The sequence below is a fragment of the Zingiber officinale genome, chromosome 11B (assembly GCF_018446385.1).
Source record: "Zingiber officinale cultivar Zhangliang chromosome 11B, Zo_v1.1, whole genome shotgun sequence".
Classification (NCBI taxonomy): Eukaryota; Viridiplantae; Streptophyta; class Magnoliopsida; order Zingiberales; family Zingiberaceae; genus Zingiber; species Zingiber officinale.
This window is the reverse complement of record NC_056007.1, coordinates 59,336,310-59,408,398: the sequence shown is the minus strand read 5'-3', so window position 1 is coordinate 59,408,398 and position 72,089 is coordinate 59,336,310. Positions and strand designations below refer to the sequence as shown.

At 38.5% G+C, this 72,089-nt stretch overlaps 2 protein-coding genes across 2 annotated transcripts; both read right to left on the bottom strand.

The window, feature by feature from the left end:
- Positions 1-41,107: 41,107 nt before the first annotated feature.
- LOC122035216 (DEAD-box ATP-dependent RNA helicase 10-like) lies at positions 41,108-50,053 on the bottom strand. Its single transcript, XM_042594630.1, has 14 exons — positions 49,917-50,053; positions 49,400-49,542; positions 49,069-49,192; positions 48,888-48,957; positions 48,581-48,643; positions 47,858-47,932; positions 46,208-46,327; positions 45,596-45,637; positions 45,402-45,476; positions 43,136-43,282; positions 42,829-42,966; positions 41,779-41,890; positions 41,622-41,710; positions 41,108-41,517 (listed from the first exon to the last, which is right to left on the bottom strand). Exons 2-14 carry the CDS (start codon positions 49,530-49,532, stop codon positions 41,392-41,394), a joined length of 1,314 nt encoding a protein of 437 aa, XP_042450564.1. The 5' UTR covers positions 49,533-49,542; positions 49,917-50,053; the 3' UTR covers positions 41,108-41,391.
- A 14,369-nt stretch (positions 50,054-64,422) lies between these two features.
- Positions 64,423-66,292, bottom strand: LOC122034483 (GDSL esterase/lipase At5g37690-like). The gene is made up of 6 exons (XM_042593757.1): positions 65,911-66,292; positions 65,705-65,832; positions 65,480-65,606; positions 65,256-65,368; positions 64,889-65,138; positions 64,423-64,802 (listed from the first exon to the last, which is right to left on the bottom strand). The coding sequence occupies exons 1-6, from the start codon at positions 66,152-66,154 to the stop codon at positions 64,573-64,575; spliced, it is 1,092 nt and encodes a 363-aa protein (XP_042449691.1). The 5' UTR covers positions 66,155-66,292; the 3' UTR covers positions 64,423-64,572.
- Positions 66,293-72,089: the final 5,797 nt, after the last annotated feature.

Sequence of the window (72,089 nt, the reverse complement as noted above, 5' to 3'; positions counted from 1 at the left end):
GCCTTAAAAGGTCTCTTAGTCATTTTTCCTTCCAAGCAAGATTCATAAGTTGGAAAGTTTTCCAACACTAATGAACCCAAGAGTCCTTTAAATCCTACTCAAGTTAATATGACCAAGCCTTAGATGCCAAAGATATGTTTGGTTCATTTTTGAAGGTTCCTTTCTCAGATATGTTTGGTTCATTTTTGAAGGTTCCTTTCTCTTATTAGATTTAGAAGATGTGTTATTAATTTTCATTTGTTGCATCATGAAAGTTATTGGATTTAGAGTATACAAATTGCCAATGAATGTACCAGAACAGATAACTTCCCTATTTATCTTGATAACACCTTTGTTATCAAAAATAGACAGAATATCCATCCTTGTTTTGTTTAGAGCTTGAAATCAAGTTCTTTCTAAAACTTGGTATGTAAAGACAATTTCTTAAAACCAATATTTTATTCCGATAAACATCTCCCACTGCAACAGCTGCTACTTCTGTAGCATTGCCCATGTAAACAGTAATTTCTCCTTCGTGTAGTTGTCGGATTTCCTAGAACCCCTGTAATGATTTGCAGACATTGTTGATGCGGGAAGCATCCGACGATCAAACCTGAGTTTTGATAATGGCAAAGGATTCAAAGTTAAGGTTATGTTGTGATCTAACAAGTTTGTTTAAGTGTTTCAGGAAAAGTCCTAGCTGTGGTTAGGCAAGTGAAAACCCTGGGGGTGGTAACCCTAGGTCATAGAGGGTGGTAACCCTAGGTCATAGGGGGTGGTAACCCTATGCAGAAAGTCTTGGTAGGTCGAGTGCTTCAGGCAAAAGTCCTAGGGGGGTAACCCTAGGTGGAAAGTCCTGGTGTCGCGAACCAGGTGAAAGACTGGACCAGCCGGGAAGCGGAAGTCCAGCAGAAAGTCCGGAAGCATCGAGCACCGAGGATCGAACTGGCAATAGGTAAATCTCCTGAGTGGAGTAGGTGAGGACGCGTTCCCCGTAGAGGGAACAGTAGGCGTCGGGTCGACCTAGGGTTTTCGGTCGGAAATCTGAAGTCAGACACGGACAGTCCGGAGACTGTCATCATATTCTATTATCATATCTATATTGTTGTTTTGTGCTAACTTTGTTTTGCAGGGTATGTGTTTGGGACTAACACTTTTTGCAGGACCAAAGGAGCACAACTTAGCCTCGGATGAACAGTGTCCGAGGCTCCTCCATGGAGCTTGGAGGCGCCTCGGGTGCAAACCTGGAGCTGGCTGCGAAGCAAGCTTGGAGGCGCCTTGGAGGAAGCTCAAGGCGCCTTGGACTGGTGGTTGAAGGCGCCTTGGAGAGCAATGAAGGCGCCTTGAAGCAGATAAGGTGCGACCTGGCTCGACGTGATCCACGCGGCTGACTCGGCTAGTTTAAGGTGCCTTGGATGGGCTTTAAGGCGCCTTGAGCACTGTTTAAAAGGAGGTTTCGAGCAGCACCATTCATCAACGAAATCCAAACTTCTCTTCTTCAACGTGCTGCCAACGAAACGATCCCGAAGTGCTGCAACGACATCCCGACGACCCGGAGCTTCAGTTTCGACTTTATTGTTGTCGGTATAAAGTTCAATTCTGTTTATAATTGTACTTAATTTGTAATACTTATCGTGAATATAGTTGTTGCCCAACGTAAACGCTCAACAAGCGTGGGCCTTGGAGTAGGAGTCACTCAAGGCTCCGAACCAAGTAAATCACTTGTGTTCGCGTGTGTTGTTTTTAATTCCGCTGCTTTACTCGTCGAGTTTTACGAATCCGAAATGAATAAGCCACGAGCACTATTCACCCCCCTCTAGCGCTTTCGATCCAACAATTGGTATCAGAGCGGGGTCATTTTGAATCAGTGCAATGACTATTCAAAATATTTTTTCGTGGTATTTTCAGATTTTTCGGAGTCAAATTAGAATTAGCTTAATAGCTACATTCTAATTGTTTTATCGAATCGGTTTTGCTCGAGGTTGGTACAATACCACTCGAGCTCATTTTCCCTTCTTTCTCCCGCACTACTAATCCAAGACCCAGTCTTGGAACCGGTTTTATTGTTTTTGTCATTCAGGATTTTAAATGGCCCAACAAGAAGGTTTCAGCACCGTTCACCCCCCACTTTTCTCCGGAGAAGACTTCAGATATTGGAAGGGGCGAATGGAAACCTTCCTCAAGACACCATTCGACACGTGTATGATAATCAAGATCGGACTACAACTGCCATCCGACGAAGACGGCAAGCCAACACCCTGCAAAAATTGAGAACCGTCCCTAATCAAAAAGGTGGAAGCTGATGCCAGAGCAACCTGCACCCTCCAATGTGGACTGACCAAGGAGGAACTCAACAGAGTTGGATCATTCTCCAGCGCAAAAGAGCTTTGAGAGAAGCTGATCGAACTCCACGAGGGAACCTCCGACATAAAAGTAAGTAAACGTGACTTGTTGCTTAATAAATTGTATAACCTAAAAATACAGGAAGGTGAGACGGCCTGTCAACTCCACGCACGGATACAAGACATCCTCAACTCCCTCCACGCAATCGGTCAAAAGGTCGAGAATAGGGACATCATAAGGTCCAGTACATTGTGGGCATCAATGGTAGATGCCTACAAAGTCTCCAAAGATTTATCTTCAATTAGATTAGACGAGCTATTTTTTGTAAGATGCCGCAAAATTAAATAATAAATATTATTGGACGAAAAATCTTATTGGATTTTTCAGGAATTTTTAGAAATTTTTTAGAATTTAAATGGAGTCCGTATAACCCGTTTTAAGGGGATGGATTCGGGGTATAGAGGAAGTCTGTTTGGAACACCATTTAAATGGGAATTGATTAGGGAGTGAACTTAGACATCAATTAAAGATAACCTAGGTTTTAACTTCTTAATCCCCGATTCTTATCTCTTCTTCCCCGATCCCTCATCTTCCCCAATTCGACGCTGTGGATGACGCCACCCGCGCCCTCAACTCATCGTCGCCGGCGTGTGAGCTCCACCCGAGAGCCACTTGGTTGTTGTCGGAGGGATCTCATCTCTACCTTCTTTCCGATCTCCTCCTCCTCAAATCGCGCCCGAAACCCCTTCCCTCTCCGGCGATTTCTCGCCTCACCGACGCCGAGCTCACGATCGCCGGCCATCTTCCTTCAGGCGAGGCTAGGGCAAAGACTCCATTGGCTCCTCTTGCAATCCTTTCTCCTCCCCTCTCATGCGCGGGCGCCTAACACCGACGGAGAGCTCCCTCTGCCGTGGTTCTGTTCTCGCCGAGTCGCCTGAGGAGGAGTTGCTGAATCTTGACGGCTCCGACCATCTCCGACGATGCGATCCTCTCTTAGGCTGTGCTTGTGCGCGTGCGGCAGTGACTCGGCGGAGCTAGGGCACAGCGAGGAGAAGGGATTCGCCTTGTTCCCCACGGATCATGGCCCTTTTGGTTCTCCTCCTTGATCTGGTTATTGGTGGGCATTGCAGATCGTCACCATCTGAGGTGAATTGTGTGATACCAACTGTCATGCCCCAGAGGAGTCTCTGTCCGAAGAAATTTCGGCAGCATCTCCCCTGTACGGCGGACAATCTGAAACTTATCTACAAGCACTATATACCTCAGCCACATGCGGCTGGAATAATAACAATAAAAGAAAACAAACACCACGCAGTTAATATCAAATTCAGCCTCTGGCTGACACAACCACGCAGTTAAAAATAAAGCAGCCCACTCGGCTGTACCAAAACCAAAACACAAAACTGCTAGCCGGCTAGGCTTACACAACCAATAACAAATACAAAACACCGCATAACAACATCAACACTCAAAAAAAACAAAACCGGAGTATAGAGCTAAACAAACTGATACATAAACAAATAAAACATACGTGAAACCGATATGTCTTCTGATGTGACGTGGGGACCAGCAGACAGGATGCTCCAAGCGACACCATAAATAACCTGGTACCCGAAAAATATAGAGTCCACGGGGGTGAGTTCAACAACTCAGCGAATACCAATAGACATGCCTAGTAAGATATATCTAACAGCAATAAACATGGAATACAGCTTCCTAATCCTATATCTAGGAAAGATGCAAAACTGAAAGGTAACTAAGGAAGCTATACTCACCAGGAACTCCTATCCAGACAAAAGGGTCGTCAAACCGAAAGTGCCCTAAATCCTGTATGCATGTCAAACATATGCATCCAACCAAATGCAACAAATAAATGCAGCAAACACAATCACAAGAAATAAATGCATCAATGCATATGATGCCAATGATGTGTCCTGGTCACCCCTGACGCCAATCAGTCATCTCACACACAAATGGCGAGACCGAGTGGGTAGGGCTGTGACAACCGTGCACTCTGTCGTCACTGCTCCTAATGAGTGACCGAGTGGACGGGATGCTGTCGGAGTACTCCTGTCCTGTGACCCCAAATCATAAATGGGGGAGCTCAATGCTCTCAACTCCCGGTACACGATGACGGGGAGGAATCCCTGCCGGCTAACACGTTGTGTCACACTACCCATGAGCGGACCAACGTAGCCAAACAAAGTCCCTGCTGCAACACACACTGCCTGAATCGACCACTAACCCATGAGTGGTGGTGTGTGCAGATCCATGTAACTGGCGATGTGCTCAACAACAATGGAGTCGACTATCGCACAGCATGCAATCATGATGCATGTCACTATGCATAACAAAAAATGATCAACATAACCATATCCATATATACAAAATGGGTACTGTAAAAGCGATGGTCACATACCAAAATCTATAGTACACAGGTCAGATAGAATATCAAAAACCCTATGTCCTGAACATAATAAGTATGGAATATCCTGATCAGCATAGAAAAATCCATATATACATAATATGGGTACCACAGTATCAGTAAGCCAAATCCACGGATCTAGGGTATACAAGTCCTCTAAGGTATAACAACCTAGACCCAAATCATATCCCTCTTCCATAGCATATGTACCAACAATATACACAGATCAAAGAATCAGGGTCTAAACACCCGAATCATATATGATATACAAATAGAGGTACACAAATCTGATATGGCACAAAAACCTAAGTATCAGATAATCTAGATACACAGGGCAGAAACAACAATCCAAATCCTAATCCTAACCTCAGTAAGCATGGTATGTCACTCTAGAAACTAAGATACTCATGGTAACAAGATAATCATGGCAACAAATCACGAGATATAAGCACGGATACATCACAGGTGACAAACCTAACATGCTATGGATATCAAACAGTGACATACCAAAGACAAACATGTTCATTGCATGTAGTTATAAAATACTATGCATATCCAATGACAATATCATAAAAGATAAGTCAAGAGGTACCCGCCTTAAAAGCCGATCGTGATAAGCTATCCCGCGTCGAGACGCTCGCCTCGAAACAAAGTCCTGAAATCACATACTGTATTTAGTTAATTACTTATACAGTAAATAACTAAATAAACTCCCCAATCAAATTAGGGAAAACCCTAATCGCAACAATTAACCTAATTTCATAATCTAATTAGGTTTAACTAAATCCACAATCCTTCACTTCAATCCAATCAACCTATCAACCATATCATCAATCACAAACTCTACCATCCTTTAGAAACTAAATTTAGCAACATACTAATAGATTACCCAAGGTACATCACTAGAAAAGCACTGACCTTGAGGTATGACCACAACTCCAGTAGATCAGCAACCCTACCAATCCCTGCCGAGAAGCTCAATCCATAAATCCAATTATATAGTAAAAGATTGACTGAAACTTTAATTCAAAATACCAAAGCTCAACTCAACCAAACCTTACCTCCTCACCCCAAAACCTTCACAGCTTCAAGAATTGGTAACAGATAGTGATCGATAACAGAGGAGGTCCACAAAACAATGATCCCTTGCTTCCTCTTAATTTGATGCCTAGAAATGTAGCCATGTAGAGAAAAGAGTCCTCCCCTGGTCCAAGATCCGGTGAGGAGGCAATGTAATGGGTATCCACAGGAAACAGCTAGGGCATGAGGAAGAAACATCGAATTTAAATCCTTCTTGCTCTTGGCCGGAAACACCCCAAACAAAACTAGGGCACGGCTTGGAGGGCTTCGGCAGGTCCAGGGCAAAGGAACTTGGTCGGCTAATCCGTGCTCGGAAGAGGAGAAGAAGGGGCTCTGCTCAGTGATCGAAGGAAGGGGCTCGGAAGGGCGGCAAGAGTCGGCGCCAACTGTAGCGACCGGAGTGACGCGAGAGGGCTGCGGCGCGTCTTGACCTCCACGGCCGAGACAGATCTAGGGCTCAAGGTCAGTGACCGACGCTAGGGTAAACGCTAAGAGTCGGCCAGAAGAGAGGAACAGAGACCCTCGGTTGGCTCTCGTCGGCCGGCGATGAGAAGCTCTGCGTGTGGTTTGTGCCGGCAGAGGAAGAAAAGAAGAAGGAAGGCGTCGGCGCAAGGTGGTTAGGGCTCGAGTCGCAGCGGGGGCAGAAACGGCGGAGAGAAATAAAAGAAAAGAGAAAAGAAAACTAAAAGGAATAAAACATTTCCTCGCTTAAATGGGTAGCCAAAACAGGCTTTTCCGGACCCCATTTTTGTCCCGGTTAACTCGCCCATACGAGCTCCGAAATATTTCTGAAAAATTTCTAAAAATTCCAGAAAATTTCCTTATTATTATTCGCCATTTTCCGGTATTTTACACCAACTGTAGGTGATCGATTGAGGTAAGAGTTCAATTGAGGTACATGTTGTCTGGTTTGTTAGAGTTCTAGCAAATTCATGGTTGTGTAATTGTTTCCTGGACTGATCTTGGGCAGAATTGATGTAGGAATTCTTGGTGGTTGTGTGCAGAGGTTAGTAGAGGGCTGTTGAGCTATTGGATTTGTTGCCTCCTTTAAGGTAAGTGTGTTTCTTCTGATCTATTATTGATCTATTTTGTTAGGATTGCTAATGGTTATTTGATTTTGTCTAATTTAGATTACAAAGAAGCATGTGTAAGGATTATGAATAGGGATGATGGTGTTAGGTTTAGTAGTAAATGAGTTACTAATTATAGATGAATTGGTGGAGTGTTGATGATGGTATTGGGTTAATATAGCATGTATCGGATTTCATTTAAGGTTGTAATCTTTGTAGTTTGGTTGATGAGTGTTTGATTGTGCGAAGTCATGGATTAAATGATGGATTATGTAGGGTGGATGAATATCATGATTTCATGTTTGTCATTGGGATCATTAGATTGATTATTAGATGTGGGGTGTTTAGTTTATGATTGGAAGGATTTATGATGAGTTGGATTAGTGTTTGATTGATGATGAATTATGTGAGTTGGATTTAAGATGTGTTGATTAATGAGTTTTTGATTGATTAATAGATTATGGATTAAGTTGGGATCTAGAAGGAGTGTGATCAAGGATTATTTGGAGGATTAATTAGAGATCAGATTTGGTTGGAGTGATCCTAATTGGGCTAGGACTTTTATTTAGCTGTTTGATTCATATGAATTTAGCTAAATAAAATATATGTATTGATTTATACAGGACTTTGATGTGGGATGTTCATCACAATGTGGGATTTATTTTATCATGATCGACAGATAAAGGCGAGTATTTCTTCCTTGACTCTATGCAGATTTTTATTGAGCTTAGTGCATGGTTATTATGTGATGGTTTGGGCTGCTTTACCTTATATCGTGTTCGTTTGTCACTTTCCTGCTTGATGCTTATGCTTGATCTTTGAGGTTTTCTACTTATATCATATACAGTCTCTACTCTTGATTTCTACTCTGCGGTGATTACACGTGTAGAGTATGTATTGTAGGGATTGTCGAGTGGTTGGATTTACCATGCTGATTTTGCATATAATGTGGATTGTACGTATCTTGGTATGTGTTTTAGGAGTCATCATGTTTACCGTACATTTGCATGTTGTATGTACACACGTGTTTGGTTATGTACTCTTGGAGGAGTTGTGTTGATTGTATGTTTGTGGTTTATACACGTGTCTGATGTGTTTATTATTGGAGGATACATGTTGATTGTACTTATGTTCTGTGTATATGTGTCCAGTGGAATTATTAGAGATTTTTGGTTGATCATACATGGGTAGTTGTGTACATGTGTTTGGTGGGATGTGTGGATTTATCATGACAATTACATTCATGTTGTGGAGTGCTTATGTGGTTTAGAGGTTGCATGGATGATGACGGTGTTTGTATCATGATTATATATATATCATGTTCATCATTCATTGCATCTGACGACTAGTCTCCCTTGTGGTTGAGAGGGTCGTCAGTCTTTTTATAGTTGTCCACTCTACCACTGATGGAGAGTGGTAGCTGGGAGTGGAGCTATGTCCTGTCGCGCTTACTCAGTTGCTCATTATTTTTACTCTGTCAGCCTCGACCACTCTGGAGTAGTGGATCTTGAGGGTATAGTAGTCAGGGGGCTTGAGTTGTGAGTGGTCAGGGACCCTTAGCTATGTAGTTAGATAACTACATAGTATACTGTCGCCTTAGTCGCTTTATAGCGGTTACATGCGTGAGGCTTATACGGTTTGTCACGGACCCAAGCCTCTCGGCCATACATGGGTCGTGGTGTCTGGAGAGGTGGCGGGGGTGACCATAGAGCATGCATACACATTTGCATATGATGCGCGGTGCATCGGTGGATATATATTTGCATACATGTCTAGTAGATACTAGTTGCATGTGATTGTGATTTGTTGCATTTGATTGAGCTATGGTTGTTGCATATGGTTGTCATGCTGCATACATGTCATTTATTTTACATGTATATGCAGTCGTACTTATATTGCACAGGTGTCACGGGTATATCTGTTGCAGACCCGGTGAGTTTACTGATCATTGTACCATGTGTCGATTCCAGATTGGGTATGTATCCGTCATTATGTTAGTTGTGGTTTGTACAGTTTATGTCAGGTTATTATGTCATATATGTTTAGGTGCATTGATTATGATAGTATGATCATGTTCTTTATTCCCTACTGAGACTGTATACTTGTGATCTCCATGTTGTTTATGGACCATGTACTATCTTTTCTATTACCCGCTGAGTAACATATACTCACCACCGCATGTATACATTTATGTTTTCAGGTAGCTTGTAGATGGTTGGTGTCGCTCGGAGTATCCTGTCTGCCGGGGCCTACGTCACATCCGAAGATCGTGCTTGTTTTCTTTTGTATATTCTTTTCTTATTTTTGGCATTGTATTTGTGTATAGCCATGTGGCTATCTTATGGTTTTGGTGTTGTATTTGTGTTTAAGTCGTGCCGGCATGCATTGTATTTATTTGTGTTGTGTGGGCTTTCTTTCGTTTTTCCGTTGTGTTTTAGTACAGCCGTGTGGGCTATTTTATATATAACTGCGTGGTTGTGATTGTTTCATTCCAGCCGAGTGGGCTGTTATTATAACTGCGTGGTTGTGTATATAAATATTCCAACCGCATGTGGCTGATGTATTTTTCTTGTATGGATGCTTCAGATTGTCACTGGTACAGGGGAGATGCTGTAGGATTTTTGTCTGTGAGAGACTCCTTTGGGGGCGTGACATTTTTAGAATTCGAACTTCATGAACAGACTAATACACAGCCTTTCGAGAAAGGAATTGCTTTGCTTGTAGGTACCGGTGGAGCTCGCGAATCAAGATCACGACGAAAAACCGAACAGGAGCCGGAAGAAGAAACCGACTCAGATGAAGAAGACAATGAACTAACCATTGAACTCATGAACCTTGTGAAAAGACTCTACAAGAAGAAGAAAGGCTTCAACAAGAGGGACCTAAAGAAGGCAGCCCAATCCAAGGAGGCCCAACCGAATTCTAAGGTAAAATTTGAGGTGATCTACTACGGATGCAACCAGAAGGGGCACATCAAGGCCAACTTCCCTAACCAAAAGGAAGCAAAGAAGGAAGAAGGCCCTGAAGGCGACATGGGATGAATCTTCCTCAGAAGACGACGACAACGAACTCGATCAAACGAGTTTACTTGCGCTGATGGCCCGGGACCAAATCAACCTGTCCGAGAGTGAGAGCGAGTCGGAGGCCGAGTCCAAGCAAAGCCACGGATCCGTATCCATTTCCGAAGGGCCCGATCCCTCTGTAAGTATCTCTCGACTCAATAATTTAGTTAATTATTTGTTATGAAAGTTAGCTAAATCAAACCTTAGAGTCAAGTCACTTCTAAAGGAAGTAGAAGTCCTTAAAGAAGTGACTAACTCCGAATCTTTGACTGAACCAGTTCAGACTGGAAACTCAACTCAAGTCCAAAAACTTGTAGAAGAGAATTCTAGCCTGAAAATTCAAGTCAAGGATCTGGAGAAAACACTAAAACGGTTTTCTTTAGGTTCCAAGAATCTTGACCTAATTCTTGGGACACAAAGAGCCGTTTACAATAGAACTGGTCTAGAATTTAAACCAAAGAAAAAATATAAATCTTATTTATCTCTTGTACAAAGAGCAAATAGAAAAACAGTCCAAGCATGGGTCCCCAAGTCCAAATTGATTAATCAAGTTGGACTTGGTTAATATTGGATCCCGAAGGATCAAATATACTACCTCGATAGACCATATCGAGACTATGATCCAGGGGGAGCAAAAAGAAAGACGATATTAATAAAACGAACATAATTAAAAATTCAAAATTCAAAATAAAAATTCGAAATTAAATTCAAAATTAAAAATTAAAAATTCGAAATTAAATTAAAAATTTGAAATTAAATTAAAAATTAAATTAAAAAATTAAAAATTCAAAATTCAATTAAAAAACTTGAAATTCAATTAAAAATTAAATTCAAAATTCAAAATTAAATTAAAAATTCAAACTTCAAAATTCAATTAAAAATTCAAAATTAAATTAAAAATTCAAAATTCAAAATTCAATTAAGAATTCGAAATTAAGTCAAAATTAAAAGTAAAATTCAACTTAAATCAAATAAAAATAGAAGGAGGATCCAGAATAGTTGGCACCCCCAATTAAACTACCCGACTGGGTAACCAAACTTAATCTACCCGACAGGGTAACCGAACCTTACCTACCCGCCAGGGTACATAGGGTTAGATTAAAATGGGCTAGGTTTAACTTGACCCACGGTATTTGTGAAGTATTGGATGATAGTACGTTGGGGAAACTTAGTTATCGCATGTCTAAGAAGATATGGCTTCGACCTGGTGCATTTGGCTAAGTGGAACTGACCGAAGCTACACTTTATGGATCCTAACCAGTTAGACCAAGGTTTTGTATTAAGTTCAATGGCTAGGAGTATTTGGAAAACCTCGAAGGCATGGTTACTTTAATGATGTTCGTGTGACTCACCATAGCCCAGAAGTTTATCCGAAGAACGCCTGCTCGTTGAACTCAAAACTAAACCTGAATCTAACACAAAGTTAAACTAAACCCTCAAATTGAACCTCAATTCATCTCACAACAATTATAGGATTACCTGATTGAAAATTTAGATCGGGTGAGATGACTAAGAAAAAGAAAAATTAATTCAAAATTAAATTCGTAATTAAAATTAATTCAAAATTAAATTGGTAATTAAAATTAATTCAAAATTAAATTCATAATTAAAATTAATTATTAGAATTAAAAATTTAATTAACCAAAATTATTTTTCAATATTAAATAACATAAATTATTTTTCAAAATTAATTAACTTAAAATTATTTTTCAAAATTAATTAACTTAAAATTATTTTTCAAAACTTAATTAACTTAAAATTATTTTTCAAACTTAATTAAGTTAAATTATTTTTCAAAATTAATTAACTTAAAATTATTTTTCAAAATTAATTAACTTAAAATTATTTTTCAAAATTAATTAACTTAAAATTATTTTTCAAACTTAATTAACTTAAATTATTTTTCAAAATTAATTAACTTAAAATTATTTTTCAAACTTAATTAACTTAAATTATTTTTTCAAAATTAATTAACTTAAATTATTTTTCAAAAATTAATTAACTTAAAATTATTTTTCAAACTTAATTAACTTAAAATTATTTTTCAAAACTTAATTAACTTAAAATTATTTTTCAAACATAATTAACTTAAAATTACTTTTTAACTTAAAATATTTTTCAAAATTAATTAACTTAAAATTACTTTTCAAAATTAATTAACTTAAATTATCTTTCAAAATAAATTAAATTAAAAATTTCTCAAAATTAACTTAACATATATTATTTCTCAAAATTAAATTAACTTTTAATCAAAAAACCTAATTAATAGAAATTAATAACCTCTCAAAACTTAATTAATCATAAACTTCTTCAACGATAAAAATAAATAAAAAAAATACGTGGCGCCTGAACAGAGGTGCCTCCCACACAAGGGAGGCGCCCTCAACAGCGGTGGGAAATTTCCCACCGACCTGATTAAGGCGCCTCGGACCATCTTGAAGGCGCCTCCAAAGGCGCCTTAAGGAGCCTTTAAGGCGCCTTCATTCCACGATTTTACCACGAACAAAAGGCTTCTTCTGTTCGTTTTCTGCTGAAACACAACACAAGGTTCTCGTGCGATTTCTCCCCAACCAAGGCGCCTTCAACCCATCTCTTCCTCCTCTAATCCTAGCAATGCCTCCTAGGTATACTCTAAACTCTTCTCAATCATCTATTACATAAATTTCGTGCTAGTTTTGCTATTTTTCTTGTATATTGTCATATATAGGAAACGTCGCATTGTTGATCCTACACCTGCTAGGGCCCCTTCCACGGACCCTAGATTCCCCTCGGAGCAACATAGGATAGATTTTGCTAGGTTCACCTTTGAGTCCATTAAACCTAGATATATTGGTAGGAAATTTTTATCCCAATTTTATCTACCCACAATCCAGATGATAGACTACTATCATCTAGGTAAACTGGTTGACTGCACCACTACAGTGAATCAAGACCTGTGTGCCCAGTTCTATCACAACCTTGAAAAGGTTGATAATAGCACCTATTCCACCAGAGTTGGTGGCACTGACCTTCAGTTTACTCCCTCCCTGCTTCGCACTAGCTTAGACCTTAGAGAGTCTCAGTGTACATTCTTGTGTTACCCGGGTAGGGAGCTACCTTTCGGTGATCCCTATTCCCACATTACCTTAGATGACATCTACATGCATTTTTTTGGGGAGGAGAGACCCTTTGGCCTGACTGAGTTCAGGTCTACTCTTCTTCGAGTTCAGGACTATGTTATGTACAGAGTCCTGACAGCATGCATCCTACCCATCTCATCTCGAGACGTCTCGAAGATGTAATCATCCCACTCGTTCTTTTTGTACGCACTCAGTCAGCGCCTAGATATAGACATAGCACTGCATATGTTTCATAACATCATTCATGCATCTAGTACAGTTACATCTGGAGTGATTCATATGCCCTACTTCCATATCCTGACCCAGATATTCTCCGGCTCTAAGATAGACATTACTAGAGGGGCACTCATCCCACTTACCATTTATGATGAGTTAGGGCAGCGTAGTCTTAGATTAGCGGGTGCAGAGGTCACTGCCGAGGGGATTCTGGCCTGGAAGGGCCAACCACCGCCAGTCGCTGCTCCTAGTGCTCCAGAGGCCGAGGACGTACCAGGTGAGGGTGAGGAGTGGCCCGACTTCCTAGCAGAGGACTTTTTTTCAGATCCTTCCACCTCTGTCGGACCCTCCACATCAGCCGGTCCTTCGACTTCGGCTCCTCTTTCCGTTGAGGATAGACTTACTCGGCTCAAGATCCAGTATATTCAGACGCGACGGGCTGTGCTAGATATCCATTGCTTCCTCCGATCTCTCAGATCTGAGATAGCTGCAGGGTTTGCGTCTCTCCGAGGCGAGATACGGCGCCAAGGACAGCCTCAGCTGGCACCCGAGCAGCCTCTTGGACCACCTCCAGCTGACGACCCTCCAGCTGATGATCCTGCTCTAGATGATCCTGCCTTTTGAGACTATCACTTGATGTATTTTGGACAGGCACCTATTTGTCTTCTCAGACTGTATTAGTATTTGGTTGTCTTCTACTTACTCATGTTTATTAGTTTTTAGTTGTTTACTAAAATAGGAATGTGTTGGGTAGAATAGTTTTTTTAATCAGTTTCCTACAATTTCTTTTTCTTATGTTTTAAATTCTAGGAAAATATTGGTTTTAAAATTCCAACTTTACTAGACTTTCAAAAATTGGACTTAGTTTAGGCTCTACCCTAGAAATCATGTTCCCCTAGATTTAAGCTAGAGCATCTCACAAACACCTAGGTATACTTTGCTTGTGTTTGAAAAACATAGAACGGCGTGAGATGCATAGGGTACAGCCTGGACTCCAGTATGCTTATATCTATGCATCATTATGAGTCTGGGTGTTAAATACTTTATTAATAGTAATCAGGTTAAGTCATCCAGCCTCAGTCAAATCTAACTAGACCAAATGACTTAACTTGACTAACCGAGTGAAAGCTGCTGCCCTCTAGGCAATTAGCAAGTAGCTAAAGGTTAGACAGTTGGTGAAGGAAATGGAGATTTTATGATTGAGCATGCTTGTACTTTAGGGCTCTGATACATGATCAAAACAATTTGGATAACTTAACATCTATTTAACTTGACTCATGTTTGGACTTAAGGCCCAACTAAATTTGAATAAATAACCTAAATTAAATATTTAGTTACTCCCTCTTAGTCCTAAAAATTCACTTAACAAATTCTTACTCCTATTTTTTCAAAATTAAGTTTTTTTTTAAATTAGGCTAAGTACCTTTTTAAACTAAAGCTACATTTTCAATGTTTGCAAAAGGCTTAGCTAAGTGATTCATATAACAACTTTCTAACTTTCTCAAACTTAGCCAACCTTGAAATCTAACTTTATAAATTTTTGCTAAAATATTTTTCTAAGTTACCTCCAGATTCATTCTTTACTTAGCTAAAAGTATTAAAAAGCATATCCTTGTAAAATTTAAACTCATTGCTTTCAAAATATTTCTGCTAAATAAAAAGAGACTTCAAATTTTTTGGCTCCAAAAATTCTTTAAAATCTAGCTAAGTTTTTTCTTTTAACAGATATTCAAAATTTAGCTAAGTATTTTTCAACTAAGTTTCAAAAGAAGTCAACCATATATTAGCCTTTTAAACTTAGGTGAAAAATATTCCTTTTAAGTCGTTTATCTCACTTAGCTAACAGTTTTTACAGTAAAATTTAATTATAAGCTAAGTGTTACACAAGCATCTTTCCCTTCTTTCAAAGCCTTATCTGTTTTTTCTAAAAATTTAAAACAAGTTTTAAACTGACTTATTTTTGATAAATGGCAAAGGGGGAGAGTAGGGAAATTCAAAAGTAAAAGAAAGCCCTGTATTATGGGGGAGCTTCACAAAGTTTAAGTGTTAGCTTAAGTTATGCTTGTATTTGAATTTATGTACTTAAGCTTGCTCACTTACACTCTTTAAGTATATTTATGCATTTGTTTTACTTAACTTTGAATTTCAGTTGCCATAATCAAAAAGGGGAAGATTGTTGATGCGGGAAGCATCCGACGATCAAACCTGAGTTTTGATAATGGCAAAGGATTCAAAGTTAAGGTTATGTTGTGATCTAACAAGTATGTTTAAGTGTTTTAGGAAAAGTCCTAGCTGTGGTTAGGCAAGTTAAAACCCTAGGGGGTGGTAACCCTAGGTCATAGGGGGTGATAACTCTATGCAGAAAGTCTTACTGGGTCGAGTGCTTCAGGCAAAAGTCCTAGGGGGGTAACCCTAGGTGGAAAGTCCTGGTGTCGCGAACCAGGTGAAAGACTGGACCAACCGGGAAGCAGAAGTCCAGCAGAAAGTCCGGAAGCATCGAGCACCGAGCAAAAGTTCAGTCGATCTCGAGGATCGAACTGGCAACAGGTAAATCTCCTGAGTCGAGTAGGTGAGGACGCGTTCCGCGTAGAGGGAACAGTAGCCATCGGGTCGACCTAGGGTTTTCAGTCAGAAATCTGAAGTCAGACCCGGACAGTCCAGAGACTGTCATCATATTCTATTATCATACCTATATTGTTGTTTTGTGCTAACTTTGTTTTGCAGGGTATGTGTTTGGGACTAACACTTTTTGTAGGACCAAAGGAGCACAACTTAGCCTCGGATGAACAGTGTCCGAGGCGCCTCCATGGAGCTTAGAGGCGCCTCGGGTACAAAGCTAGAGCTGGCTGCGAAGCAAGCTTGGAGGTGCCTTAGAGGAAGCTCAAGGCGCCTTGGACTGGAAGCTCAAGGCGCCTTGGAGAGCAATGAAGGTGCCTTGAAGCAGATAAGGTGCGACCTGGCTCGATGTGATCCACGCGGCTGACTCGGCTAGTTTAAGGCACCTTGGATGGGCTTTAAGGCGCCTTGAGCACTGTTTAAAAGGAGGTTTCAAGATATGGAGCACATTCGATCTTAAAGAAGTTCAAGATATGGACCATAGAACTGAAGCCTCGATGGAAGTTGAACTAGAACCACAAAGTTGTGGATGATGTTGTTCCACAAGGAGTTGAAGAACCACAACCAGTTTAAGTAGACCTACCTCTTCGTAGATCTGATAGGGTACGTCGTCTGTTTGAGAGATACTCATTTCTCTTGTCTAACCATGATGACGTTGTGCTCATTGAGGATGAGCCTACCTCCTATCAAGAAGTTGTGATGAGACCAGATTCCGAGAAATGGCTAGAGGCCATGAGATCCGAGATGGAATCCATGTACACTAACCAAGTATGGACTTTGGTTGATCCACCTAAAGGGGTCAAACCCATTGGATGTAAGTGGGTCTTTAAGAGAAAGACTGACATGGATGGACTTATTTATAAGGGTTACTTGGTAGCTAAAGGTTTCAAGCAAATTCATGGTATTGACTATGATGAAACCTTTTCTCCAGTAGCGATGTTTAAATCCATTCGGATCATGCTTACTATTGCAGCGTACCACGATTATGAGAAATGGCAGATGGATGTCAAAACCATGTTTCTGAATGGAAACCTGCTCGAGGATGTGTACATGACACAACCTGAGGGTTTTGAAGATCCACAGCATATTGGCGGAGTATGCAAGCTGCATAGGTCCATTTATGGACTAAAGCAAGCTTCTCGGAGCTAGAATCTTCGATTCGATGATGCAATCAAATAGTTTGGTTTCATCAAGAATGAAGATGAGCTTATGTCTACAAGAAGGTTGTAGGAAACACAGTTGTCTTGCTTATATTATATGTGGATGTCATACTACTCACTGGGAAAGACATCCCTTTGCTGCAGTCTGTCAAGACTTGGCTAGGGACTTGTTTCTCAATGAAGGACTTAGGTGAAGCATCCCGCATTCTAGGCATACAGATCTATAGAGATAGATCTACGAGATTGCTTGGCCTAAGTAAGAGTACATACATTGACAAGGTATTGCTTCGGTTTGCCATACAGAACTCAAAGAAGGGACTTCTGCCGATGTCACATGGTGTGAGTCTTTCGAAGACTCAAAGTCCTTCTTCTAGAGAGGAGAGAGGCCGCATGGATCAGATCCCTTATGCTTCAGCCATAGGATCTATCATGTACACCATGCTATGTATGTTGGTGCGGGAAGCATCCGACGATCGAACTCGTGTTTTGATAATGGCAAAGGATTCAAAGTTAAGGTGTTTTGTATTCTAACAAGTCTACTTGAGGATTTCAGGAAAGTCCTAGCTGCGGTTAGGCAAAGGGAAAAACCCTAGGGGGTGGTAACCCTAGGTCATAGGGGGTGGTAACCCTATGCGGAAAGTCTTGGCAGGTCGACGACTTCAAGCAAAAGTCCTAGGTGGTGGTAACCCTAGGTGGAAAGTCCTGGTGTCGCAAACCAGGTGAAAGACTGGACTAGCCGGGAAGCGGATGTCCAGCAGAAAGTCCGGAAGCGCCGAGTGCTGAGCAAAAGTCCAGTCGATCGGATCAGGTAAATCTCCTGAGTGGAGTAGGTGAGGACGCGTTCCCTGTAGAGGGAACAGTAGGCGTCGGGTCGACCTAGGATTTCTGGTTGGAAATCCGAAGTCAGACCCGGACAGTCCGGAGACTGTCATAAACATTCTTTATTATCCATACTGTTATTTTGTGCTAACTTTGTGTTTCAGGATATTGTTTGGGACTAACATGTCTTGCAGGTACAAAATAACGAAGTTTTTCCTCGGATAAACAGTGTCCGAGGCGCCTCCATGGAGCTTGGAGGCGCCTCGGGTGCAAAAGCTGACCTGGCTGGGAAGCTTCAATGGAGGCGCCTTAAAGGGTGTATAAGGCGCCTTGGAAGGTGCCTTGAGCAGGGTATAAGGCGCCTTAAACAGATGAAGTTCGACCAGTTCAAGTTTCATCCACGCGGAGGACTCGGTAGCATGGAGGCGCCTTGAACAGCCTTCAAGGCGCCTTGAACACCCTTTATAAGGGGGTTTCGACCAGCACTTCAATCAATCAAGTTCCAGGCTTTCTTTCTTCAATGTGTTGCTAACACAATCATTCCGAAGTGCTGCTGCAACATTTCGACGACCCGGAGCTCTATTTTCTTCTTTCTTAAGTTATAGGTACAAAGTTATTTTAATACTTTCATTGTAATTTGTAATTCTTATCAAGCTTATAGTTGTTGCCCACTGGAAGTGATCAAGGATCGCGGGCCTTCGAGTAGGAGTCGCCTTAGGCTCCGAACGAAGTAAATCCTTCGTGTTCTTCTGTGTGTGTTTCTCTATTTCATTTCCGCTGCATTAATTTCTGAACGAGGTTTTAATTACTCTGATAGTTTTACGATTCTGATAAACGAACGATTTAGCCATGAGCGCTATTCACCCCCCCCCCTCTAGCGTGGTCTCGGTCCAACAATTGGTATCAGAGCGGGGTTGTTTTGAATTGGTGCAACCATCATTCAAAACAGTTTTTTTTCGTGGTATTTTATTTATTTTTTTTTCATAGTCAATTAGAAATTAGCTAAGTAGCTAAAATTCTAATTCTTTTCAAATCGGTGTTGCTCAAAGTTGGTCAATACCACTTGAGCTCGTTATATTTTTTCCTCTTCCCGCACTACTAATCCAAGACTCAGTCTTGGAATAGATCTTCTTGCTTGTGTTTTTTCATATCTAAATGGCCCAACAAGAAGGATATAGCACTGTTCGTCCCCCGTTATATTCCGGAGAAGACTTCGGATATTGGAAGGGGCGAATGGAGATCTATCTAAAAATCCAGTTCGACACCTAGATGATAGTCAAGACAGGACTCCAACTACCAACTGATGCAGACGGCAAGCCTACATCCTGTGAGAACTGGGAGCCAGCCTTTATCAAAAAGGTGGAAGCAGACGCCAAAGCTACCTGCACCATCCAATGTGGTCTTACCAAGGAAGAGCTCAAAAGAGTCGGTCCGTTCTCTTCCGCAAAGGAGCTGTGGGAGAAACTGATCGAACTTCACGAAGGCACCTTGGAAACCAAGGTAAGTAAGCGTGATTTATTACTTAATAAACTATACAATTTGAAAATGCAGGAAGGCGAGACGGCAAGTTCGTTACACGCTCGAATTCAAGATATTCTGAACTCCCTTCATGGAATCGGGCAGAAGGTAGAAAATAGGGACATTATAAGGTATGCTCTTAACTCGTTTCCTAGGAGTACATTGTGGGCATCAATGGTAGATGCCTATAAAGTTTCCAAGGATTTGTCTTCCTTAAAATTAGATGAATTATTTAGTGAATTTGAACTTCATGAACAAACTAATGCACAGCCATACGAGAAAGGTATAGCTTTGCTTGCAGGTACTAGTCGAACACGCAAACCTAGATCCTGACGAAAAATTGAACCGGAATCAAAAGACGAACCTGACTCAGAAGAATTAGAAGATGAACTGACCAGCGAACTCGTGAACCTCGTGAAGAAGCTCTACAAGAAGAAGGGCTTCAACAAGAAAGACCTGAAGAAGGCAGTACAATCCAAGGAGGCCCAACCGAGCTCAAAGGTAAAATTTGAAGTTACTTGCTACGGGTGCAACCAGAATGGGCATATCAAAGCCAACTTCCCCAACCAAAAGGAAGTCAAAAAGCAAAGAAGAAAGAAGGCCCTGAAGGCAACCTGGGACGAATCCTCTTCAGAGGACGACGACGACGAACTCGATCAAACGAGTCTACTCGTACTGATGGCCCGAGACCAGATCATCGAGAGCGAGAGCGAGTCAAAGGCCAAGTCCGAGCAAAGCCACGGATCCGCATCCGTTTTCGAAGGGCCAAACTCCACTGTAAGTATTCCGAGGCTTAACGACTTAGTCAATTATTTATTACGCAAGTTAGCTAAGTTAAACCTTAGGTTTAAATCACTTCTAAAGGAAGTAGCTGTCCTTAAAGAAGTGACTAACACTAAATCCTTACCTAATCAAGTTCAGACTGGAAATTCAACTCAAGTTCAAAAACTTGAGGAAGAAAATTCTAGTTTGAAAAATCAAGTAAAAGATTTAAAAAATACCTTAGAACGGTTTTCTCTGGGCTCCAAGAATCTGGACCTAATTCTTGGGACACAAAGAGCCATCTACAACAGAACTGGGCTAGGATATAAAAGTAAAAAGAAATATAGATCTTATTTATCTTTAATAAACACACAAAGTAGTATATCAGTCCAAGCATGGGTCCCCAAGTCCAAATTGGTCAATCAAGTTGGACTTGGCCAATACTGGGTTCCGAAGGATCAAATACACTACCTCGATAGACCATATCGAGGCTATGATCCAGGGGGAGCCAAAAGAAAAATGATCTTAAAAATTTAAAATTCAAAATTCAAAATTCAAAATTTAAAATCAAATTAAAAATTTGAAATTAAATTATAAATTTAAAATTAAAATTCAAAATTAAATTATGAATTTATTCAAAATTCAAAATTAAATTATAAATTCAAAATTCAAAATTCAAAATCAAATTAAAAATTCAAAATTAAATTATAAATTCAAAATTCAAAATTCAAAATCAAATTAAAAATTCAAAATTAAATTATAAATTATAAATTATAAATTCAAAATTCAAAATTCAAAATCAAATTAAAAATTCGAAATTAAATTATAAATTCAAAATTCAAAATTCAAAATCAAATTAAAAATTCAAAATTAACTTATAAATTCAAAATTCAAAAATAGATGGAGGATCCAGACTAGCTGGCACCGCCAACTAAACTACCCGACAGGGTAACCGAACTTAATCTACCCGAAATGGGTAAACAAGAGTAGATTACTCGGCAGGGTAATTAAGGTTAGAATAAAATAGGCTAGGTTTAACTTGACCCACGGTACTGGTGAAGTTTTGGATGATAGTACGTTAGAAAAGCTTGGGCATCGCATGTCTAAGAAGATATGGCTTTGACCTGGTGCATTTGGCCAAGTGGAACTGACCGAAGCTACCCTTAAATGGATCCTAACTAGTTAGACCAAGGATTAGTATTAAGTTCAATGGGTAGGACTATTTGGGAAACCTCGAAGGCATGGTTACTTTAATGAGTTCCTTGTGACTCACCATAGCCCAGAAGTTTATCCAAAGAATGCTTACTTGTTGAACCCAAAGTTAAACATGAATCTAACACAAAGTTAAACCAGTCCCTTAAATTCAACAATAATTCATCTCACAACAATTACAGGATTCCCTGATTGACAATTTAGATCGGGTGAGATGACTAAGAAATTAAACTATGAAAATTGACTTAAACTTAAATCAAGTTAATTAACACTTAAATTTCAAAATTATTTTAAAAACTTTAAATTTCAAAATTATTTTAAACTTAAATTTCAAAATTATTTTAAAAACTTAAATTTCAAAATTATTTTAAACTTAAATTTCAAAATTATTTTAAAAAAACTTAAATTTCAAAATTATTTTAAACTTAAATTTCAAAATTATTTTAAACTTAAATTTCAAAACTATTTTAAAAACTTAAATTTCAAAATTATTTAAAAAACTTAAATTTCAAAATTATTTTAAAAACTTAAATTTCAAAATTATTTTAAACTTAAATTTCAAAATTATTTTAAACTTAAATTTCAAAATTATTTTAAACTTAAAATTCAACATTATTTTAAAAACTTTAATTTCAAAATTATTTTAAAACTTTAATTTCAAAATTTTTTTTTAAAAAAAAACTTAAATTTCAAAATTATTTTAAATCAAAAAACTCAATTATTTTAAAACTTCATGTTCAGAATTAATTAACCTTCAAAATTTGATTGACTTTAAAATCATTTTCAAAATTTAATTAACTTTTAAATTTATTTAACTATAAGATCATTTCAAAACGTTAATTAAAAATAACCATAGGCTTAAGTGTTTGCAAAATTACTTCGAATACAATTGAGTAAGATAGAAAATCTAAGGAGTCTACTTCAATTAAGCTATCTTTAAATCCATTAAAAACCAATTCAAACTACTTCTTGTGTAGGAATTGGATCAATGGATGTTGGATAGTGGATGCTCCAGACATATGACTGGAGATAAGTTGAAGTTTACTAAACTCAAGTACAAGAAGTTAGGATCAGTTGCATTCGGCAACGACGGTAAACTTAAAGTAATCGGAAAAGGTAATATTGAACTTAGTTCCGATTTCATTATTCGAAATGTCTTATTGGTTGAAAATTTTAACTTTAATTTACTAAGTATAAGTCAATTATGTGACAGCGGATATCTAGTCAATTTTGATAAATCTGGATGTATAGTTAAAAACATTGAAAACCCTGAAATTAAACTTAAGGGACTTAGGAAGAACAACATCTACACAATTGACTTATCAATATCCTCAATAAAGTGTCTCTTGACACAACAAGAGGAAACCCAACTGTGGCACAGAAGACTGGGTCACACACACACTAGACTCGTTTCAAAAATGAGTCAAAATGGTCTAGTTAGAGGTTTGCCCAAATTAAAATTTATTGAAAACTCAATCTGTGATGCGTGTCAAAAAGGAAAACAAACCAAGTCAACCCACAAGTCAACCAACCTAGAAAGAACTAACACCGTACTTGAGCTCCTTCACCTTAACTTATTTGATTCACATGGAGCCAAATCACTAAGTAAGAATCAAGATTGCTTAGTAATAATTGATGACTACTCGAGGTACACATGGGTAAAATTCCTAAAAACAAAAGATGAAACCTATGAAATATTTTGTAATTTTTGCAAATTAACAGAAAATTAAAAAGATACTAAAATCAAAAGAATAAGAAGTGATCACGGGGGTTGAAAATCATAGGTTTACCCAATTTTGTAAAATAAATGGATACCAACATGAATTTTCAAGTCCTAGAACCCCCCAACAAAATGGTCTAGTGGAACGTAAGAATAGAACACTACAAGAAGCCGCTAGGACTATGCTAAACGAATATAACTTAACTCATCAATTTTGGGCTGAAGCAATAAATACTGCAAATTATATTCAAAACAGAATTTTAATCAACAAACTTCACAATAAAACACCTTATGAACTTTACTATCATAAAATTCCCAACCTAAACTATTTAAAAGTATTTGGTTGTAAAGTTCACATTTTAAATACCAAAGATTACTTAGAAAAATTTACACCCAAGTCTAACTAAGGAATATTTTTAGGATACTCCTCCTCCAGTAGGGCCTTTAGAGTATATAATCAAAATACCTTGAAGGTTGAAGAAACAACTAATGTAATATTTGATGAAGAAAACAACCTATCCAATATAAATGAAAATATTGACATCACCCCAAGAGCTATAGAAGATGATGAAATTCAACCTAACCTTAATGAGTCAGAAGAACCAGTTTCTGACCCACAGACGAGACCAACTAGAGTAAGTACCTCTCACCCACCTGACCAAATTTTGGATGACCCAAACCTAGGAGTCAAAACTAGATCATCCTATAGAAACCTTAGTCAGATTACCCTTATTTCTAAAATTGAACCTAAGACTATAGAAGAAGCCCTACCTGACCCAGACTGGATCATTGCAATATAGGAAGAATTAGCACAATTTGAGAGAAACCAAGTCTGGAACCTTGTACCTAAAGCCATAGATAAATCAATAATAGACACCAAATGGGTTTTTAGGAACAAGTTGGATGATCACGGTGATATAATAAGAAACAAAGCTAGGCTAGTAGCCAAAGGGTTTAGTCAAGTCGAAGGCTTAGACTATGATGAAACCTATGCTCCGGTAGCTAGGCTCGAGTCCATAAGGATGTTATTAGCCTATGCAGCAAATAAAGGGTTCAAATTATACCAAATGGACGTTAAGTCAGCCTTTTTAAATGGATTTATCAAGGAAGAGGTCTACGTAAGCCAACCTCCAGGGTTTGAATACATAGACTACCCAAACCATGTATTTAAATTAAAAAAGGCGGTATATGGACTAAAACAAGCCCCTAGAGCATGGTATGAAAGATTATCTAATTACTTAATATCCAAAGATTTTAATCAAGGACAAATCGATCCGACCTTGTTCGTGAAAACTATAGAAAAAGACATCTTTATAGCCCAAATCTATGTTGATGACATAATTTTTGGCTCAACTAACTCAAAATTTTTAAAAGAATTTGTTAAATTGATGGAAAGTGAATTTGAAATGAGTATGGTTGGGGAACTCAACTTTTTCTTAGGCTTACAAATAAAATAAACCAAAGATGGAATCTATATTTTTCAAACTAAATATGCTAAGGAGTTAATTAAAAAATTCTGCATGGAAAATTCAAAAATTATAAATACTCCAATGGCAACTAACATAAACATTGATTCTGACCTTGAAGGAAAACCAGTAGACCCAAAATACTATAGGAGTGTCATAGGTAGTTTACTTTACCTAACTGCAAGTCGACCCGACATATTGTTTGCAGTAGGTATGTGTGCAAGATACCAATCCTGTGCAAAAGAGTCACACCTAACATATGTTAAAAGAATACTTAGGTATATTAAAGGAACTCTAAATCTAAGACTCTGGTACCCAAGAACTTACACCTTTGACCTTTATGGCTATTCTGATTCAGACTATGCTGGGTGCAAATTAGATAGGAAAAGTACAAGTGGTAACTGTCAGATTCTAGGTCAGTGCCTAGTAAGTTGGTCAAGCAGAAAGCAACATTGTGTTGCTCTATCCACTACAGAAGCTGAATACATAGCTCTAGGAGAATGTGCATCTCAATTGTTATGGATGATGCATACATTAAAAGACTATCAACTAGAATATAAAAATATAAAAATCTTTATTGATAATATCAGCTCAATTAATCTAACCAAAAATCCTATTCACCATTCTAGGACTAAACACATAGAGGTAAAACACCACTTTGTAAGGGATCACATAGCTAAAGGTGAAATTGCACTCAACCATGTTGAGTCCAAATCAAACCTAGCTGACATCTTTACAAAACCCTTACCTGAACTTGAGTTCAGTGCACTTAGAAGGCAAATAGGAATGTGTTGGGTAGAGTAGGTGTCTCATGTTTGTTATCTTGTTTGTTTTTCAAATTCTAGGAAAAATAAATTTCAAAAATTCTAATTTTTTTTAGATTATTCAAAAAATGGAATTAGCCTAGGCTTTCCCCCTAGAAATCATGTTCCCCTAGATTTAAGCCAGAGCATCTCACAAACACCTAGGTATACCTTGATTGTGTTTGAAAAACATGGAATGGTGTGAGATGCATAGGGTACAGCCTGGACTCAAGAATGCTTATATCTGTGCATCAATATGAGTCTGGGCGTTAAACATACAATATACATCAATCAAGTCAAGTCCTCCAGCTCTAGTCAAAGCTAACTGGACCAAAGTGACTTAACTTGACTAACCATGTGAAAACTGTTGCCCTGTAGGCAATCAACAAGTAGCTAAAGGTTAGACAGTTGGTAAAGGATACTTAATTTTCTAGTTAAGCATGTTTGATCTTTAGGGCTCTGATACCTAGTAAGTTAATCTGTTGAACATGACTCATGCTTGGACTTAAGGACCAACTGACTTTGAATGAATAATCAAATTTTTAGCTACATTACTCCCTCCTTGTCCTAAAATTTAAATATTGTTCAAACTTAAGCTAAGTTTACTGTTAACTTAAGTTTTCAAAATTCAATACTTGTAAAGAGCTAAGCTAAGTTCCAATCTTAATTTTCAAACCTTGTTGAACTTAGCTAACTTTGAAATCTAACTTTGTAAATTTTTGCACAGTTTTTCAAAACTTAACTCAGTACCTTCAAAGATTAAAAAGCAACTTTACTCCTAAGTAAGAATTATATTTTTACTAACTTTTAAAATCTATCAAAAAGATACACTTCCTAACTGTTTTATAATGTTTCCAAAGAGCTAACATCATCTTTTCACTTAGCTAAAAATAAGAAATGACTGTTAAGTGGTCTCAAAATCTACTTATTCAAATGTCTATTATTGCTTATTTTTTATATATGGCAAAGGGGGAGAGTAGCAAAAATGTAAATGTAAAATTCAAAATTTAAATTAATATAAAAAGGGGATCAACAGTTAAGGGGGAGCATATAGTTTATGCTAAAAATAGTTTATGCTAAAACTTTAAATTCATAGGGTTTACTTTACCAAATTTGCTTTGTTAAATGTGTTCATCTATTCTAGCAAATTTGCCTGTGTTAAAAAGTGTTCATCTATTCGTTTGTTTACTTAACTTTGAATTTGAGTTACCATAATCAAAAAGGGGGAGATTGTTGGTGCGGGAAGCATCCGATGATCGAACTCATGTTTTGATAATGGCAAAGGATTCAAAGTTAAGGTGTTTTGTATTCTAACAAGTCTACTTGAGGATTTCAGGAAAGTCCTAGCTGCGGTTAGGCAAAGGGAAAAACCCTAGGGGGTGGTAACCCTAGGTCATAGGGGGTGGTAACCCTATGCGGAAAGTCTTGGCAGGTCGACGACTTCAAGCAAAAGTCCTAGGTGGTGGTAACCCTAGGTGGAAAGTCCTGGTGTCGCGAACCAGGTGAAAGACTGGACTAGCCGGGAAGCGCATGTCCAGCAGAAAGTCCGGAAGCGCCGAGTGCTGAGCAAAAGTCCAGTCAATCTGGAGGATCGACTGGCAACAGGTAAATCTCTTGAGTGGAGTAGGTGAGGACGTGTTCCCCATAGAGGGAACAGTAAGCGTCGGGTCGACCTAGGGTTTCCAGTTGGAAATCCGAAGTCAGACCCGGACAGTCCGGAGACTGTCATAAACATTCTTTATTATCCATACTGTTATTTTGTGCTAACTTTGTGTTGCAGGATATTGTTTGGGACTAACATGTCTTGCAGGTACAAAATAACAAAGTTTTTCCTCGGATGAACAGTGTCCGAGGCGCCTCCATGGAGCTTGGAGGCGCCTCGGGTGCAAAAGCTGACCTGGCTGCGAAGCTTCAATGGAGGCGCCTTGAAGGGTTTATAAGGCGCCTTGGAAGGCGCCTTGGAAGGTGCCTTGAGCAGAGTATAAGGCGCGTTAAACAGATGAAGTTCGACCAGTTCAAGTTTCATCCACGCGGAGGACTCGGCAGCATGGAGGCGCCTTGAACAACCTTCAAGGCGCCTTGAACACCCTTTATAAGGGGGTTTCGACCAGTACTTCAATCAATCAAGTTCCAGGCTTTCTTTCTTCAACGTGCTGCTAACACAATCATTCCGAAGTGCTGCTGCAACATTCCGACGACCCGGAGCTCTATTTTCTTCTTTCTTAAGTTGTCGGTACAAAGTTATTTTAATACTTTCATTGTAATTTGTAATTCTTATCGAGCTTATAGTTGATGCCCACCGGAAGCGATCAAGGATCGCGGGCCTTCGAGTAGGAGTCGCCTTAGGCTCCGAACGAAGTAAATCCTTCGTGTTCTTCTGTGTGTGTTTCTCTATTTCATTTCCGCTGCATTAATTTCTGAACGAGGTTTTAATTACTCTGATAGTTTTACGATTCTGATAAACGAACGATTTAGCGACGAGCGCTACTCTAGCGCGGTCTCGATCCAACAATGTACTCATCCTGATGTCTCATATGCTTTGAGTATAACGAGCATATACGAGTCAGATCCAGGTGAAAGTCACTGGATAGCAGTCAAGAATATTCTTAAGTACTTAAGAATGACTAAAGAATATTTCTTGATATATAGAGGCGATACCGAGCTAGCTGTAAAGGGTTACAGTGATGCTAGCTTCCAAACTGACCAGGATGATTATCGATCGCAGTCTGGGTTCGTGTTTTGCATAAATGGTGGTGCTGTGAGCTGGAAGAGTTCGAAGCAGGACACAGTAGCTGATTCTACAACAGAGGCCGAGTATATTGCTGCATCAGAAGCAGCAAAGGAGGCAGTTTGAATCCACAAGTTCATTACTGAGCTTGGGGTGGTTCCTAGCATAGCTGATCCCATAGAGCTCTATTGTGACAACAATGGAGCAATAGCACAGGCCAAGGAACCTCGCTCACACCAGCAGACCAAACACATACTACGTCGCTTCCATCTCATTCAAGAGATCATCGATAGAGGAGATGTGAAGATTTACATAGTACCCACTGAGGCTAACATCGCAGATCTCTTGACCAAGGCTTTAGCACAGAGAAAGCATGATGGTCACACTAGGTCATTAGGCCTTAGAGCCTATACTGATTGGCACTAGTGCTAGTGGGAGATTGTTAGTTAGAACCCTAGAGCCAATCATTTGATGATTGTTGTATGGATTTATTGTATCATATTCTTATATATATATAAGGCATTTGTTTATGGTTATTATACTTACTTGTATTGGTGCCAAATAACTAAGTATAATAGCATCCTTGAGTAGAAGGTTCTTACCTATATGAATCGATTGGTTGAATCGATAGTGAGATGATATAGGGAACACTACTCTTAATCATTCCTAGTCGAGTATTAACATTCAGGGACAATGTTAATGCGACAAGACTAGCATGTATGTCAACTCGATGACTTGATCTCACAAGTCATGGATATAGAGATATCAAGTTGACACATGGGTATGCATTAGAGAATGTATACTGAATGACCCGCCATGAGAAAGTATCATGGATCGTTATATGAGTGTCATATACTTTCTCATGTGGCTATTAGTATGACTACTAGTCCTTGGACCTGAAGTCACCATAGTTCCCTACATAAGGAGTTACGTACTTTGGCTTCGTCAAACGTCACCCGTAACTGGGTGGACTATAAAGGTGATTACTGGGTATGTAACAAATTATGCGGAGGGATGTGAGTGATGTATATGGAATCTATCCCTCCTATATGGCGGGAGTGACATCGATATTCTTAATAGAGTGAGACCACTAAGTGCATGGTCATGTCCAAATGAGTCAATATAAGATATTGAGCTCATTTGATTAACTGAGTCTACTTGGAGTTCAAGATTTATATTGATTAGAAGATGACACGGTCTATGCCTCATATTGATCAATGTAGATGTCTAGGATAGAAGGAAAATGTCATATATTGTGAGGAGTCACAATTAGTAGTCACAAGGTGATGTTGGATCTCAACATTCTTGTAACTTGGGTAGTAATGATGTGTTGCTAGATACCGCTCATTACTTATGCTTCTAAATGGGTTTAGGAGCATTGCCAACGTTATAAGAACCTATAGGGTCACACACAAAGGGCAATTAGATGGAGATTAGGCTCATTTGATGAACTAAATTGGATTAAGAGTAATCCAAATTAGGCTAATTGAGTTGAACTCAATTTGGTTCATGTGTTAAGTGAGTCTAATTTGGACTTAGACTCATTTAATTAATTTAATTCAATGAATAGAGATTCATTAAATTAAAATTGACTTAAACCAATGGTTAGATTTGATCAACCATGGGAGAGAAGTGGCCAAGTTTGACTTGACTTGAGAGGAAGATGAAGGGTCAAGTTTGACTTGACCATTTGCCACCTCATTGGTGAGTTGGCAAAGAGTGGGCCAATGATGATGCTCCACATCATCATGGTTGCTTGAGTGGGATGCCACCTCATGGGAGTTACCAAGAGTTGTAACTCTTGGCATTCCATGGAGGTTATAATCCCTCTTAATGTGGTCAGCCACATGAATTCAATGGTAAGTTTCATTTTGTGTTGAAACCTCCTTCTTCTTCCTCAAGCTCTCAACCTATCTCCCTCTCCTTCACCTTGGTCGAACCTTTCAAAGGTGCTAGCACACCTTTTGTTTGGTTTCTCCATCTCTTGCTTGTGTGGATACACATAGAGGAGTATCTACTTTGATACTCTCGAGATCCGGTGAACCTTGGACGAGCGGGATTAAGCGAAGGGCTTCGCATCAAGGGTAAATTCTTATCTTGTAGATCTAAAGTAGATCTAGGCTTAGAAAACTCGTACGTGAAAGTTTTTACAAAATTTTAATCTTCACACGGATCCAGTGGCATGGGAATTTTGGGGTTTCCACAACGCAAAAAGCGGTTTTTGCGGCCCAAAAAATGCAACAGATAGGGCCAATCAGCGGCTTAATTCTTTACCAGCAAATAGTATCGCATCGTGGACGCAATGTGAGCAATAATTTCTGGATATGTTCTATCTATTGGCGCAGCGGGGCCAACAAGAGGGGGCTGAATTGCTTGAAATTGAAAAATAAAACCCCTTCTTGATCCTTGGGACTCAGACTAGAAACACAATTAAAAACAGAATTAACAACTTAAAGAAATAAGTAAAAGACCACTATTTACTTGGTTACAACCTAGTTGGTTGTTAATCCAAGGTGATTGAAAAGCTCACTAAGAATCTCCTTCTCTAAAGGCAGAGAAGTCTTTTACACACACTAAAAGCTCAGAAATAACTAGAAAAGTGATTACAGAAGTTGTTATTCCATTTCCTAGCCCCATGGACCATTTTATAGCTCCTCGAAATCCTATCCGTAGCTTGAAGGCGCCTCCAAAGGGGTAGGAGGCGCCTCCAGCGAGATGCAGTAGATAAAGCTTTATCCACTGTCAATGATAAGTTTTCCTGGTCGAAGGCGCCTTCCATGCTCATAGAGGGCGCCTTCCATGCTTACGGTGTTGGTTGCTGTTACGATTCTGCAAGTGCACGAATTTACCGTCAGTAATATAAAAGATTGTCGAACCCACAAGGATTGGTTATAAGCACTAGTGATGTCACACTTAGGATTAGCTACACTATCGGTGGTTGTAAGTAATCTAAGAAAAGAGATCAGAAAGTGGGGAATGAAAACTAGCAACGAGAGGAAATCAACCTGGTTAATGAAGAGTTCTAGGAGTTTGGTTTCATTGTGGTGGTATTGATGTGTCTCATACTATCCTATACTCATTGTCCATCGGTATGCATTCACCGGAAGCTAAAGCAACTATCTTTGAACACCAGACAAAGACAATCCCTACGAAATCCTGTTACGATTAACCCCTGTCACTAGGGTGCCTCGGTAGATCGCAAGGATACAACTCTTACTGATGTTATCAAGGATAGAATTAAGAAGATAGGTTTGGTCTCTTACTTCCTTGTGAAGGAGTCACCTCTCATTTCGAGGAAGTACCCTACATATTCGTGAACGGGTTACCCCTATCACTAGGGCCCCTCGGGTGTACGATCTAAGGTGTTTCCTCTACAAGGTTGGCAATTCCTGCACAATCAATCAACATGACAAAGAGATCGAGGAATCGAAACAAAGCAAACGAAATCATCCAATGAATATAAACGTGATATGAGTTTTACATCAAAACCAATCCACATTTACTCCCTCGTCCTAGAACAAAGACTCTACTCCATAGATGCTAGAGAAAACCTGAAGACATGGTGAATCTAAACATACAATCCTCAAAAACGACGAGAGAAAGAAGAAGTATGCTTATCCAATGATGATGAGTGATCTTCGGATCCAATCCTTTGATTCTGGAGTTGAGGTGGTGATGGCAGGTCGCTGGATCGATGTCCTGGACGGCGTGGAATGACACCAGAATGAATCTCCTCTTCACGGCTCACCTCCCACCTCCTCCCCTCTCAGAAAAAGGGTTAAAACCCCTTTTATAGGCTAGAAATTGCAGTATGATAGTTGTGGTCGTGGCTCTAAGTTTCAGAAGCTTAGACTTGTAATTCTTAACTAGTGTCTTGTACATTTTCTAAGTTTGTGAAAAAGAAGCACGCTTTCTTTTTTATGGTATCAGAGCTAGTTATTATGGTTGAGTAAATCTATAAGGGTATTCAAGGGATGCAAATGGTGTATGCTTTAATGAAATTCCTATTATCTGTCAAAACTTATTAATTATACTTCTGTAAGAATTTTGATAATTAACTGTGATAAGGCGACCGAGGAACAACGGGTGGATTGCCAAAGGGTAGGTCCTAACTTGGAAATAGAGGAAAGGGCCTCACAACCAAGGGCACGCCTACATGAGCAAGAAAGCCCTTAGAACCTCCTAAGCTGTAAACAGTTGAAAGTTAAAATTCCTAAGGACGTAGACTTTGATAAGTGTCAAACCATATATTGTCTAATTGAAAAAGGAACTACTTGATCGCCTACAAGCCTAGTAGTTTTGGTTAAGGTGAATAGCCAGAAGCCTTAGCTGGGTAAACTGATGAATAGCCAGAAGTCAGTATACTCGAGAAAAGACTTTTATGTCTAGACGTTGGGAGATAGCCATACCGGAATGGTATACAAAAGCACCTACTGCAAACCTTGAGTACCTTGACCTTGCAGAATCAAAACCAACCGTTAAAGAACTAGCTCATGTTGGTGCGGGAAGCATCCGACGATCGAACCCAAGTTTTGATAATGGCAAAGGGTTCAAAGTTAAGTCTTGTTGTTATCTAACATGTTAAATGAGTGTTTCAGGAAAGTCCTAACTGCGGTTAGGCAGGTGAAAACCCTAGGGGGTGGTAACCCTAGGTCCTAGGGGGCGGTAACCCTAGGAGGAGAAAAGTCCTAGCTGCAGTTAGGCAAAGGGAAAACCCTAGGGGGCGGTAACCCTAGGTCATAGGGGGTGGTAACCCTATGCGGAAAGTCTTGGCAGGTCGATGGCTTCAGGCAAAAGTCCTAGGGGGTGGTAACCCTAGGTGGAAAGTCCTAGTGTCGCGAACCAGTTGAAAAACTGGACTAGCCGGGAAGCGGATGTCCAGCAGAAAGTCCCGAAGCGCCGAGTGCTGAGAAAAAGTCCAGTTGATCTGGAGGATCGACTGGCAACAGGTAAAATCTCCTGAGTGGAGTAGGTGAGGACGCGTTCCCCGTAGAGGGAACAGTAGGCGTCGGGTCGACCTAAGGTTTCCGGTTGGAAACCCGAAGTCAGACTCGGACAGTTCAGAGACTGTCTATACTTCATTTATCATATTTATTGTATTAGGTGTTAACTTTGTGTTGCAGGGTAGTGTTTGGGACTAAGGTATCTTGCAGGTGCAAAGGAGCAACCTAAAGCCTCGGATGAACAGTGTCCAAGGCGCCTTCATGGAGCTTGGAGGCGCCTCGGGTGCAAGGCTGGAGCTGGCTGCGAGAAGCTATTCAAGGCGCCTTGATGAACAGTGGAAGGCGCCTTGAACAGATGAAGGCGCCCTGTGAACAGTGGAAGGCGCCTTGAATCTGTGATAAGATTCGACCAGTTCGCTCCTCATCTCCGCGGCTGACTCGGCCTACTCAAGGCGCCTTGGGTAGCATTCAAGGCGCCTTGAACACTATTTATAAGGGGGTTCGACCAGCAGCTTTGATCAACGAACTCCAAGCAATCCTTTTCTACAAGCTGCTCTAGAAACGCCCAGAAGTGTTGTTACAAGTCCCCGACAACCCGGAGCTCCAGATTCTACTACTTTATTGTTGTCGGTATAATTTGTTTTAGTTCTTTCAATTGTAATATCTTATTGTACATTTTACGAGCTTATAGTTGTTGCCCACGGAAAGCGATCAAGGATCGCGGGCCTTCGAGTAGGAGTCGCCTTAGGCTCCGAACGAAGTAAAATCTCTCGTGTCTCTCTGTGTGTGTTCGTTCTTTATTCCGCTGCGTCTTTACTCGAGTGTTTTACGATTCCGAAAAAGCGAAATAGCCGCGAGCGCTATTCACCCCCCCCTCTAGCGTGTCTCGATTCAACAATAATTGTAGGATCGAAAAGAATTTAGATATCTCCACAATTGCATGATATTGTCCACTTTGGGCCTAAGCCCTCATGGTTTTGCTCTTGGGCTCTCTCCAAAAGGCCTCATCCCAATGGAGATATCTTTTCTCTTATAAACTCATGATCTTTCCCATGTGTTTCCAATATGGGACTATGTTTGCAACCTTGCAACCCCAACAATCCCCCCCCTCAAACAAAGGACCATAGGCTTCCCATGTCCGATCCTCGACCCACCAGGTCTTCCTGCCCCTCGGTCCACTCGACCTACTAGGACTTCCTTGCCTAGTCGCAACTAGAACTTCCTGCCTGGTGTCTGGTCCTCTTGATCCGAATATAGGAGCCCCCATTTTCTTTGTTCGAGGTCAATATTGTACCCACATGTCTCAATCAAACCATAGCTCTTGTGCACAGTCGGTGGTTAAACCTTCTGGCAGTCCGGGCTCTGATACCAATTGTAGGATCGAAAAGAATTTAGATATCTCCACAATTGTATGATATTGTCCACTTTGGGCCTAAGCCCTCATGGTTTTTCTCTTGGGCTCTCCCCAAAAGGCCTCATCCCAATGGAGATATCTTTTCTCTTATAAACTCATGATCTTTCCCATGTGTTTCCAATATGGGACTATGTTTGCAACCTTGCAACCCCAACAGCTCATAATTTAGCAGTAATCTTTGATAGATTAAGTCTTTCAAACAGAGTGAATCTCAAAAACTTTAAGCAAATCCAGGAGGAAGTTGAACTTTTAAAGGAAGAAAACCGTAAGCTAGTCAAGGAAATTAAAAACTTGACTAAGGAAGTTATACAGGACAGACCTGTAACTGAAAAACAGTTAGAAAAATTAATTTTACAAATCACTGAACAACATAAGCAGGAAACTAGACAAGTAGTGTCCCTTTCTAAGCAATTAAAAAGGAAGCTTGATCTAGTAGAAGCCTCATTACAAAAGATAGGGGCTTGGGCCTCTTCATGAGCTACATCAATACGCAGAGTACAAATTCCTACAAAGAAGCCCTTCAAGCAACTGAAGCAATAGAAGCGCCTTCTATCGGCTTCTGTAGACCTGCAGATCACAAAGGTGCTATTAGTGGAATAGTCGTTTCAATCAAGCAGGCCAATACTCAGATTCAGGTACTAGTCACAATACTTGAGAAGCTGGAAAGTTTGGAAGACCGAATTCAAAAAATTGAAGAAAAGACAAAAGTAAGTCCGGAGGTAACTTTACCAAAAGCTATTATTCAAGAATTATCTCATAAAATCAAAGGGTTATCTCTCAAAGAAAAAGCAAGTGAAGGAAAAGGGAAGCTACTAGTATTTAAAGATCCCTATAAGCTTTTTCAAGAACAAAAGAAGAAATGACCACTAGAACAAATCCTCCAGTAACTACAAATTCAAGGACAAATACAGAAGGAGTATCTCTCTTTGAAGATCAGGTACGAAATTATAGACAAAATCAAAGAAGAAGATATATGGCAGGAAGAGCATTGCAAAGGGTAGCAAGAAGAATAACAAGCAGAGGACCTTATGAATACACTCTTGAACAGCAATTAGACCCTTAAGTACAATTAAGGCAATCTATGCAGGATAGGGCTGCTTTAGTACCTGCCGAAGTTCTTTATCATTCAAGAAGGGATGATGCGCACCATAGTGTGTATGTGCATCAATCTGAAGAAGCTATCCTGGTTACAACCAATCAAGTTGATAGATCTTTTATTCAAGAAGATAGCTTTCATCAACTACAAAGAAGTAGAATGAGATTTATTCATATGGGAATCATACAGGTTAGAGTCCAGATTCTTCATCGACAAGAAGAAGGAACTCTATTATTGGTGGTCTTTCGTGATAATAGATGGCAGGGAGATCAAGCGATATTTGCTGCAATGGAAATTGATCTTACACACGGAAGCCAACTAGTGTACGTAATCCCTGAAACAATGCTAACTATATCTGATTTTTATCAAAATATATAGATATCCATTTTAGCAAGGGGATATGAAGGCTGGAGAAATGGTGAAGCTAATGTCTTGATCACACGAGGAATGGTGGGACGATTATCCAATACACCAAATGTTGGATTTGCATATGAAGTCCAAAATGTTGTTGATTATCTCGCAAGCCATGGAGTTAGAGCGTTACCTGGAAGACGATATAGCACAAGGGAATTTATGGGGCAAAATTGGATTATTCGACCTTCTACGATAAATATTCCAATACAACCCACGGAGGTAACTACTAATACTCTTATTGATGGCAGAATTTCAATGCAGTTTGAAAATTATCAGACAGTAAGAATATCAATGCAACCAGAATACAATATGGCGGATCAAGAAATTGATAATGATGAAGAAAGAATGCATTTAGTAGCTGTTCTTCTTTCTGAACAAGATATTTTAGTTGCGGAGCCTGAGGAAATTCTTTATATTAAAAAGAGAAGTGCAACTGCACAAACCCCAAAACGAAAGTCAAAGGGTGCAGTAGGATATGATTTGGCCATTGACCAAGATTATACTATTCCACCACGGGGACAAGAATTGCTGAGTACAGGCATAAGTATACAAGTTCCTAAAGGCACTTATGCAAGGATTGCATCCCGATCAAGTTATGCTTTGCAAGGACTTATCATAGGAGCGGGTGTTATTGATTCAGACTTCAGAGGTGAAGTAAAAATCATAGTGTACAATTTCTCTGACAATACTTTATTTCTCAAAACAGGAGAAGCTGTAACACAACTTATTCTTGAGTGTTGTAAAAATTCGTTGGTAATGCCTGTTCGAGAATTGAGTATAACCTCTAGGGGAGAAAGAGGCTTTGGCTCAACCTCTCCTGATAAGGCACAACGTATTTTGGATACCGAAAAACGAAGAGCTGAATTATTACAAGCAAGGAAGCAAAAGCAGCAAATGAACCTGGAAAACAGAAAACCCTTCAGATCTGCAAAGCAGTATAGGCAAGAAATTCTTAATGAAGGCTTGAAATATTTCACACCTGACAATATTTGGGATTTACTTCAACCACACTCTTCTACTACTATAGAAGAACCAGAGTATGCTGAATTTCTGGATGAACATCACTTTCTATGTGTCAACCCAGCTGATGATGATTCTTCTGATGATGATTATATTCAATATTTACAATACTTAATGTTGACACCTGGTACTTCAGTTACTGATTCTACTGATGACTTTACTAATCCTTTCGCAGTCGAAGGTGGTGGGAAGGATATTACGCCACAGCAGCAGCTCCTTACGCCGCAGCAGCAGCTCCTTGCTGGGGCCAAGAAATAGAAGATAATTGGCTTATGGATTACCCACAATTACAACAATTATCTGAGCAAATTTATTCTCAAGAGGCTGTTTCTCAGTACCGACCTCCTGTTGATACCACAATGAATCCAGTTGGATATCCGCCAACACGGCCAAAACCTGAGCCAATAAGTATTGCAAAGGAACCATCGCATGATTATAAGGGTAAAGGACGTTTTAAAGCAAATGATGTTTCTGAATGGTGGAATTTGCCATCAGCACAACAACAAACAGGGGCAATATTAACTCTCCCAACACAATTAGGAAAAATTGAAGAAGTATTCCTACGATGGGAAGCTATTACAAAAAATGTTGTTGCCCTCCAGAATTTTGCAGATACTCAAGATAAAGCAGATTTTATTGAAAATCTATTGGGAGAAGCTGAAAGACTAACATGGATACAATGGCGAATGACTTTTCCTAATGAGTATGCCGAACTAGTCAGATCAGCAGATGGACGCAATGGTACACAAAATTTAATATCTCAAATAAGACGTATCTTTATTCTTGAAGATCCATTTCAAGGGTCTACTGAAATGCAAGATAGGGCATACCGAGACCTTGAAAGATTGACTTGTTTACAAGTCAAAAATATTATTCCTTTCATGAATGAATATATGAACTTGGCTGCAAAAACAGGACATTTATTCACAGGGCCTGAATTATCAGAAAAATTTTGGCTGAAACTACTCGGAGACCTGGGCAAAAGGATCAAGCAAGCCTTTGAGGAAATGTATCCAGGTAACACTATGGGGGTACATCCTCGTATTATTTTTGCATACAGGTATTTAGAAGAGGAATGCAAAAAGGCTGCCTTTAGCAGATCATTAAAAGACCTGTCCTTCTGTAGTCAAATTCCTATAACAGGCTACTATCAGGATTCAAAGAGAGATATGGAGTCAGGAAATCAACCACCTATAAGGGCAAGCCGCACCAATCTCATGCCCGTATAGAGAAGAAGAAGCACTTAATTAGAAATAAAAAGTGCAAATGTTTTCTTTGCAGAGAAGAAGGCCACTTTGCCCGAGATTGTCCAAAAGATTATAAAAATACAAAAAGAGTTGCGATGTTTGAAGGGTTAGAACTTCCTGAAGATTACGAAATAATGTCAGTACAAGAGGGAGAAGAACAATCAGATGCAATATATAGTATCTCTGAAGGGGAAGATAACCAGGTATTATCCTTAGCAACAGAATACCTATGTGTTTTTATAGAAGCAAGAAATTGTTATATGATAGGGAAACATGGAGGATGGCAACCAATGGTTCGAGTCACAAAAGAACAATATGACTGCACTCACATATGGTTGATTAATGACGACATTCCATATCCCTATGAGAAATGTTATTGCTGCAAAAGGGAGACTATGCGGAAACATCGAGCACATTGTACTCTCTGCAAAATCACAACATGCGGTATGTGCTCAGACAACTATTTTAATATGCAGATACCTGTACAAAGAACCGTATCTCTTCCTTATAATCCTACAAGTCTAATTAAGGAACAGCAAGTTTACATAGCATGGGCAGAAGCTGAGATAACCAGATTGCAGCAGGAAGTCGAGACATCTCATGCAATGGTTGAACTCCAGATTGATCAAATGAAAAAGGAATTTCAGAAAGAAAAGGAAGAATTCTAGATGCAAGCATCTGCAGACAAATTGGAAGTTGGCACTGAAATTGAAGAGCTCAGATTCAAAATAGATGCTCTAGAATTAGAAAATAGAGACTTGAAGAAATTACTACAAAATCAAGATGAAGAAGTAAATATGTTTATCTCTGAAGGAAGAGAAAAAGTATTCTCAGCTGAAGAAGCTTCTTTACCAAAGAAAAGAACAAATGGACTCTTCAATCTTGAAGTCGAAATCTATATTCCAGGTATCAAAGAATTTAAAGTTAATGCTATTCTTGATACAGGTGCAACCACATGCTGTATTGATCAGGGATCCGTCCCTATTGGAGCCATTGAAGACAATACTTTCGTGGTAAATTTCAGTGGTATTAATTCCAAAACAACAGCTAACAAGAAGTTAAAATATGGAAGTATGAAAATTGGGGATCATTCGTTCCGCATACCTTACACGTATGCTTTTCCTTTATCTATCGGAAGCAACATTACAATGATTCTTGGCTGTAACTTTATCAGATCCCTTTATGGTGGTATCCGTATTGAAGGCGACGAGGTAACATTTTATAAGAATATCACCACTATCAAAACTCATCAAAATATTATTTCAACAACAGCAATTGAAGAACTTGACCTGGAAGAAGAAGAGTATTATCAGATAAAGGAGCAAGTGTGCACTTGGCAAGGTGTCAAAAAATTATCTGATACAGGATACATCGGCAATGATCCCATGAAATACTGGTCAAAGAATCAAATCAAATGCACACTGGAAATCAAGAATCCAGATTTGATTATTGAGGATAGGCCCTTAAAACATGTTACTCCTCAAATGCAGGATTCATTCAGAAGGCATGTTCAGGCTCTCTTAGATTTAAAGGTTATTAGACCAAGCAAAAGCAAGCATCGTACCACAGCCATAATAGTTCATTCAGGAACCACTATAGATCCTGCAACAAAGAAGGAAATAAAGGGGAAAGAAAGGATGGTTTTTAATTACAAAAGGCTTAATGACAACACTCATAAAGACCAATATAGCTTGCCAGGAATTAATACCATCATCAAGCGAATTGGAGGAAGCAGGATTTATTCTAAATTTGATTTAAAGTCTGGATTCCATCAAGTAGCCATGAACCCAAGTTCGGTTGAATGGACGGCCTTTTAGATACCTGACGGATTGTATGAATGGCTAGTCATGTCATTTGGGCTCAAAAATGCACCTGTCATTTTTCAAAGAAAAATGGATAATTGTTTTAAAGGTACGGAAGCATTTATAACAGTATATATTGATGACATACTTGTTTTCTCTAAAACAGAAGAAGAACACAAGGAGCACCTTGAGATTATGCTTAAAATATGCAGAGCAAATGGGTTAATCCTTAGCCCTACAAAAATGAAGATTGGAAGTTCAAATATTGACTTTCTGGGGGCATCTATTGGGCAAGCAACGATTAAACTTCAACCTCACATAATCTCGAAGATAGCTGATTTTAATGAGCAGGAGCTTTCAACAACCAAGGGTCTTAGATCTTGGTTAGGCTTGCTAAATTATGCCAGAAGTTATATTCCCAACCTTAGGAAATTGCTGAGTCCGTTATATTCAAAAATTAGTCCTACTGGAGAAAAAAGGATGAACTGACAACTGAATGATCTTCCCACTGCTGGTTACATTCTCTTCTTTGCTGTAACCTTCCCACTTTGTCACAAAGTCAGCAACTCCTCTCTTTCCTTTCTTCATTTTTAATGTTTGCAACTGCATATTGTTTTACATAACAAAGCTCATCTATTCTTCTCCCAAAATAAAGCCCTCGGAAGGAAAAAAAATATATCGTGCACAAAAAGAAAACCCAACAAAATATAGAAACAAAATTACAGTATTTTAGAGTGCCAGCCGATCAGCATCCGTAGGTTATAGACACCATAACAAGTTCCAGCAACTATCAACACCAACCAGCAAAAAATGTTCTTAAGAGCAGTAACAGTCCTGGAATGCATTAACCTGTACATGATATTAGGCCCAACCTCGTGTTCAGAAGTTCCATACCAACAGCACCCAACGCAAATGTTCCAGGCTCAACTCAACCTACATCAGAAATCAATGCACAAAAGGCAACGTCACTCAGACAGCTTAAAGGTCTACAATTTTTGTGGGTGGCAAATATGTTCTGACCATGAAAGGATAGCATTTTCTAAGCAATCAACTGCACTCTCACGATTTTAACATTTTAGTTTCGTTGTGGCAGGGGAAAAAAAAGACAAACAGAATTGCCTTACAAGAACATAGTAAAAAAGACCAAAAAATAATAAGTATAAGCGGTGTCCTGTACAGAAGCTAGGACCTGCAAATCATTTAAACATGAAACCTACACTGCAATTTAGCAAAATCAGATAAATAGAATGAATTCCCCTTCAAATCCATACAGAAACTTTTTTCATCTTCAGTTGATGAAATTCAACAAGTACATGCTGACGGTAAGATGACAGCCCATGTGACAGGATCTGCTTCATTATCGTCTCTTTGATTTCCTGAATGATTTCTTGGTATTTACAGCAAATCCCTCGGCTTCATTATCATCATCATCATCATCTCCTCCTTTCTTTCTCTTCTTATTGCCATTACTTTCCTTAATTTTCTATTAATCAGAAAGATTAAGACCAATCAAATTTCCCAATCTATAACATAATGCAGGAAATAAAAGTTAAAGCAACAGAACAAAACATAAACAAACTATCATACCGCAAGAGCAATCCTCTTCGCATCTGAAGTACGTTCAAAGAACACAAGAACTTCAGCTTCCTCAGCTGGGTACTTTGGTAGCTTTTTGCCTGCAAAAAATATTATCTCAATCCTACCGTGATATTCATAGCAAAACTGTAATAGTGGTGGTACCAACCAATAAGCTGCTCTATCTGCATATACCATGCCACTTCATACTGGTTTACTAATGATATGGCCATTCCAGAACGCCCAGCACGTGCAGTTCTACCCACACGATGAACATAGTCCTGCATTAATTTAGCCAAGTAACTTAAGCCATTGATTAATATACAATAAAAGGTAATTCCTAATGTGAAGATGAGAATTTCCATGTTGATTGTTGCCAGTAAACACAAGGAATTATCAACAGTGGGCCAATTTCTCAAGGAGACTAAGGATAAACCATAAGAGAAGGGTACAACTAGAGAATCAAATAGGGGTCACATATAGAAGGATCAGCAAATTGAATTTATCAAATGCCTGAAATATATATATATGAGAATATCAATAATGATGCTACAGAATGAGAAGTTGAAAAAACTACTATAACAGCATATCTCACACGATTGCAGGAATGATTGAAACATCAAAGTTACCGAGAAATTTATACAGGTTAAGGTCGAGATTCAGCAGATATGTAGGCCTGTTCACGTGGGGTGCAGGCCTTGTGTAGGTCCGGACCCAAGGTGGAGAGGACATCAAGAGAGTTCACCTAAAGTCAACCTGGGTTTGGCCAAATTCCGAGCAGTGCAATCTGGTTGCAGAACCTGCTTAGTAGAGATCGTTGGAGAGGAGTTTCAAGGTAGGGTTAGTGCCTGAGGTGGGATTGTATCATCCTTTTCTCCTGTCCAGGAAGCAAGGTTATAGGCTTCGGTGTGCACGTTCAAGTGTACGATGTTGACATGTGTTATTATCTGTCCTTGCTACTATGGGCCTTAGATCCATGACGTGTATACCTAAAAGAGATCCATATGATGGGCTAACCATTTGCTCTGCTTCGCGTTTCCTTTACTCCAAATCAGTCACTCCTTCACTTTGAGATTAACAATGATAATCGAGGCAACAAATATAAAGACATCAAAATGGAAAAACTTGAAAGTCACTTTTAGCAAAGACATCAAAATTTGCCTAAACCTATAAATATAAAGATTTTAGGCCATATTGAACATATGGAAAAGTCATGCACCTTCGAATTTGTTGGTATATTATAATTGATAACCATATCAACTGAAGGGATGTCAAGGCCCCTACTAGCCACATCTGTGCATATCAGGATGTTACAATCACCCGCTTTGAATCTGTTTAGAGCCCCCAGCCTCTTGTCCTGTCATATTAATTTACCAGAACAGAAATTGTGAGTTTCTGCAGGAAATGTATGGTAAAGAATTCCTACGACAATTTAGTAATAATTCAAATAGCAAGCCAGGTCTGAAGGCTATGACAAGGCAATTCAAGAACTTGAGTCTAAAGAAGTTTCTCAAGATTGCTTTTACCTGGCTCATTTGACCACTAATAGGGATTGCTCTCATCCCTATATTTCGAAGAAGCAGGGACAGAAGCCGGGTTGATTCACAGGTTCGAGTGAATACCATTGTTGTAAAATTCTGCTTCTCATTAAGAATGTAGACAAGATAGCAATCCTGAATTTAATAGAAACTACAAGTTAGTTGCCAGCCAAACGAAAGTAACTATCACTAGTTGAACAAATTTATTTGACATATGGATGATAATAGCCAACTAAACCAGTTGCAAATCCACATAAAAATAGATAAGATATAACAGAGAAAAACAATTCAATAAGGAAAAAAGTGGAGTACGTCCAAATAATATTTACGACTTCAAAATAACAACTAACAAACAAATACACATGTAAATTAATTATATTTTAGCACACCCCTAAAAACGGAGCATTAGATAGCTATCAGTGTCTAACCTATCAAACTAAATAGAAAAAGATCTCATTGACTCCAAAAAATAAGTACTGATCATATCCAGTTTAGAAGCACTGGTTCGACATCTGACATCTACTAATGATGTGGTGCTAAAGTCAACTTCATTGGAACTTGAAACTATCATCTTCTTCATTAATTCCCCTCAAACTAAAGATAATCACAAAAATCTGAAGCTTCCAAATACAGTAAAAATGTCTAAAATATTCAAATGAGAAAAAGATTAAAAAAAAAAAGGACAGTCCGGTGCACGAAGCTCCCGCTATGCGGGGTCCCGAGGAAGGATCCATTGTACGCAACCTTACCTGCTTTTTGCAAGAGGCTGTTTATAGGATTCGAACCCGTGACCTTTTGGTCACAAAGCAACAACTTTACCGTTGTGACAACTCCAGAATTAGACTTTGGAAAATTTCAGGAGAGGTAATGAGTAAAAACCTGGTGTTACTCTAAGTGAAATGTCAAAGAAGTAAATAAGATCAGTTTTGACATCTACTTGACAAAGAGAAAGCATATACAACAAGATAAAAATAATTAATCCAGTTTTTGAAGTGTGGTGACCAATGAAGAGAATTGATGAAAATGATTGCCGACAAAATATTGGAGAAATAGGGTAAGAAAAAAAAAGTAAAATTTTAACCATTTTACTTCAATAAAGATGAGAAACATTGATTACAGAAGTGAGATTATAAATGAGAAGTAAATAACTAATTTCTTAAAATCTTGCAATCTACAAACAAAATAGTTGACAAGACAATAAATTGATAATGATTAGGTAATTTGAGAAAAAGAAAGACTAAAACATCCTTGTGTTTCTTCTTTCTCTTTGTCCCTTCAATTTCCTACCAACTCTTCTTTGTCAATGTGGTCATCAACTAGGCATGGCTAAGGTTTGGTCAACATTGAGAAAGATGTTAAAAATTTGATTGCTGGGTTGAAGGTGTGGAACGCTTATGCTAGTCCTCAAGATCATGTAAAGGAAGGCTGTCAAAGATCTATAGAAGAGGCCAAAAGAAAGTGGCATCAACTTGAGGTGGACCTGAAGTAGCGCTACTGGCAGGTCTTCAAGCAGTGGGTGGGCTCATTGCAATCAATAAATGAAGGGTGTCGCACTGCGGTTTGGTGGAAGAATTCCGAGTTGCCATTGAACCCAAGGAAGAAAGTCAACCAGGGATTGTACACCTCGGGCTTACCTTCACTTGTAGCAAGTATGGTAGATTGCCAATTGCCATAATATCATTTATGCTGGTGACTAGAAGTTGTTAGTGGGGTCTGTTAGCAAAGGAGGAATGTTGATTTGCACACACTGATTTGCTTATGGCAAAAGTAGTGTCTACGCATTCTTGCACAAAAGGCAAATGAGGTTTGTGCAGTGGGTGTTAAAAGTAATACAGAAAAATTAAATAAAAATGATAATCACATATAGGACTTGAACTTGATATAGTCAAATGCTTTAACAAAAAAATAAGATATTCTAACAAAATTGCTTCAACGTAGTCAAATAAATGTCTTTATAACAATGGATCAGAACTTAAGTTGCAATTGCCAGCCTAGAAACTGTTACAATCTTAACAAAAATTAAACTAGAACTAAATTGTCATGAATACAAGAAGGAGATGCTTAAAAGGCATTTCCACAGAAATAATAGCTTTTAATAATATAATTCATGTATCAAAACAGCGTGAAATACCACTGCATTTAACTTAAACTATTCTCAGCTACTGAATTTCTAAAAAGTGAAACTAATAAGATGTACAAGCAAACTCATTCTGAATCTACGAAAAGACAGAACAATTGAGGAAAGATCTGCAACCTTATGCTTTGCAGGAATAAAGCAATACTGTTGATTAAGGGTATCCACCGTGGAATATTTGGTATCAGCTTCTATCTGTAATCAACAAACAATTGACACAAGCTAGATCTGTGATGATCAGAGCAAAAGAAAACCAAGAAAATGCTAAGATATAAAAAGAGGAAAATTAGAGGCAAGATGGGTGTTAAACAGACCTTCACGGGATGCCTTAAACAAGCTCGTTGAAGTTTACTGACCTACAAAAGCAACAACACGACACCGACAGTTTGAATAATTTGTACTCTTTATATTTCAGCAAGTCTTGGGCAAAAATATTGAATACACCAACAGAACAAGATGCAAATCTTATCATGCAAAGCATGCCTTGAATACAATTCAAATATGAAGTTAGGCAATTTTATGTACTACTATAAACAAGGCAAGAGGGCAGGCAAATACGAAGATTGACTACACTTTATTTAGTTGACACAACCTATTCTTGCAATCGTTGTACATTGTCGAACCTAGGGAACTGAGATTTTCAGTTACAAAGCTAGTAGCCTATTGTGTGATATGTTCATGTTCCTCATAATCTAAATATACAAAAGTGCAGCAACAAGAGAAGATGCATACAGGACTTGATTGAAATAACCACATTCACACAGTCTTCTCATAATGGCAGATTGTGTTTTTCTAGTTATTAGACAAGTCTACCCATCGCTTTTACCACATACATATTAACATCAGCAAAGCAATTCAGAAATATTGAAACCCCAAGAGATAGAAAAACACAATCAATATGCAGAATATAAGAAACTTCTACCAACCTTTTTGGTCATCGTAGCTGAAAATAGAAATGTATTCCTTTCAGAAGGAATAACCTTCAAGATATCATCAATAGCTTTCTCAAATTCCAAGTTGAGTAACCTATCAGCCTCATCAAGGACCTTGACAGAAAAACAAGCAATTCAAATCAATTAGAAAGTAAAAAACATAATGTACCTTATTCAATATTAAGAATCATGTTATGGGACTTGATCAAAATGAATATCCATGTAAAACAAAAAGGAAAGAAGATACCTCTGATGCACTAGAATGCAACTTCTAGAAAATCAATTTGTACTTAATTTAAGTGATTTTGTGATATATTTGAACTTAATTCCATTTTTTAAAAAATATCTATTTATCAGACAATTATTGAATTCCTTCTTTAACTTCTGGTAGAATCAGTTAACATTGTTTCAGATACTTGCCATCTTTAGAATTTAAAAAATTCATGAAAATCAAGATTTTTTAGTTTACTTTGATTTTACTTTGGTTGAAGAATACTAACACTTCAGTGGTTTAAAATTTCATTTTGTTCCTGAAAAAAGACGAAATTTAATGTTTCACCCGTCACCCGGCATAGCGGGCAGCTGTGGGGTTGCGGCGAACTTTGAGGAGTCACGGCAGGTACAACCGCGGGCGTGAAAATCGTAGCAGAGACGCTCGGGGGAACACGAGTGGGATGCAAAAAAAAAAAGATAAATAATTAAACTTAGGTTAATAATTTTAATCAACTCCTAACTATAAATATAAATAAAATAATCCAAATAGGCTTAATCAAATCCTAATAAAATCATCTCATTATATATATATATATATATGTGTGTGTGTGTGTGTATGTGTGTGTGTGTGTGTGTGTGTGTGTGCAGGTGCCACGATCTTGTAATTTTTTAAAAAAATATATTTTATATTTACTTTTTGTATTTAAATTTTTAGATTAAATTTTTTATTTTTAATTAATATATTTTATATTTAAAAAATAGCCGACCCCACCCAGTGGGAAAAGGTTTGGTTGTTGTGTATTTTATATTTAAAAAATACCAAAATCATATCAACATGGCTTAATACGGTACCAAAATCGTAACATTCCGTTCATAAATCGAAACTCTGATACAGGTTGAGATTTAAAATCATGATTAATTAGGTATGACTTGAATTAAATTATATGTAGAAACTACCAACAATTGGCAAGGTATATGACTAATTTGCTAATTGAAAATACAGTTTTCTTCAACCAATTGAAAAATAAAAAACAATTATAACTAACTAAGAAGTCATTTCCCTGACCAAGTAAGTCTACAACCAGCTGGAGAGAGATCATTCTTCCATTATTCCTCTAGATGAATAAACAAAGACGTATTTTGAACATCCATCCTTAACTCATCCTCTCAAAATTAGATGGAGAACTAATTAAAAATATTCAAGATAGAAACTTATCCATCCTGTTATGTATATCTATTTAAGGAAACAATTAAAAGATTTATTTCTTTTTTGTTCCTCCTCTATTCTCTCATCTTTCTAAGCCATCCATTTTTTCATTTCACCCAGGAAATGGGATAACAAATTAAAACAGTGGATTTCAAAATGAATATTAAACAGTAAGCATTTTGCAAAAAGAAATTGTAAATGCCATAATGTGGCAGAGTTCATACCAGATACTTTATTGTGCGAAGGCTAAAACCTTTTGTATTGGTCAAATGATCCAAGAGACGCCCTGGTGTGCCCACCTATGAGAAATAACATCAGCAAGACAACTAAAGTGATGTTTAAGTTAAGACACATACTGCAATTATAGAGAAGATCTAATGGTTCATTATAAAAGGCCAAAAGTGGTCATTTTTTTCTCTGTTGAAACTTTAATAAAGGTACCATTCTGAACATACTCCGTAAAGTCAATTTCCTAATCACGAACTAAGGAACATGACAAAAATTCATCGATGCACAATATCCAATACTATATAAGGGAGATCTGAATTACAAATGTGTCAAAGAATTAATTATTTCCAATAAATCCTGAGGGATATTCTCAAGTATAGAAAAACCTTGAATGGAACATTCTCTTTGACGGTGAAACATTTAAAATTCATTAAATCAAAAGGTTTAGTCTAGCACTCAATAGAGGAACTTCTCTCAAAGAAATACAATTACAAAGTTTACATCCATATTCTTTAAGAATAATTTCTGCGAGCAAAGATAAATTGAATGGTTTCTAAAACTTTGGCCCCAAATCCTGTACAATTGAAAAAGTATGACAGCATTCATGTCTAACTGATTTTTATCTAGAAGGCATATACTTAAGCCTTTCAGATGGGAAATCCATGTTCACATTCTACAAAGAGCCAACAAACAACACAATGATGATCACTACTACATACCACAATATGTGGGCGCTTTCCAAGAGAAATTGCTTGTTGTGTCATGTCAACACCTCCCACTAACTGAAAAAATAAAGAAGACAGTTCATACAGAAAGCAAAATTGAAAAGAAAATATATTGATCTCTAATGCAATTACTAAGAGCATCTTCACTAAGCTTCTTTTTCAAGGATTTTGATTGAACAGTCATACAATCTGATTGGTTTGTCATATCTCCATTACCAACTAAACCATAACTAATTTATGCAGTGAGAAAACTGTGCACAAAAGCATTCCCTACACTGCACAAAGTCAGAAAGGTGCTAACCACAGTGCATTTCACTCCAATGACAGATCCTAAAGCTTCAAATTGTTCAGAAATCTGAATTGCCAATTCCCTGGAGAGGAAAAAAAAGGGAGAAAAAAAATAAGAGGGAAAATCAAGTCAAAATTTGTAATACCAACTAAGAACCATCATTAAGAATTCCTGGAGAAAATCAAAATAAAACCTAGTAGGTGAAAGTACACAAGCAAATAATCTTTGTGGAGCGTCCAACAAAGCTTGAAGAATTGGCAATGCAAAAGCTCCTGTCTTGCCAGACCCTGTTTGTGCCAATCCAATAACATCTTTGCCTACACCAATAGCAAGAACAAAGTTTTTCCCCGTAAAACTCCACTTTGAGTAACCAAAGTCAACTTGCAATACACATCATAACAAGCAAAGGAATCAATTAGCAAACTTTCAAATCAAGCTACCAAATTAATTTTATCCAAAACCAATTAACAATTTAAAATGATAAGGACAAATAAACAAAAAAATGAGAAGGGAAGAGAATGAACCTTCAAGAGCAAAGGGAATTGCCTCAATTTGGATCTTTGTAGGGGCTTTCCACCCCAAAATCTCACAAGATTCCACCAACTCTTCCTTCAAACCAAGAGTTTTGAAGGTCTGCGGAGACCCATCTTCCTCCATCTCTGAAAACCTGAACAAGACCATGCATGTTGTGAACATAAACTTAGAAGAAATAAGCTAAACAATGACAATATATGTCCTGACTCTTGAATGTACATGTTATAAACATCAAACATGTAGGCATCCAACATCTTAAATGCACAAATATACGAACATAACAACCAAAGAGAAGGGCCACATTTTGACAACCAACACAGGTAAATACGCTACGCCTTCCAAAACCCAAGACCTTAGGATCCCACCCACGGGCCTTCTTGTTGTTCACTCAAATAGGTACACAGAAGGCGCGAAGATAAAAGGATATGTAAATCAAAAGGAGCGTTCTAAAATCAAAGAAAGGAGAGAGTGATCAGCGAGTGATAATGACGCAAGGAATGATTATACCTTGTTCGAACTGAGGATGAACGGAGATTTAGAATTTCTCGGTGTGAATAGAGGAATAGGAAGCGTTTTCGGCGGCGCTGAATAGAGAAGAAAGGTTTTCCGGTTATGTGCGTGGGCGTTGAGGAAGGCTATGGAAAAAAAAACAAAGGAAAGTAAAAAAAAAAAATGATATAAATAAAATTAAAAAAAATAACGAAACTTAAAATTAAAACAATTAAGATTTCATAATATAATTATTGATTAAAAATTGACTTCTGAATTATTTGTTATTATTATAATTATCTATTAAATTTTTATCAATAATCTTAATAAACTATTTCATAGAATTTTAAAAAATTAAAGATTCAAATAGTCAAAATTTTAAAAAATATATATCGATGTAATAAATTTTAAATAATTTTTTTAAAAAAATTTACTGATTAAATTAAATATAAATATTCATAATTATTATTGAAATAATAGTTTGTATTTATTAATATTACTGATCAATTATTTTTATTGATAATTTTATTAAATTTTATCATTTATTTTATTTAAAATAAAATTAACATGGTGACAAAATTTTACCAGAAAAAAATCATAAAAAATTTTAGATGTTATTTTTAACTTTTTAAAATCAAAATTAGTATAATTATTAGTTATATTTTAAGAGAGAAAAAGAATGAAAAAAATCAGGTCCAATTTTTTTAAAATTTTCACATGGTAAAATTTAATATAATTACTTATAAAATAAAATAATATTAATGAGATTTAATTTATTAAAATTATCAATTAAAAATTTTATGATATCTTTATTAAACTTTATTAGTAATTTTTTTAAAAATAATATGTTAAATTTCAGACATAATTTATTTAAAGAATAATATATTTAATTAATAAATATTTTTAACTAACTAAATAAAGTTAAATTTGACTAAAACATTATAAAATACTAATTAAATTTGATAAGATAAAATAAAAATTACTATAAATAGTCAAAATTTTAAAAAATATATATCGATGTAATAAATTTTAAATAATTTTTTAAAAAATTTACTGATTAAATTAAATATAAATATTCATAATTATTATTGAAATAATAGTTTGTATTTATTAAAATTACTGATCAATTATTTTTATTGATTTTTTATTAAATTTTATCATTTATTTTATTTAAAATAAAATTAACATGGTGACAAAATTTTACCAGAAAAAAACCATAAAAAATTTTAGATGTTATTTTTAACTTTTTAAAATCAAAATTAGTATAATTATTAGTTATATTTTAAGAGAGAAAAAGAATGAAAAAAAAATCAGTCCAATTTTTTTAAAATTTTCACATGGTAAAATTTAATATAATTACTTATAAAATAAAATAATGTTAATGAGATTTAATTTATTAAAATTATCAATTAAAAATTTTATGATATCTTTATTAAACTTTATTAGTAATTTTTTTTAAAATAATATGTTAAATTTCAGACATAATTTATTTAAAGAATAATATATTTAATTAATAAATATTTTTAACTAACTAAATAAAGTTAAATTTGACTAAAACATTATAAAATACTAATTAAATTTGATAAGATAAAATAAAAATTACTATTAAAATTATAGACAAATTAAATTAACAGGTAAATAACATACGTGTCAATTCCAAAAACAAAATAGAAAAATTAGGCAATTAAATTCATAACTCTTTCTATCCCCGCATGTCATACGTGTTGATAGGAAATTATGTCGATAAGAGTATTCTGATGTTCTTTTTGTTAGGATCGTTCGTACTCGGCTAGAGGGGGGTGTGAATAGCCGACCCCAAATCGTCGCGTTTCTACAAACTAGGGTTAGCGCAGCGGAAAATAACACGTAGAAACAAAGGAAAAGAAAACAAACCTCAAACAAAACGATGTAACGAGGTTCGGAGATGATACTCCTACTTCTCGGCGTGTCCGTAAGGTGGACGAAGCTTATCAATCCGTCGGTGGATGAAACCCCGGAAAACCGGCTAATACGAACACTCCTTCTGGGTGGAGAAACCTCGCCACAATACTCTTGCAATAGCAAGATGAATGTACAAGAAATACAAGAAAGCAGAAGACAATACGAATGTAAAAACAATCTTGCCTTCTCGTGTGGAAGAAGCAGCAACTCAAGCGCTACAGCTGGTGATCGATGGAAGCTTACGCGAAGCTTTGGAGGAGCTCAACAAAGCTCAAGCACAACAACACTTAGTGACAGGAAGTAGAAGATCGGGCTCGCAGCAGCAGCCTTCCTTTATAACTGCGAAGAAAGCGAAGAAAACATGAAGAAATCTAGCGCGTCGCATAGAACTGGTTAGTGCCTCGATCGGTCGTGGACCGATCGTTCATGGATCGGTCCACGATCGATCCATTCCTAGCCTTCGCTTCTGGTCTCCGATCGGTCCATGGACCGATCAGGAACCTCCGATCGGTTCACGCATCGATCAGAACTTGATCGGTCCGGGACCGATCAGGGCGTGCTGATCGGTCCCCGCACCGATCGCCCTCTTGTGCCTCGCCCTGTTCGGCCGATCGACTCGATTCACTCGAATCGATCGGTTATCACCGAGGCTATCGATGTGTTACCGATCGGTCACCAAACCGATCGAGTGGTATCATTGGATCGATCACCGATCGATCTAGTTCATGATTTTCGCCAAACCAAGTCCAAACCAACATCCGGTCAATCTTGACTTGTTGGTACTTCATTCCTAGCATCGTCACTCCCTTGACTGCTAGAATTCCCCGCCAATGTCCGGTCAACCTTTGACCTACTTGGACTTTCTCAACACCGGATGTCCGATCATTCCCGATCCATCTGGATTTTCCTGCGCCTGGCCTCAGGACTTTCACCGGCTTCACTCACCAGGATTTCCACAATGCCTAACATCCCGCTTAGGACTTTTCACCGCTTCACTCACGGTGACTTTCCAACCGCCTAACGTCCCGCTTAGGACTTTTCCCAACCGCTCGCTTCACTCACCAGGACTTTCCACACTGCCTAACATCCCAGTTAGGACTTTCCCACTGCCTGGCTTCACTCACCAGGACTTTCCACACTGCCTAACATCCCAGTTAGGACTTTCCCTCGTGCCAAGCTCCCTGCTTGGACTTTCCGCGTGCCAAGCTACCTGCTTGGACTTTTCCCCGTGCCAAGTCTCCGTACTTGGACTTTTCCCGTGCCAAGTCTCCATACTTGGACTTTTCGCGTGCCAAGCTCCCTGCTTGGACTTTTCCCGAATCACGGTCAACCTTGACCTAAGGTTGCACCTACAATCTCCCAAACACCTATTCTTGTCAAGCATCAAGAATACAACTCTCTTCTCGTCAAACATCGTCAAACATCAAAACACAACTCGAGTCAGGTCAACCTTGATCTAAGATTGCACCAACAATCTCCCCCTTTTTGATGTTTGACAAAATCCAAAATCAAGTTAGGTTAACCCGATAACCTAACTTAGATTTTCCAATGTTCTTCCTTGAACATTCTTCCAAAACCTACACTCTCCCCCTTGGGACATCTCTCCCCCTTTTTGACACACATCAAAAAGAGGGAATCAAGGTCAAGAGTTTCTTCCTAATGAAAGTCTCATACCTTTCATTGAAACCCTTAATTTCCCCCTTGAAACTAAACTCAGCACTCAATTTAGTGACAATCTCATGTCACTAATCCTCAAAAGTCTTAAGGAGTAAAAACTCCCCCTAAGAGTCAACTCCCCTTGACAATTAGGTAAAAACTCCCCCTAAAGGTCAACTCCCCCTTGACCATTGCACCAACAATGTCTTGGAGAGTTTCAAACATTTAGAAACCCGAAACTCAACTCCCAAAAACTGAAATTTCAGACACATGCTGAAAATCAGAAACTGGCACGCACTGATCGGTCCTCAGACCGATCAAAAAGCCCCCTGGATCCCGAACCGCATTCATGCACTCGATTCAGCAGTTGGCACGCGCTGATCGGTCACCTGACCGATCAGACCTTCCCTGGATCGGTCACCGTGACCGATCCACACAGACCTGGACCGATCAGGGAACCTCCTGATCGGTCCCCAACCTGATTCAGATTTCTAAATTTTCTTCCGAAATTCAGAAACCTCTAGAAAATCCAGAAAATTTGAAAATTGTGAAATTTTGAGGATACATTCCTCATAACATATACTATCATGGAAAAATAGTTTTCTATGAAAATAACTTCCATTTTCAATCTTGATACAAAGTTCAAAAACTTTGAAATAGTTCAAGTTTAACTCAACTTTGTATCACAATGTTCAATGATGAATGCAATCACTAAGATGGCTTCATCAAGGTTTTCCAAATCAATTTCAAAATGATTTTAAACCTTTTAATTTAGGACCATAATCTTAGGGCTAAATGTACATGACTTGTACACAAGCTTTCCCTATGATCCTCCATTTCTTGAATTAGGCTCATCTAGGTACAAGAACTATGCACCTTGATCCTAATTCATGATCCTAATATCTCACACACATCTAAAGTGTATCAAACACATCCATGGCAATTTTGATGTGAGATATGGGTTTAGGTATCTTAGACTAAGGTCTCATGCATTTTCTAAACACAAATTTGATCTCAATATCAAAATGTGTTTTTCATCCTTAAATCAATTCAATTGATTATTAATGCAAGAGATGATGACATGGCATAAAATGGTATCATAAATGAAAACATGTGCCAATGTCATGATGTCATGGCATAAAGTTTGAAACTTAAATAAACATGACATAAAAACTAGCCTAAGCATTATCATGACATTTCAAATGATAATAAAACTAAACATGATGTCATGACATGTGAAGGCAAACAATCATGGCAAGATTTAGCATAAATAAATATACCTAGATTACCTATCTAAGTATCTTTAACCACTTGGCTAACTTCACATTTAATCCTAGATTGCCCCAAAATGCCAAAATCCTAATTTTGACACTTCTTGAACTCTAGATTAATTCATGCCACTTAAAGATCAAATTTATCCTCAAAACTTGGCATGTTTCATTTTTCCTCGAGAGTTCTCTAGATTTTCCCAAATTGTGCCAATTTAAAAATGAAATTTCCAATCTTTTAGGCACATTTAACTCTTCAAAGGAGTAAATGATAATTCCATTTCATTTTCAAAAGTTCTCAAAACCTTGAAAATGCTCCTTGAGTGTCAATTTCCTCAAAGTTGGGTTAACTACCCTTCTAATCGGAGTTGACACTCTCTAACCCATCTATGGGGTAGAGAAGATGCTCCTAGGAACCCAATACCTATTAGAGCTCATTGGGTTCACTAAATATTCACTAGGGATAACTTCCCTAGCAACCCTCCTAATGACCCTCTTAGGCTTTAAAGCCTTGGTCATTTGGGTCTCATCAAGGTCAACTATAGGGGTGACTCCCCTTGTGACCTTGGTAATGGTCTTCCTAGCCCTAGGTTTTGTTCCATAATCGAATGAAACATTATGATAAGTGGGCTTGACCAATTGGGACTTAGGTTTGTGACCCAAACCTTTCTTGTCCTTGGACTTGGGTTTTTGACCCCTAGACCCTAGAGTCAAATCCTTAAGAGCCTTTTCTAGAGAGTCAAGTCTTGACCTCAAGACTTGATTTTCTTTCTCTAATACCTCAAGTTTTGATTTATCATTTTTCTTTGAGGTATTCCTAGGCATGTGTCTAGATGATTTGGGATTTCTATCTAGATTTTCCTTAGCCTTAGATGAGTTAATTCTAGGGTTAGCATTTCTAGAATTGTTCTTATCTAGGCTAACATGCTTGGCTCCTAAGCACATGTATCGATTTCTAGTGTTAACATGCTTATCATTATTGACAATGACAATAAGACTACTAGCATGCATCCTACTAGAATTGCAAGAATGGGCTTTAAATGTTACCTTAGGGTTTGCCTTAGCTCCCCCTTTACACGTGTTTGGCCTCTTGTCCTTGTGAGGTTGCCTCCCCCTTGGACATTGACTCCTATAGTGTCCCCGTTGCTTGCATTGGAAGCACACCACGTGCTTCTTGCTCTTGCATGTCGGGACTCCGGCTTCCTTGACCTTTGGTGCCGGTGGAGTCTTCTAAACCCTCTTTGGACACTTACTCTTGTAGTGCCCAAATTCCCTACACTCAAAACACATTATGTGTAATTTGCTTGAAATCACAGTGTTTGAGTTACCTAGGGTTGTGGATGTAGATGAGCTTTCTTCTTCATCCCTTCCGGAGGTAGATGCCTCTTCTTGCTCCGATCTTGAACAAGAGCTCTCCTCCTCTTCTTCCTTGGATGTTGAGTAGCCCTCAACTCCCAATTCGCTTCCTCCATGATGTGAGCTACTTGGCTCACTAGGCTCCTTTTCATGAAATTTTGCCAAATTGTTCCACAATTCCTTGGCGTTGTTGTACCTATCTATCTTGCACAAAATATTATTAGGTAAAGCAAATTCAATAATTTTTGTTACCTCGTCATTGATTTCGGATTGTCGGATTTGCTCTTTCGTCCACTCCTTCTTCTTGATAGGTTTTCCTTCCTCATCCATCGGAGGGGAAAACCCTTCTTGTACACAAAACCAATTTAACATATTAGTCCTAAGAAAATACATCATCCTTACCTTCCAATATGTGAAGTTGTCGTGAGACTCGTAGAAGGGTTGAATCGTGACATCTTCTCCATAGAGATCCATCTCTAGCCCGTGCTCCCCCGGGTGTTGATCCGTCGAAGAGCGGCCTCGCTCTGATACCACTTGTTAGGATCGTTCGTACTCGGCTAGAGGGGGGGTGTGAATAGCCGACCCCAAATCGTCGCGTTTCTACAAACTAGGGTTAGCGCAGCGGAAAATAACACGTAGAAACGAAGGAAAAGAAAACAAACCTCAAACAAAACGATGTAACGAGGTTCGGAGATGATACTCCTACTCCTCGGCGTGTCCGTAAGGTGGACGAAGCTTATCAATCCGTCGGTGGATGAAACCCCGGAAAACCGGCTAATACGAACACTCCTTCTGGGTGGAGAAACCTAGCCACAATACTCTTGCAATAGCAAGATGAATGTACAAGAAATACAAGAAAGCAGAAGACAATACGAATGTAAAAACAATCTTGCCTTCTCGTTGACTGGAAGAAGCAACAGCTCCAAGCGCCTACAACAGCAGGTGATCCAGTCGGAAGCTTACGCGAAGCTTTTGGAGGAGCTCAACAAAGCTCAAGCACAGTAGCACTTAGTGACAGGAAGAAGTAGAAGATCAGGCTCGCAGCAGCAGCCTTCCTTTTATAACCTGCGAAGAAAGCGAAGAAAACACAGAAGAAATCTAGCGTGCGCATCGTTAGTGCCCGATCGGCGGACCGATCACGTGGATCGGTCCACGACCGATCCATTCCTAGCCTTCGCTTCGTCTCCGATCGGTCCATGGACCGATCAGGAACCTCCTGATCGGTTCACGATCGATCAGGGAACTTCGATCGGTCCGGGGACCGATCAGCCAGGCCGACGGTCCCCCACCGATCAGCCCCTCTGTGCCTCGCCTGCTCGCTCGATCGACCGATCGATCACCGACCGATCGTTATCACAGATGAGGCTATCGATGTGTTCGATCGGTCACCGACCGATCGTAATATTCGAGTATCACCGGATCGATCACCGATCGATCTAGTTCATGGTTTTCGCCCAAACCAAGTCCAAACCAACATCCGGTCAATCTTGACTTGTTGGTACTTTATTCCTAGCATCCGGTCACTCCCTTGACCTAGCTTCTTCGCCAAGTGTCCGGCCAATCCTTTGACCTACTTGGACTTTCTCAACACCGGATGTCCGATCATTCCCGATCCATCCGGATTTTCCCTTGCTCGGCTTCACTCACCGGACTTTCACCGCTTCACTCACCGTGATTTCCACCGCCTAACATCCGCTTAGGACTTTTCACCGCTCGCTTCACTCACTGGACTTTCCAACCGCCTAACGTCCCGCTTAGGACTTTCCCACCGCCGCTTCACTCACCGGACTTTCCACACCGCCTAACATCCTAGTTAGGACTTTCCCACCGCCTGCTTCACTCACCAGGACTTTCCACCGCCTAACATCCCGTTAGGACTTTCCCACGCCAAGCTTCACTCACCAGGACTTTCCACACCGCCTAACATCCCGCTTAGGACTTTTCGCGTGCCAAGCTTCCTGCTTGGACTTTTCCCCGTGCCAAGTCTCCGTACTTGGACTTTTCCCCGTGCCAAGTCTCCGTACTTGGACTTTTCCAGTGCCAAGTCTCCATACTTGGACTTTTCGCGTGCAAAGCTCCCTGCTTGGACTTTTCCCGAATCACGGTCAACCAGGTCAACCTTGACCTAAGGTTGCACCTACAATCTCCCAAACACCTATTCTTGTCAAGCATCAAGAATACAACTCTCTTCTCGTCAAACATCGTCAAACATCAAAACACAACTCGAGTCAGGTCAACTCGAGTCAGGTCAACCAGGTCAACCTTGACCTAAGATTGTACCAACACTTTTATCCCCGCATGTCAATTCTGATGTTACTCTAAGATATAGAGGTGAGTTTATTGTAAGTTGGGCAATATGAAGTTAACTCATTTACAGAATCTAACTTACAATTACTGAATTTAGATTATTAGACATGGATTTAATATATAAAATTTTTAAGTCCGATTTATTATCATTTATAGCCCCTAAGGGATTAGGGTATCTTGATATCTTCCTTCGTTCCCAATTAATGAAGGTTCGTGGTGTCATCATCCTAATTATCTTGGAAGATCTTTCTCTCACTTCTGATTCATCTTCTTCAATAGGAATCGCTTAGACTCTAAAGGACAATAATTATGACCCTTCAATCATATTCCTTGTCATTGGTTTATGCTTTCATGATGTCACGTTATGTTAATCGATTAAACAAGATTCATGCTTACTTAGGGGTGTAAATGAACCAAGCCGCTCGCGAACTATTCGAAGCTCAATTCGATAAAAGCTCGTTTGAGCTCGTTTAATGAGACTCGTTAAGATAAACAAACCAAGCTCAAGCTTCGTAATATTCGGTTCGTTAGCTCGTGAACACGTTCGTTAAGCTCATTAAGCAAGTTTTAAATAATAATAATAATAATTTTGTTATTGAATTTATAGATTTTACACTCATGAAAAATATAGACAAATATATTAAATTTATTTATTAGAATAAAATTATAAATTTTAATAATAATATTATAATTTTCTCTAAATATATAATTTAGTTTTTAATGAATATTTAAATTTATGATTTATATTTATTAAGCTCGTTTAGGCTCGATAAAAGCTCGAATAAGCTCGTGAGTCATGAATATATTCGTTAAATAAAGCTCGAGCTCAGCTCGATTATAAACGAGCCAAGTTCAAACATTTAAGAGTTCGGCTCAGCTCGGCTCAATTACATCCCTATGCTTACTGTTATATTTCCCATGTCAAGTTCTTATGCAGTTGTTCTGCCTCCTTGATCTTGATTGTTCATGTATGAGAAGTTGGGGTGATTTCTCCAACCAAGGTTATATGTGTTGGTGTGGTTAGCACTAACGATCTAACTCAAGTTTTGATGAATGACAAAGAACGTTAAGTTAAGTTTGTTGTGATCTAATACTTTAACTGAGTGTGTAGGAGAAATCCAACTAGGTCAATGGGCCGACCAGATAGCTAGTGCGAAATCCAGATAGGTCAACGGGCTGATCGGATATCTGGCACGAAATCCAGCTAGGTCGATGGGTGACCGGATAGCTGGCACGAAACCCAGCTAGGTCGACGGGCTAACTGGATAGTCGGCACGAAGTCTAGATAGGTCAATGGGCTGACCGGATGTTTGACAGGTAAGTTATGGTAAGTCACTGGAGGGGAGTGACTTGGTGAGGACGCGTTCCCCGTTCGAGGGAACAGTAGGCGTCGATCCAACTTAGAATTATTTCAGGAATCTAAGTTGAGATCATGACTAGATTATGGTCTCGATGAGACATAATCTAATTACTACTCTATTTGTATATAATTATACTAACACTTTGTTTTGCAGGGTAGTATAACTTTTATTTTGCCTTGGACTAACATTTTCTTGTAGGAAAATGAGTTCCTGAAAAATGGTGGTCCAGGCTCTTGGAGTTGGTATGGGCGCCCAGAACTGGTCCGGGTGCCCAGAAGGCAAAAATCTGTCTCGTCGCAAACATGGAGTGCACTGATTGGCTGGGGCGACGTCACGGTCCTGGCGCCCGAGGCACTCCTATAAAAGGAGTATTCCTCTAGAGCTATGGACAACAATTTCTTCTACGACTGCTCTATTGCGCTTTGCTCCTGCGAAACCTCTCCGACAACCTACAACTTGATTTTCTTTTTAATTGTTGTTAGTATTCTTTTCACAATTCTTGTACTTATTCTGTAATTATTTTTTGCGAACTATTAGTGATTGTCCACCGAAAGCACTCTCACATGTGGACCTTGGAGTAGGACTCAACGAAAGCTCCGAACCAAGTAAAATTGGTTTGTGTTAGCATTGTACCTTTTTTCACTGCGTACTCGATTTAGTAATGAATTTTTTTAACGATCGCTATTCACCCCCCCCCCCCTCCCTAGAGAACTCTGCGATCTAACAAGTGGTATCAGAGCAGATACCGCTCTGATTTGGTGTAACCACCAATCAGACAAGGGGGTGAAAGTTTTTTGTTTTTTTGGCTTTAAGTTTTTTTCGATATAATCCAAACTGGTATTATTACCTTTTTGGAAACATTTTCTTCGTAGCAAATTAAATTGAACTGGTGCAACACCATTTCAGTTGTAATATTTTTCTTTCTCCCACACTACTAATCCAAGACCAAGTCTTGGGACCCTCTCTCTTTTTGTCTCTTTGTGTGCAGGATTCATGACCCAAACCAAGGGTTACAGCACTGTCTGACCTCCCCTATTCAGTGGTGACGACTTCCCATACTGGAAGAAACAAACGGAAGTCTACTTGAAGACCAACTTCGACCAGTGATTTAGCATCACCAGAGGCTACAAGGCGCCTGTTGACAACTCCGGAAACCCAATGGACCCGGAACATTGGAATCCGGAAATGAAAAAGAAAGCCCAGATCGACTTCAAGGTTCTCAACACACTACAATGTAAGCTTACAAAGGAGGAGCTGAATCAAGTGGGCCCACACGAAAATGCGAAGGAACTGTGGGACAAACTCATCGAACTGCATGAAGGAATTAGCGATGCAAAGGTAACCAAACGAGATCTTTATTTAAATAAATTGTTTAACATTAAGATACAGGAAGGAGAATCCGCGAGTCAACTCCACGCAAGGATCAAAGATATCCTCAACGGGCTTCATACCATCGGCCACCAAATGGAGAACCGCGATTTAATAAGGTACGCCCTAAACGCGTTTCCTCGAAATGCATTATGGGCATCCATCGTGAATGCCTACAAGATTTCGAAGAATCTTTCAAAGTTAAAATTAGATGAGCTGTTTTGTGAACTTGAGCTACACGAGCAAACTAACGCTAGAACCGAGAAAGGCGTTGCTCTTTTTGTAGGTTCCTCCAAGGAAAAGTCAAGAACCGTTCCTGAATCTGAAGGTGAGTCAGACCAAGACTCAGAAGACGAAGAACACCTGGTGAACTTGGTAAGGAAAATGCTCACCAGGAAAAAGAAAAACTTTAACAGAAAAGACCTACAGAAAATCAACTCCACTACCGAACTAAAGAATGTGACCTGTTTTGAATGCAACAAGAAGGGTCACTGCAAGAACGAGTGCCCGAAGCTGAAGAACGACAAAACCAAAATAACTAAGAAGAAGGCACTCAAAGCAAGGTGGGACGAATCGTCTTAAGAGGAATTGGAAGCCAAAGAGCAGAAGCACCAGAGCTACCTTGCGCTGATGGCCCGCGAATCAGAATCGGATGACGAATCAAAAAACGGGTCTGAACCCGAATCGAGCCACGAGTTTGTACTCGTTTCCAAAGGTTCCGAGGAGGTAAATTTTAATTTAAGCAAATAGTTTTTTAAAGTAATTGCATGTTTAAATAGAAATTTAACTGAATAAGAAAATCAAAATAAATTGCTCCTTGAGGAAAACCAACAACTCAAGGAATAAATTGAAAAATCAAATCTAAATCAAGTCATAAAACTTGAGGAGGAAAATTCAACACTAAAAATTGAAAATGGACAAACTTAAAGGGTTATTAGAAAAGTTTACAACTAGATCTAAAAATTTGGACTTAATATTAAATAATAAAAAAGGAGTATACAACAAATTTGGACTTGGATACAAGTCTAGCTCAACAAATAAATCATTTATTTAACTTGTATCTCAAAATAAAAAACAAACCAAAGCTTGGGTTCCGAAAGCGTGTCTAACCACGCAAGTAGGAATTAATCAATATTATATACCTAAAAAAAAATATCCAATTCAGAATTCTAACTATAAAATTAAATCAACTAAACCAAAATCAAATAATAGAAATAACCATAAAACCAACTTAAATCAAGACTATAATCAAGTATATTATAATATAAAAGTAATCGACATAAACTCAAAACTAAAACCTAAATCCAGATCAATAATTTAGGGGAAGCTCCAAATTAGTTGACACCTCCAAAAATAACCTACCCGGCAGGGTAATTAGAATTAGCTTAAAAAGGGATTAAATTTAACTTGACCTACGGTACTGGTGAAATTTGGATAATAGTAGGTTAGGAAAGCTCAGTCTATGCATGTCTAGGAAGATATGACTTCGACCTGGTGCATTTGGCTAAGTGAAATTAACTGAAGCTACCTCTTACGGATCCTAACTAGTTAGACCAAGATTTTATTCAGCCATAAATCAACTGGTGCACTTGGCTAGACCACTCTAAGATCAAGTCTACCTATATTTGATATTACCCCCATCCCTACATGCATATAATCTCTCAAAACTCAACTCACTTAAAGTTTTACCTTAGCATTGATGATCTCTTCCTTTAACCCCACATCCTTCGAATGCATCCAAATCCATGGCTCCTCTCTATGCCATCTTTCATGCCTTTGCCTTTAAAGTCTGCATCCCTCGACAACATTCTAATGCTCCTTGTCCTGTGATTCCTTGGATGCTCCACATCATCCTTTATTAATCTCACGAGCCTAATGCCATAGGATGTCCAAACCAACTTAGTCACATCAAATCATCTCCATGTTTATTCACCAAGTCCTAAGAAGACTCCAAACTTAATTTAAACTCTTTACCCATGCATCAAAAGCTATGGCCACATAGGAGCACTTGAGGCATGATTATACCAACAATCTTTCCTTTTGTGATATGCGGCGATATTTTTTAAATGAAATTTTGAAACCTAATTTGGACTCCTCCTACACCTATGCTCCATCTAGTTGGAATTTTTTAAAACTTGTCATCAAAGCGAGAGATACCATTAAGTTTTTAACTTAAACCTTACCCTTTCTCTTCTTCTGGCACCATCAAAAAGATTGCCACCACAATGAGCCTAAATAGTCATAATGTGATATTAAACCAATATTCCAAACCTTATCCTAAGTTTGAATGAAAATATTTTAATCAAATTGAAAACCAAATCTAAAAAAACCATTGAGCATATGTTTAGCAGAGTATTAGTCAACTAGCAATTGACCAATTTTACAAAGAGCAAGACAATTTTTCATGTTGTACGTGGCTTTACAAACTTACATCATCAGCAGTTCTGTAGTGGTTTTTAATTAATTAGATTGGTGGTAAATGTGTGCAGCTAGCTGTACCTCAAGCTCGGAAGGCATCATCGGGCACGGTTCCTTGAATTCTTAAAAAGTCAATTTGTTTTTAGTTGATGAACCAATAGAGTCCTAATGTTTGATAAAGTAAACTAGTGTCAATCAAGTAACCTTGTGCTTTATATTGCATATGCTGGTCTACTGGGTGAATAATGCCATGCCTTGTACTGGTATCAAGAAAATGCCAGAGTTGAGCAACGAATTTGAGACTGCTAATGCACTATGCACGTCTTCACCATCACTTGAATAATCCTGTGGACCAGAAGGCTTCTTCCTGGAACTACTGCAACAGCCGTAAGGTTGGAGAATGCCCTTAATTTATTGGATCGGTGAAATTTTCGAATGTTTTGTCGATGAGGCTTTAAATTGGAGCCCTTCGATTGTGAGGGGGACAAGTCGATCTTCGGTAACACTACGAGGCTCCTACCGGTGAAAAACTAGCCAATTTTGGTAGGTTTTGGAGGCAGCCATTATGTTCTTGCTTCCCAATTAGTCACACCACTGATCATGTCATTTAGCTAATCGTGAAATTGCAAAATGATTCGTTCTGGAATAGTTTTTCACATCGACAAAATGTGTCATGCAACGAAGTGCGGTTCAGTTGAATCTGTAATGGAATAGTGCCAATCTTGTAACGAAGTGCGGTTCGTCTCAATAGTTGAGACCGCTGTGTTCATGCGACTTTCTTATTATTGGCTTGATTTTTGTGTTGTCGTCGTCGGTGTGGCTTTGCCGTGGGTTTGGATTCTGGCCACATTGAAGTCAACAATAAACATAATGTTTATGAATACTGGACTAGCAGTATTGAAAAACAGCAGGATGAGACAGTGGATGACACTACAGAGTGTAAAATTTTGTATATCAAAGTGATTCCTGTCCATGAGAACTTTTAATGTTCCATAACCGTCAACGGGGGGAGGGGGACGGAGCGATGTTCCGAAGTGCAGGATGAACTTGTCCGACATCTGGATCATCAAAGATTTGATTAGCAATCACAGCATTTGCAGCATCTGTTGGGTGATAAGCATCCCAAAACACATAATCTTTTCGATTGCTGCAGAGTTGGGAATTGGGTAAGCAAAGTCCACCAATAGTCGAGTCCACATTGCAACATGAAGTGTGAGAAATTTTAAACCCTACACATCAGAAAACCAAGTGACGAGAGTATCAGCTGTATCATACTATTGTAGATAAATTAAGGTAGATTTAAAACTTGTTCTACCATAAACTTGTGGGTTATTAATGAGATCCAAAACAATGTTGTAACAGTCTGCAAAAGCCATTTGAGCAGCAGGAAGATTGGAGTTGAGCCCGGCAATTAGATTCTTCACCCTCGAATTGAATTGCCTCACATAGTCATTCACGTAGCCCAAGCATCCACCATCCATTGACTTCACCCGCTGAGATGGAATGCAACCCATTGGCGAAAGCCCGTGGAAGACCACCTTCCTTGCTCCGAGCTTGTGCAGCCTCTGTAATCAATAATTAGAGATCAAATAGACTCCAGAGCCATTAGTTCAAATGCAATGTACACTACAGGAAGTTATTTCTAACTCACTTTGTTCTACTGCTTTAAATAAAAAACATACCGTTAGTTGGCCTTCTAATGTATTAATCAGGAGATCTTCGAACTCAGTGATAGTGTACTTTTTCGCATCGTCTAAGCCAGATTGCAAGAAGTTGTTAATGTAATCATTGCTTCCTGAGATATTTCACATACCAATCATCTTCGTCTTCAGAAATAATATTGTGGACAAATTATCTAGTGTACAGTTCATAAAGCTGGAAGAATTAAGTGAAGCCATGTGCATACCAAGGCCGACGAGAAAGAGTGCCTCGTTGCATAGTTTTTCAGAAGCCCTTTTCCCGATTTTAAGAGTTATCACATCCTTGGTCTTCTGAAAATAGCTAATCTGGTCGTCAAAAGATAGTTTCTGAACCTGCAATGTTAAGCATACAAGTTTATGGCAGAAGGCATGAATTAACCAATAAGACAGCGTTGAGGAAGCAGAATTAAACTATGAGATAGGAAAATTACAAAGTAAGTTCCAGTTTCATTCAGTATTCCTGCTCCTCCAGAAGCATAGTTGACTCCATGAAGGATTGCATCATCATTCATGGACACTGACATAAATGGTGGGGGAGATGGGACCCCCAGCTTAGCAGCTGCACTCTCCAACACGACACAACAAATTAGCTTACTGATTGCTGCTGTAACAGATGCAAGTCAATTTGCTAACTCACCTACGATGTCTCCTATTGTTCTTCCATTGGTGAATCTTCCTGTTGGAAGACCATTGAAATAATCAATCCCGTACCAGGGGAAGTCCGACCTAGCAAGGGAGTATGGAAAATGGTTGTTGTTGCCAGCATCCGAGAGTGAATCGCCAAACACAAAGATGACAGGTTTAGTGTCGGCAGGAGCGATGGTTCGGATTTGAGCCAAGAGAAGAAGAGAAATGGCGAATGAAAACAAAAGAGCTGCCATGTTCTCTGAAGCTTTGAGGAATGTGATGGTACTGAAGCTCGTATTGGTGTTGGAGATTTATACTGAGGTGGTGGATGGTGGAATGCAATGGGGGAAGTCTTGGCCATGTCTCTAAGATTAGGTTTTCGTCCTCAGCTCGCTCATCCATTACCTTGGTGAACAGGTTTGACTGAGCATGTAGCGTTCTATACACAAGAGATGGAGGTAGAAATGCGAGAGATTATCCACAGTGGAGATTTGGGTGGTAGGTGAGTTGGTTGTGGATTTCAGAAGAGAAGAATAGTTTATTGCTGTATTTCGAGTGTGCTAGAATTTAGCAACAAAGAAAACTAAGAATTGATCGCCAAAATGAACAAATTGAGGAGCTTGAAGAAGAGTTAGGAAAGAAACTGCTTTGTGGCTTCTGCCACTAAATCTATAGGATTACCATATATTATTTCTTCACCAAAACTAAAAGCAAAAGGAAGGAAGCTCGTTAAAGATTTGATTCTATATTATCCGCAGAATCAGAAAAGCAGAAAAAACAAATGTGGTTCAACTCTTCAACTACTGGAAAATAGTTGGTTCTATTAATCTCAATAAAAAGAGGAAAACCACTGATTTTCCTAAGAACAGGGTATATGGCTCATCTTCCGGAAACAAGGGAAGGATGGGCCTGCTATTACAGGCAAAAGTAGATCTAGATGAGAACTGAACCTTTACCTCCATCCATGCCTTAGTCAAGGTATAATCTCAAGAAGAAAATAAAGTCGCATGGCATGCTGGAAAAAAAAAACAAGTAGAAATAGAAAAAGAAAAAGAAAACAGCTAACTCATGCTTTAATGCCATTACAATTTTACATGATTGTTTCTGCATACACTGATGACAACAGAATATCATGCATCTACATTAACTTGCAATCACTAGTCAGTGGTAATGTGGCCATCAACGGTCTATTGGCGGGTGAAACTAACAGAAATTTTTTTACAGCATAATAAATATATTTAATAATAAAAAATTCAATTTGACATCGTAAAAAATTGATAAAAATACTAAATTAATAAATTATAAAAGTATTATTAGACTATTACTTATTGAACTATTGATTAACACTTGTCACTTGGTGGCATATTAGTGTTAGTCGTGTACCTCGTGATCGTCGGATAAGAAAGAGTATGCAATTGCATCTTACGACTTTTTTATCTTTTGAAAACGCTATAATATTTGCTCATTTTCAATTGTTGAAAAGATATCCTTCTCGATGTATATGACTAGACTATTATTCATTCACTCGTCTCTCATTCTGTCACGTAAATAGATCTTTATAGTCTTCATCGCAGAAAATACTCTTTCAATAAAAACAGTTCAACTAGTAAAATTGTCAAACACCCATTTTTTCTTTAGAATAAATCATCGAATCAATAAATACCAAGTTTCGGAACGAAATAGTCAAAACTTGAAATAAATGCTATAAATTTTGTAAGATTACTCCTCGAATCAATAAAGACCGAATTTAGGGACGGAATAGTCAAAACTTGAAATAAATGGTACAACCCATAAAAAAATATTTTCCATCATCCCAAACAATTAAAAGTATCTTCTTGCAACCAAAATAGTTTCAATATTATTATTATTATTATTATTATTATTATTATTATTAGTCCTCCCTTATCACCTCCCTATAAATTATACAGAAACGTAACGGTCATTGAGTCGCTTACCTTTTTCTATAATGCAGTCCGCTCACGAATCCTGCTCCTTAACCTTTGACTCATGCTTACCTATAGAGCTGTCAGACGGGTCAATCCGTGGCGGGGCGGGTCGGCCCATGGCGGGCTAACCATTTGGCGGGGCGGGGCGGGCCAACCCGCTAACTTGGCGGGTTGGGAAATTTCCAACCCAACCCATTCTAAGGCGAGTTGCGGGTTTGGCGGGCCAACCCGCGGGCCCATCAAAAATTTTTAAAAAAATTAAAAAATATTTCATATCTTTAACATTTTACTTCGGAAAAGTTTTCTACAATTAAATGTATACATAAACATGTATTTTAAATATAAATGAACACAAATGAGTACTTATGTTGGATGAAAAGTACTATTTTTATTTCAAAATTATAACAAAGAAAGATAATAAATTAGCCTAAAACTTAACTTACATATGTTTTTCAACTCGCGGGCCAACCCAAGCCCGAGCGGGTCGACCCGCGCGGGTCGCGGGCCTAGGCGGGTCGGCCTACGGCGGACTTGGGTTGATAAAATTCCAACCCAACCCGCTTAAATTGTTTGGCGGGGCGGGCCAACCCGACGGGCCCAACCCAAATTGACGGCTCTACTTACCTGCACATAATAACCATAGTGAGTCTAAAGACTCAACAAGTACAAAATTCGTAATTAACTAGTACTAAATATACAAACACATGTAGTTTTAATCTAAGTGTACTTGATTAAATGTTCTTAAGCAAAGAAAAATAAAAATAGACTTGCTAAAATAAATCTTTTTTTTTTCCTTAGGAAGTTAGCTACCGGACTGTGGCTACTCAATCTCAAGTCGCTTGATCAAGTTTCGTCCAACCATTGGCTGGTATGACATCCCAGTCCTTATCTGGAATCCATACCCGTCAAGTGTAGGGCACCCTGGTACTTTTTTGAAGTCTACTACGTGTCAATTTGATATGGTCAAATGAGATGTCTCTCGACCCCATATCCGTCAAAGAGCCACCACAGTCAAGTCACCTCATTCAAAATTCCTCGCCTTAAATCTCAAAACTCTTTTCTTGCTCCAAACTAAATTTTTGAAATAAATACTGGAATATCATAAAATATGCTTAACAAAAAAAAAAAAAAATCAAATAATCATTCTGAGTCAACCAGCTGCCCCTAGGAACCCAAAAACTCGACTTGCTGAATTCTACCCTGACAAGATGCAGTTTGAGTGGTTTCACCATAAAATTCATAACTTATTCATTTCTAAGCCAAATCTCTCCCTTTTTGAACCCACACGATTCTAACTTGAAGGGCTATCACCTGGACTTGATCCTGACTTTGCAGACCCAAGAAATAGCATGTATGACTCAAAAAATCTCACTGGTCGTGTACAGGCAGCAAACCAACGCATGTTCTGACCAAAAAGTTCACAACTAATTCATTTCTAATCCAAATTGCTCCCCGTTTGAACCCACATGATCCTAACTCAAAGGTCTATCACCTGGACTTGATCCTAACCTTGCAGACCCAAGAAACAACATGCATGACTCAAACAAACTCATTGGTCACGTACAGGCAGCAAACCAGCGCATGTTCTGACCATAAAATTCATAACTAATTCATTTCTAATCCAAATTGTTCCCCGTTTGAACCCGCACGATCATAACTTGAAGGGATATCACTAAGATAGACATTAAATCTTCCCTACTAGGGGTCACCTCACATTAATGTGATATAATCTAGGAGGCAATGACACCTTCAGGGCTCGGAAGTCAAAGCTGATAAAGAATGTCTTGCCACATCATACTAGTCCGATTAGTCAGACTTTCGCCTCTTTCAACTAGACTTAAAATAGAGATTAGTGATACAAGGGGTAATCATTGGAGGCCACTGATGTGATAAATCTACAAGTGCATAGAAATATCTTTAAGTAATAAAAAGATATTAATCTCACGAGGACTGTGAATCAAGTATTAGTGAAAATTGTAAAATAGGTTATCTATAAAACCATGGGCTATTGAGTTTTTAAACAAACTTAGGATAGCTAAAGAGAGTTGAGAGAGTTGAGAGAGAGTGTGTGGAAGAGTTGAGCATGAGAGAATTAAGGGAGGCAAAGAAGAGAGTTGAGTTAGGAAAGTGAGTGACTGAGGAAGTGATTCTAAAATTTTGTTTCACCCAAATGATTGTAAACCCTAATCTATGTTTAGTTTGCTATCCTTAATGGGTATTTATGTAGGTAGACTAACCTATGGTATTCAATCTAAACTTTTAGAACTACACCGATGTATCAATTCTAATTATCACCTACTTTCAAAATAGTCAAAATTAGAGATCGCTTCCTAAGGGTATCTTGTCACGAGATCCCATAAACCCTAAATGACCACTCTCCTACTATGTGATGATGAATTAAGATTGATCCATTAAGCTCTATGTCAGCCTAGAGTTCCTCGTAGCATACCGATCTACTCTCGTAATTGACTCTCCGCGTCTCGATTGTCTACAGGTTGAAGGATTGGGTTCTCCTCTTGGTCTATTCCTGAATCCCTGTGGAATACGTACCTCATACCTTTTGGTATCAAGATCATGTTTACATAGTAAATTTAGACTATAAACACACATTTTATTGAATATAAAATATCCAAACTTAATAGATTAGATAAAATAGTGCTTACACATCAAACATGCTAATCTCTACTCCTAGAATTAAGAGAACTACTCTATTAAAGGGAATTACAAACCAAAGACACTAAAAAAAATACTCATACAATCCAAATAAGATAATAGAGATAAAGAATACTTAGGGAGAAGATTCTGAGTGTCTTTGGAATGATTCCTTGTCTGGAGGTGGATGGATCATCGAAGTGGATGAAGATGATTGCTTTAGAATTTCCCCAAGAGGAGAAAGCCCTCTCCTAAGGAGGGGATGAAATCCCCTATCTAAGATGAGTCAAGCAAGGGTTTGCTTGACCCTTTTATACCTCCCCCTAAGCTGTCTAGATATGCTGATTACATGACTTCATTCCTTAAACATGGACACTAAATCTTGAAATTAGGGTAAATTTTGATAGTGCTAAGGATCCGTGGCTTAAATCAAGCCGATAGTTATGATCGTTCAAAGTTTGATCTGCAGTTTAAGCTGGAGCTTGACATGACTCATGTCTGCCAACATGGGCACCCATATTTAGCTATGGAAAATGGGTAAATTTAACACGGCCATGCCCGACAACATGGGTGGCCATGGTGGAAGCTATTTGGGGTCATTTTAGCACTATTTTACCCTTGATTTCTTTCATATAAATATGCTCATGGCATGAGATATTACTGGAGTGTGTTCCTTGATTAAAACTTTTTTTTTTATGTTCTTTTGAATCCATTTTCTTCGTGGACGCTTCGTGTGTTCAACTCGATAATGAAGCTCGATGATGAGGCATGGTTAGCCCTTGTTGAGCCTTTTTTTGTTCCATTCTTTATCTTTTTTGGTTATAGGAGCATGCTCGTGTCATGGGACATGGCCAGAGCGTGCTCCTTACTCTAGCTCCGCGTTCAATGCTCTATTTTAGCTCTAAATTTATGTCCTATCAATGAAAATAAGAAAAGAATAGTTTTTAAACTAAAAGAGTAAAAAAGAATGAAATCCAAAGAATTAGGATGTGTGAATGCAAATTACGCTCATGAAATGTAACAAGATATATAATAAAAGATGTTTAATATATATATATATATATATATATATATATATATAATCTACACTTGTAAATACTCCTAAACTTAAATCTTTGCTTATTCTCAAGTAAAGCCTGCAAACTAGATTTATGTGTTTAAATAACACGTCATAATCTCTAGTGAATTAGTCCAATACTGTCATGTAGTTTGACTAATGAGCAAGATAACAAAATTATTTGAGTGTGACCTTGGTACAAGTTCTTTGTTCTCAGTACAATGAATGGCTCAACTTTTTCTACTTTCAATCCTAGTTAAGTTATCATCTAATCGTGTTCCTAATGCTTCCGGCTATAGCCATTTATTTATCACACACAAGGTTCGTCCCTCTCAAAGTCTACACAAGATCTCAAAGGAATACTCGGTATCAAGAGAAACATAACTATTATTTTCCCAATAACCTAACTCTGTCTCAAAAGGATAACTTGTTAATTTCTACTCTTGACAACTATTTTCTATCCCTAATTCTTTTTTTTCGCTAAGTGATTGCGAAATGAAACACTTGAACAAAATCTTTTTTCTCTCTCTTTTT

Bases quoted from the DNA above. Each gene is read 5' to 3' on its own strand.
- LOC122035216 (XM_042594630.1), bottom strand. From the start codon at position 49,532: ATGGAGGAAGATGGGTCTCCGCAGACCTTCAAAACTCTTGGTTTGAAG. The intron at 48,958-49,068 runs GTTTTATTTTGA...TTTCCTCTCCAG, and splicing joins TGTGTACTTTCACCTACTAG to GGAATTGGCAATTCAGATTT. The intron at 47,933-48,580 runs GTATGTAGTAGT...TATTTCTCATAG, and splicing joins GAAAGCGCCCACATATTGTG to GTGGGCACACCAGGGCGTCT.
- LOC122034483 (XM_042593757.1), bottom strand. From the start codon at position 66,154: ATGGCAGCTCTTTTGTTTTCATTCGCCATTTCTCTTCTTCTCTTGGCT. The intron at 65,607-65,704 runs GTAATTTTCCTA...TTAACATTGCAG, and splicing joins ATGAAACTGGAACTTACTTT to GTTCAGAAACTATCTTTTGA. The intron at 64,803-64,888 runs GTAGAACAAGTT...TCTGATGTGTAG, and splicing joins TAATAACCCACAAGTTTATG to GGTTTAAAATTTCTCACACT.